The 72,089-nt window shown below is 41.1% G+C and overlaps 1 protein-coding gene across 1 annotated transcript; it reads right to left on the minus strand.

The window, feature by feature from the left end:
* Positions 1 to 2,506: 2,506 nt before the first annotated feature.
* On the minus strand, positions 2,507 to 54,418 carry LOC124787965 (transmembrane protein 272-like). Its single transcript, XM_047254972.1, has 6 exons — positions 54,220 to 54,418; positions 53,841 to 54,015; positions 24,590 to 24,700; positions 24,360 to 24,482; positions 12,178 to 12,318; positions 2,507 to 4,114 (listed from the first exon to the last, which is right to left on the minus strand). Exons 1-6 carry the CDS (start codon positions 54,262 to 54,264, stop codon positions 3,930 to 3,932), a joined length of 780 nt encoding a protein of 259 aa, XP_047110928.1. The 5' UTR covers positions 54,265 to 54,418; the 3' UTR covers positions 2,507 to 3,929.
* Between the last annotated feature and the right edge of the window lie 17,671 nt (positions 54,419 to 72,089).

Genomic DNA, 72,089 nt, shown 5'->3' on the forward strand with positions numbered 1-72,089 from the left:
TGCAAATGAGATTGTTTATTTATATGTCTATATATGTATATTCATTTTAAACGTCATAATAATATTGCTCTTAACATAATATAATATAATTTTTGAGAACTTAATGAAACAGAGCACATACAGGGATGAAGGTATGTCCTTTCAGGGTTTTTTTCTTGTAGGTCTTTCTCCCCCCCCCCCCCCCCCCTAGCAATCTGTCAGTGGAATGTATTACTAACTGGATAGTTAAACAACATTGAGTGATATCTATTAATGGTCAAAGAATTCAGGTGCAAGAACTGTACAACGTAAATCACAGCAAATGTCAATAACCAATACGAACCAGAAGTCTGAACTTTCATGGGAAATGACTTGACAACAAACAATGTTATTAAACGAAAGAACATTAAATGAACCAATTGTGCGCATGTTCCACATGACCATTTGAATAATCTCTGTGTGGAAAAGTGTAATATAAATCAGAATAAGAACAGTGAAATTGTAAGAAAACCAGAAGAATTACAACTACAATCTCAATTAATTCATGTGCAAGCTCATTCTTGGGGGCTTCATGTTTAGCGTGGTTTAGGAACAACAATGTGAATGTAATACTTTTCTGTTCCCATAGGGATACTTGATGACTAAGTCCCATTGCCTCTCACCATGAGGGTGCTTGAGATCCTTGCCTCTGACCATTACTGTAATTAACAATAAATGCTCAAATTGTTGATTTTCTATTTTGATAGATTTATTAATTAGTATGTGGAATGCATATATACAATTTAAAAGCATTTCTGGTGGAATGTTTGAGCAAGCATTTGTGATACATTCTGTCATGTAGTAGGTACTTCTACATACTTTATCTCACTAGGAGAAAAATCTGGCAACATAAGGTCAGGTGATTCGACAGGCCATGTTACTGGATGACCTCTATCAATCCAATGACCACTGTAATCACGATTCAATGCTTCTTTGCTCCTTAACAGCAATGTGCAAGAAAACCATCATGCTGCAACCACATTGTCTCTCTCACTAAGAGGGGTGTGTCTTCCAACAGAATTGGTAGCTCATTTTGCAATAACTTACAATATGATTCCCCGTTCAATGTGCTTTTTGCAACAAAGAGGCTGATTACTTTTTTGCCTGTGATACTGCACCAAAAGTTAACAGACCAAGCATGCTGACCCACATCATCACATATCCAGTGTTGGTATTTCACATTACAATAATGCATATTATGACAATTAACTTCACCATGATTCCTACATGTTGACTTGTCAGAAAACATTACCTGACAAAAGAACTGTAGGTTTCTTTGTAGCTGCGCGAATGCTCAACAAATAAAAAGCACATCCGATTCTGATAATCATTCCCATGATGTTCTTGATGCATGGGGAGAGGCTGTAGGATTGCCCACACATTTGTGTGGGCAATACCAGACTGCTACAATGTGTCTCAGATACTTGTGTGTGAATCATGAGCCACCATAGCTAGTACTGAATTTTCATTATTGATGTTCCCCATTGCAGTTGCTCTACATCACATTACCTTCGGTAGTAAACTGTTATACAACACGATGAATAGTTACACAGGACCATGGCCTCTCAGCAAAACAATCGCCATATGGAGAAAAAGCAGTGTCCAAATTTCTTGCAGCCTTGTCATAAATTAGAATTATTTTGATCTTCCCTCGAACAAATATAACAAATATGCCAGCTGTGCCTTAACAAGCTCCAGAGAGGAGTGGTGCGAAGATGTTTAGTGTTCAGGCTTATTAAAGGCTCTGCCCCCCCCCCCCCCCCCTGTGGTAGGGCATGCTGCATGGTGGGGTGCTGAGCATGAGCGTATGTATTTGGTGTGTGTGTGTGTGTGTGTGTGTGTGTGTGTGTGTGTCCATGACAGGTGTGCCTCTCACTTTTATGGACATTTTACCTTATTACAATGATAGTGATTTGTATTCTGCTGGTAGCAACGTAGCAGCCAGCACGAAAGTTACGGCAACTCGATGGAAAGACACACTGAAATCAGTGAACCTGATGGTGGGGTCTGAGGGCAGTCACCGAACTCTAGCATTCCAATGATTTTGGGTCTCACCCACAATCAACCTCATAGAGAACGGAACACCATGTTACACACAAGTAGCTTTTTTGCCAGAAATGTCAATGTCTACCTATATTTGTACTGACAATAACATTTGCAACACTCAAGTAATGTCTGACCATCAATGTCAACTGTTGGAATAAGAAGATTTTACCTGAATAGGAAACAAAGATTTGAGTGAACCATATGTATTTTTTGGTGCAGAGTACTAATATGTAATAAAAATGGGGGAGAGGGGGATGTCCCCTTTACTAATAACCAAGAAATTTTTCATCTGATGCAACATCTGAGCCATTTAGGCCATATAGTTGTCTCAAATTAAAACAAACAATATGTATATTTTAGTTTCCTTAAAAAATGATTTTCATCTCTACTTTCAAACTTACTTTATATCAGATACTTTTCTTCTAATTGTTGAGGCTATCTTTAGTTGTCATCTTTATCATTACTGATACAGAACAAATTTCATTACAAACTTTCATTTCCTATTTTTCACAGGTACGACAGAACAATTTAAAAATGTTTTATTAATTTTACAATTAGTAGTTTCAATATTTCTTCAGATCATATTGTAAAGATATGGGTCAGACCAGCTCAATAACATACAACGAAATATAACATTTTAGTAATTGCATCTTTTTCAGTACAGAACAATGTAAACATATAAAAACAATATGCAGCCAATTTTACATCTGTAGAAAAGATTACAAGTTTTTTACATTTTGTGTTCGTTAAACACCATCACTGTTTGAAAATAGCACTACAATATCTTTGAAAGGCAAGCATATCAAAATGGGTATAATAATAAATAAAATAAACAGGTATCTGACAAATTACAGGTAGAATTTAATGGAGTGTTGCTTAATACCCAATTTTAGTTAGTGCTTTATATGGTAGAAACAAAAACTACACACAGCAAAATATAACTTTATTGCCAAGACTCACTGTAAAGATAGAACATAGGTAATATTGAGAACATGTTACCCATTAAGGCTGCCTGGAGGCAAATTCATGTCACCTTTACTTAAAACTGATCATTCATGCTATCTATACATTCTTATTCATAAGATCAATTTAAGTGCCTTTCAGCTACAAGCTTTTAGGCAAATACACAGAAATATTGGCAGTACACAGTCAGTCAGTATTCATTTAGTAGCTCTCTATTTTTTATAAAATTTACTTGCCTCCACACACTGTATGGAAGTGTGTGTGTGTGTGTGTGTGTGTGTGTGTGTGTGTGTGTGTTTAGCCCTGATTCATATAAACCACTTTTCAACACAGCATGGTCAGAATAAAATCTATAGCACAAGCAGCAACACGTTATTGGTAGCAAATACAAATGCTGCTTTGCTTCAAGTTCAAAACAATACAGATCCTTTAAGTTCATCAGCTTTCCATGGCAGAAATATTCTGCTCTTATCTGTGGTACTATTTCTATGATTCAAAGTTTAGAAGACTTCACTATCTTACTTCCAGCAAATATAGATTCTTGTTCACAGCCAGAAAATTGCATAAATTCTGAACCACATTTCACATAAGTACAAGATCCGAACAAGCAAATGTATAGCAGTAACAGTTTATGAAGTGGAAATGTTGGCTCGAAAATTACACTGAAATGATCAAGTCCATAAGTAGTGCTTCTTCAGATCTTCAATGTGTAGATTTTATGTTAAAGAGCACAAGTGCTAAATGATAATACAGTAAGACATATCACAGATTTCAAAATGTCAAGGCTTAGTGGCAGTTAAAGATTTTGTACAGTAATGATTGAAAAGCTTTTCAGGAAATACTTCTGGTAATGCTGCAATGGCCAGCTTACCATATTGCAGATCCAATACACACCACAAGCATTACATCTCCCTTTGAAAGGCAACTGATGCAACACTAATGCTGCACAAACAAATTATTATGATGGCAAGAACAATATACACTGATGTAATGAGCCAGAAAGCGAACAGGTACAGCGTACGGTTGCAGTATTTTCCCATTTTTGGTTCATAATTTGGCTCATACTCCTTATACACCCACATCGATCCTGAAAAACATTTTGATTATTGTCTGGATACACAAAATTTATCACACATAAGTAATATTAATATGCAACATGAATTATAAAGGAGCAGGACCCTATACTAAAGATAATGTCTACAACCAGAACATCAAAAGCATGCTCTTAAAAAAACCTGCAACCACCAACACTCATTACTGGAGAAATCCAGTTGAAGCTTACATCATGTCTTATCCGTGAATGTAAATTTGTTTAACTTCAAATTAAAAAAATAAACCCAATGAAAACGCTTTTATTTATTATCGACATCTACATTCATTTTGTGCCTGAGTATCTTATTTGCAAATAGTTACAGACTCTTACCTTAATCTATTCCGTGAAGGCCACAAGAGGAGGATAGTTACACACAACCAAGCAAATTTCATTATTTGTTTTAGTTGGTTCAAATGGCTCTGAGCACTATGGGACTTAACTTCTGAGGTCATCAGTCCCCTACAACTTTGAACTACTTAAACTTAACTAACCTAACTAACCTAAGGACATCACACACATCCATGCCCGAGGCAGGATTCGAACCTGCGCGGTTCCAGACTGTAGCACCTAGAACCGCTCGTCCACACCGGCCGGCCATTTGTTTTAGTATTTCATAAATCATTGCCAAAATTTCCACTGTGTATTTTCAGTAGAATAGTTCCAAAGTCCGTGTAAAATATCATTCACACAAGAGAGGGGCCAAAACAAATAAAGCCACTGACCATGTCAATTTTACAGAATCAACTATTTCGACATTAACAGTTCTTAGCCCAAGCTCATCTTCAGATCAATTACTGAATATTTCTCCTACATTATGATCAGAGGACTGTTCAACAACACATAAAAAGGCTGTGGGGGCAGGTCATGAGTCGTGCTTGGGTAGCTCAGATGGTAGAGCATTTGCCCGGGAAAGGCAAAGGCTCCGATTTTGAGTCTCTGTCCAGCACACAGTTTTAATCTGCCAGGAAGATTCATATCAGTGCACATTCTGCTGCAGAGTGAAAATTTCATTCTGGAATACATAAAAAGGTAAAGTAATGTTTGTTTATAACATTTAACAACTTTCTAATTGACTTCTGCAATAAATTTCAGTTAGTAACAGCGAATACTCTGTTCGAAATCACAAGAGAAGGTGGTATTCTCAGGAAAGATTTGGAGAAATACCATCAAACTTTTGGAAAAAATTAATCTGCATAATCCTGAAGACAGGAAGGTCAAATAAGTGCAAGAATTACCACACAATCAGCTTCACAAGTCATTCACCAAAGTTGCTGACAAGAATAATATACAGAAGAATAAAAGAAAATTTAGAATTTGTTGAATGACAATCAGCTTGGCTTTCAGAAAGGTAAAGATACTACATAGGTGGTTCTGACATTACACTTGATAATGGAAGCAAGACTTAAGGAAAATCAAGACAAGTACATAGGATTTGTATACCTATACTGCTTGACACTTGCTAAGGAACAATTAACACTTGCTAAGGAACGGCTGCCAATTGCTATGGATCAGCTGACAACTGCCACAGAACGCCTGACCAATGACAGTGAAAGGAAATGTACAGGGCAAGACATGTTAATTGCAATGAAGCCTTCGCACTAACACTGTATATATTCGACAGTTCATGCAGCACGGTGTTTGAGGAAGGAGGTTGTGGAACCAATTAGTGCGGCATTCTGTGTGGTATGGCAACATACCCGCAAGACACCATTTGAGTGCTTATGATCGTGGACAAACAGACATTGCAACTGCTAACAGTGTACGTGTCCATGCCAGAACTAGGGATGGTCCATGATCTTGAGAATTTGCCTTTGCATCGAGCATTTCTTGAGTAAGAATTTCTTGGGTACTCATGGCAAGTTGTTGACTATGCTGCACTCTGAGAGACTTTGTGAAGACTATTTTACAACGAAGCATTTAACCACAGCAGTCATAATCTTAAGTCTTCCGTACTTGCAAGGAAGAATCTGAAATTGTCCTGTCTACATATGTATCAAGTGTATTACCTCATTAATTGCTACTGTAGCAGTAGTAGTAGTAGTAGCAGTAGTAGTAGCAGTAGTTGTAGATTTCTCAAAGACGAAAATCATAAAATTGTTATTTAAAAAAATCAAATAGACAAACAACCAGATCTCACACTAAACAAAAAAATTTATTCTTCAAAAAATTAAAAAATAACTTATGCATTTGGAAATTATGTAAACTTAAATAAAAGAGAAATGCTATAACCTATTGCATCCAGAAACTGCTTACATACATTTACTTATGGTAGAAAGCAAAAAAATAATATTTTTATTCATCATAAGGCCTATTTACTTCCTGTTACTGCACTGTCATCTATTTTTGTTTAGAAATACGATTTTCTTATTCTGCTTCTTTGTTTGTATGTAGTCCTGTTTTGGAAAATATTCTCTCACTGGGGACAGAAGTTACAGGTACTGCAAGATACTTTTTTGTGCTGGTAGCTAGACTTGGGTAACTTTTCTCATTTTCCTTCCATAACTATACAGGGTTTTCCGTATGTTGTAGGTACAGTTCTTCCAAATATTGTTGGAACTCCAGGTCTACACTATTACAGCAGCCTTCTATTAGATATTTATTGGAAACTACTTCATCAAAATAAGCCCACAAGAAACTAACGGCATTTTGTTTGAAATGATCCACATGCTTGTGAAATTCATTATCATGCAAGTAATTAGATATTGAGTTCTATATGTGTATGCGTTTTACAATTAGGCCTGCAACAGCATGTTATTGAATGAATGGGATTCATAAATGGCAATGTTTTGAATCTTGGTTCGAGCATGATGGTAACTGCATATACTTTGTTTCTATTAATCCTAACCAAGCTATTAGCGAGTTGTGCACATGTTGCTGTAATTCTCGTGCTGTCATGGTAGCCCACTTTCCTTTGCTTGTATAAGATGAGCCGTCCAATTACTGGAACAGCTTTCAAAAAAAGTGGTATTGCTTTCAGTTGAGTTTTCATGTGTTGCCAATTCAAAAGGATCCCATACACTTAAAACATTCATGACTTGTTAAACAGGTTGCAACGCATTTCCTTTTCTCCAGTAGGCGTTGTATCATATAAAATGTACTGTTCCATTTTGTTTTAGTTTCCTGAATTAATTTATGTACAGGTTTTTTCATTAGATCCTGGATCTCATGGAATTTTTCCATTAGCATTCCAACTCATTTTGAAATAATGACCATTTCTGTAACCTTTAAAAAATCAATGATGTGTGTTAAATAAGTCATCTATTGTATATCTATGCTACCACTGTGAATAAGCCATACAGCTGTAGTCATGTTACTGGCACTGGAATTTGTGATGCTTACAAGTTTGTCTGCAATGTTTCATTTTGAAACCACGCTACCTAATGCCTCACTAATATTTAATGTTGTTAGTGTTGCATGCTTTTCTGTAAAATGGAATGTCTCCAGAACTATAGCTTTTACACACCAGTTACTGTTAATGAAATTACTAGTTACAGCCACATACACCTCACAATTCAGTGAGATCCAAATATCAATCATTAAAGAGATATACGTAGAATCGTGCACTTTAGCATCTCTTTCTCTTTATGGTAATTTTCTTCAATCACGTAGCACATTTTTTTTTTTTTAATTTGCTATCAACAAAACATTGAAAAACATTGTCCTCTCTGATTGAGAGTGGTTGAACATTGTTATTATGGCTACTAGTGCTCCATCTAGTTCTTATTTCTTTTTACTTTCCTCTTTGAAAAGAAACGTAAGATTTAGAACAGCGCTCCTGCAAAGGAGATAAGTTTTGCTCATAAACTAGCCCGATAAAATTACATATTGTACTGTACAAACGATTACATAGTTTTGATTTAGGAGTATGTTGTACTTTATCGGAGTGTGATTTAAAAATCCAATTTTGGTGGATTGCTTTGGGCACTATTCAACCTTTTGTATGGAATTCTCTTTTAGCACATTTTGAATGGATAACGTACATACCTGGGTATTTTGTATGAATCTTGTTATTAGAAGGATGAGCCTCTGTGTACACGGACACCAATGTTTCATTGCTCAATAAATTGTGTAATTTAAGCTGTCTCATTATGCACGTTGTGTTTTTTGAAAATATTATGGAGCTCTTCAAAACAAATGTTGCAATATACATTATCTTCATCCTCCGTAAAGTATTGCCAGCACTGTGACTTTCACTTTCGTGTATCCATATTGATTTGAACGAGTTACATGCACAGTGAGCCACAGTGTATTTGTCTAGTGTCAGTTTTCACTTCCAACAACCAGCCCGCCACATGTTGTCAGAGACAACTAGCACAGAGTGATACAAACCACTGCACTGTTTCTTTTGAGCTTCTTGAGCACTAGATGCTCGAGAATTTTCAGTGTGCTTGAGTTGCCATGCCTCACCGTCCCATCCCTAGCCAGAATCATTTTACAGCAATTACATCAGGCAGGTATGTAAGCTCAGCAGCCTCTTAAATGCACCCCTCTCCAATCTTGCTATAATCAAGAAAGAGTTCATTGGTGTAGGCAGCTTGTTGGCTGTGGTTAGCAACAGGGGTTCAAAGTGGTGTTCTCTGACAAATCCTGCTTCACTGTGGCAAGTGATTCTTGTCACCAGTTAAGTGTGGAGAGAGGGGGGAACATGCTAAACATCACACAATGTTCATGAATGTCACTGGTATGGCCTTGGCATTATGGTGTGGCAGGGATTATGCATAATGGCCGAACACCACTGCATTTCTTTGCTCTAGGTATCATTACAGCACAGGAGTGTTGCAGGGAGGTTATTCTGGATCATGTGTGTCTGTGTCTGTCTGTCTGTCTGTCTGTCTGCCTAAGGATGCTGTAGGTCCTGATTTTCTGTTTATGGATGACAAGACCTGCCCACACAGGACCATTAAGGTGTTGGACAGAATGGAAAGTGATTGTGTGGAATGGTGTGCTTGCTCCCCAGACTACAGCCCATCAAACATGCCTGGGATGCTTTTGGCAGACATGTCTCAATGACAACCACATTGAGAGGAATGTGACAATATACCCAAGGACTTCTCAACAATTTGGTAGCCAGCAAGAATACCATGTCCAAAATGGGCATAAGTGCCTGAAGAGGGCATATTCCTTACTGAGAGTCAGATATCAACCTTTGTCAGGGGCCTGACATGTGTCTAACACAAGCATTATTTCATTATTTATGACTGCTTTTCCATGTACAATGAAATCTGTACAATTTTTAATTATAACTGTACCATTCCACCTCTCTTAAGTACATACTCTATTTCATATCATCCACCATTGCCTGTGATTATTCCTGTCCAACAAAATCTCCGTTCATTAGCAACTATCAAGTGGTGTATAAAAAGCATTCCAACATGTAAAAAGGTGCAAGATAACACAATTTTGAGAAAAACAGGAGAAGCTACAGGAAAAGACAGGTAATGTACAATATGTACAAGAACCACAAGGGGAAAATAATAACAGAACACCAAGAATGAAGGGCTCGGGTTAAGAAAGGTGTAAGACAGGCACGCCGTGTTTCACCCCTACGGCTCAAGTTATACAACAAAGAAGCAATGATAAAAATAAAAGAAAGATTCAAGAGTGGGATTACGATTCAGGCTGAAAGGATATCAAAGAGAGTTGATGATGGCATTACTATCCTCAGCAAAAGTGAACAGTAATTGCAGGACCAACTGAATGGAATGAACAGCCTAATGAGTACAGAATATAGAGTGAGAGCAGACTGAAGAGAGACAAACGTAATGAGGAGTAGCAGAAATGAGAATGGTGAACTTTAACATCAAGATTCAGGGCCAAGAAGTAGACAAAGCTGAGGAATTGTGCTACCTTAGAAGGACAATCCCCTTTTCTATTTTATCTTTTTTTTCCACCTCTTTTTCATTCCCCAGTATCATTTTCCAATTTCTTCTAGTTCTTTTATTTACTTATCTCAAAGTAGTAAGCATGGAGGATATGGACAGGGACTTCAGATACATGGTGCGAGGTGTGAATGTGGGTTGGCTGGGAGGCACATTGAAAAAGGCCACACAAGTGCGATGAACACTGTGTCCTGGTGATTCAGTGGTTAACACAACTGCCTAGTAAGCAGCAGATCCCAAGTTTGAATCACAGTCTGGTACACATTTTCACTCGTCGCCGCAGATGCCCCACGAAGTCCTGATGCAGATGATAATCAAGTACTCCTTTTCTTTTCCTTTCATTCCTCCCCCTTCTTCAATTTACATAATTTTCTAGTCCTCATTAGCACTCTACATTTCATTTCACTTATCATTTCTCTTCGACTTAATACCTCTTGCCTTCTTACTCTGTCCTCCCACCATCTTTGGATTGAAGGTGGCTCAGCTATTGCCAGTGTAATATCTGTAACCTCCTCCCCCGTCACCTTCCCTTCTTTTTGTCTTCTCTAGTTATCAAAATAGGCGAGATCCTCTTATTCTAGTGTCTGAATGACCTTCCTCTCCTCTCCTGCCCTATCCTACTTTCCTCCCTGACTACTTAGATTTACTGAAGGTAAATAATGGCCTGCCATTCTGTCATTCAATTTTACAATTCTCAAGAGTCAATATTCCTTTTCGTGCCATTAATTGTATTGTAATACATTTTCCAATAAAAGTGTGTGTGACCTGATGGCTGACAGTAATTAATGATTTGGGGCCAGTCATACTTTTCTAAGACTTATCCCTTCTTTCATCTCTAGCAGTGTTTTATAAATGTGAAATATGCCACATCACAACAAGGTTAATATATCACATTAAACCACAAGCCCCTCAATAACTGGTGGGGTAAGCCCAGTTCAAACAGTATCATTTTTTTAATTATTTTAAAACAAATTGTCCACGGCCCATGACAGGCCCATCAGTACCAACTGACTGCTATTTCACCCTTGCCAACAGCACTACTATATGCGGTATGGAGGGTTATGTGGTCAGTACACCACTCTCTCAGCCACTGGCAGTTGTTGTGACCTAGAGCCACTACTACTCAGTCATGCAGCTCCTTAATTGGCATCACAAGGCTCAGTGCAGCCCATTCCAGACATCCCACCAAGTAAAAATACCTCACAGTGTTAAGAATCAAACCTGTCAACTTGCTATTAGACTTAATAATTATTATTTATATTTTTGCAGAAGTTAGAGCTATCACATATGGGTAGGCTAACAGCAAATGTTGATTGATGCCTGTGCTATCATATCTGCTGCTGGAAATAACTCTCTCTCATTTACAGTGCCAACAAGATAAAAGTGTGTGTGTGTGTGTGTGTGTTTTGTTGGAGGTAGGAGTAATACAACCTAACCTAGCACTGAATATTATCTTTCCAGTTACCATCCACTGTAACTATAGATAAAGCATCTTCTTCAAACAGGTCTAAAATACTGAAAAGGTCAGTACTGTATTATTTTTGAAGTCATACTTCCTCTTCTGCATGTTTCCGATGTAAATGGAAAAAGTGGCATATTGCATTTCACTCATGTTGGTGGTGTATAGGATTTTAGCTCTTGCTGCAATTGCTGGTAACGAATTTTTGTCCTGTTAAACACATCAGCATTATTTGCCAAAGAATGGTTTTCTATGCTGGATATCTTTACTGTAAGATCTCCTATTTCAATTTATTTAGCATCTCTGAGCACTCACTGATTCAGCAAATGCATGATATTGCTTGCAGCTCTTTCGTGAATCTTTCTTTTAATTCTTCAGTTGGTCCAATTCAATAAGGGTTCCTAACTGACAAACAATACTCAAGTATTGACAAGAGAATTCACTTCTAACATAGTTATGTCTCTATAAATAACTATTAACATTATGCTAATGTGCTCAACAATCAACGAACTGGAAATTGCAATGGAAACTTTTCAAACTTCAATAATAAAATTGTTGATGACTTGCAGCACTGAAGTATTTTCAAAAGGAGGGAGATGTGGGTGGAGGGAGCATCTCAAATTTAATATTTTACATTATTCTAAAGCACTTATAGCAGCGAAGTTGCATGGAAATGCTATAAGAGAAATTTCTAATTTTATGTTAATAAATGCAATTACCAATGATGAACCAGCCCAACATGAAACAGTTTAGAAGTGTCTGTGTTGGAGACTGTCTCACACGTTCCTCCTCTTGTTCTTCCTCCCGTTGTCGAACTCTGGCTGATAAATGGAGGAGTTGTTTCAAAACTCCAAAACCACCTAGATCAAAACACAATTATTAGTATTCATGAAAGCCATCATATTTCTCAAGGAAACTGAACTCTAGTGCCTTTACACTGATAGCCGAAAGGGGAAAATTGCAGCACTGGTGGATGAACTCTGTAATACCATTAACCATATCTGGTTTCATGTACATTAATTATTCAAAGGTTATTACCTATTATGCAGAGCTAATACGCTTTTATAAAGAAATGAGAGTGAAAAAGTAAGAAACAGAAGAGCATTAAAGGTTCAGAAATTTAAGCTGAGAAAGGTACATTGATATTAGATAATTATGAACAAATTTATGTACAGCACAGCTCCAGGATAAATTTCAAGAGAGTCTAGGGTTTAGATGGGGCAGTCACTGAAACCAGCTCTTCCTTGTCAGATGACATCAATAATCATTCACTGAGCCTCAAAACATGCACTGTTTCTGACAAACAAAAAATTCAATTTCTATTGCACCTAAACAGAACATGTTAACATAATGTACAATGAGTTCTCAGTGTGTCATGGAACACATGCAGAGCAAACTGCAGATCAAGTTCTTATTAAATGTGCTTGTGGACTGGTGACTCATTTGAGTCTTGTGTGCTACCCCTGCACTTCCATGGGTTCCAATTGTGAACTAGGCATATTGATTCACACACCAGCTGCATATTCTGCTTGTTCTGGCTCTCTCCAAAAACGTAGCATTTCCAAGTCGATCCTACTGTTAAATGTTCGTACTTAATAGTAAAACTCTGGCATCTACGTCTGCTATGGCTAGGCTTTAGGCAAATGTAAGGCAGCATTACAGACCTTATTTAGGTGATAACCTGAGTCATGTTTACTAAGGTTTCCGCTATTCTATTTTTAGTGGCTACTTTCCAATCCATGTCCCAGAAGTTCGATACCTGTGTCAGCACTCATTTGGTTACGGTGCACTCAACCAACAACCAGCCCCCTGTCATTAACTTGCAACAAATATCTTAAATGCGTGCAGTCTAGTATTGAGCGGAGCAATCTTCTAATGTTCTGATAGTTGTACGAGACTGCATTGGAAACAGATCTTTAGACAGAACATGCCAACACGAGTACTTAGAGCTTGCATTCCCCGGTGCTGCACAGAGTGACATCAGTGCTTTTCCCCTCCCTCCCCTCTTTCCTCCCTTGTAGTGGCTGTAGTAGCATGTGGGTGACAGACAACACTCGCTCTCGCGTCTTCGGTGTACTGAAGTATCCGTTCGAAATCTTATCAAATGAGACACTGTTAATCTGTCTTGCGAGCGTTCAGCATGAGCAGAAATGGTTCGGTTTTAGTTGTGCCATTTTTTAATCCTCTCATTTGTAAAGCCTGACCAGAAAGCACTGTGCCTAATATGCCATTCTACCATGAATATTAAAGCACCGATGGTGCGCCGTCACTATGAAGATAAACTTTCCTCACCACAGGAGGAGATTGTTGGACCAGACTGAAGTGAGCTGGTTACTAAATTAATGATTAATTGATTAACTGAGCGAGTATGGGACCAAACGGTGAGGTCATCAGTCCGCGATTCCAAAGGGGGTTACATAAGAAAAAGAGTCTGCTAAAAGTGAACGGATTCAGTCCGAGGAGTCACATTATAAAAGAATGAACATTAAACAGACACAGCATAAGCATAAAATGTGAGACCTAATCTGACAACTGGAAAAGGGGGGGGGGGGGTCATGGGATCACAGACTGAAGACTGCAAAAGGATTCCCAATCACAACCAACCTGCCCCTGCTCCAAGACGAAAGGAGAATCTTATATCTGGAAATAAAAACCACTTTCAGGGAGGAAACCGAGGACCAGGTCTACCATCCGTGGATCGTCCACTAATATTAAATTTAAGGAAGTAGGAAGACTATACATAGCACGAAGGGCCAAAAGAAGGGGACACGCTGCCAATATGCGAAATACTGTCAGTCTGGCACCACAACCACATTGTGGGGGTGGGTCGTTACGTAGAAGGAAACAATGGGTGAGCCGGGTATGGCCAATGCGTCAACGACTTAAAATAGTGGACTGCTTCCAAGAGGGGCGGAAAGAAGTGCCCCAAACAGTGGTAGGCTTCTTGATTGTGCGGAGTTTATTACTATGAGCAGTAGCGTTCCAGATGACACTCCACTGTTGGGCAAAGAGAGCAGATCTGCATATCTGCGGCTGGAATCACGAAAGGAAATGGGGGTCAAGTATCCGCTTCTCTAGCCAAACGGTCAGCCAATTCATTCCCTGGGATGCCCACATGACTTGGGACCCAGAGAAAGACGACTGAACAAGCAGCACGCTTAAGGGCAGAGAGAAGGTCATTAATGGCAGAGACCAAGGGGTGATGAGAGTAGCATCGATCAATAGCCTGAAGGCTGCTCATGGAGTTGGAACAAATTAAAACACTATGGAGAGAGGCCTGAGAAACAAAAAGAGGGCTAGAAGCTCTACTGTAAATACACTACATGATCCTGGCAACAAATGGTGCTCGAAGGTGGTAGGAAATGTGAAAGCGTATCCCACCTTATCAGTAGTCTTAGAACCATCAGTGTACAGGATGGTGGTACCCTGGAACTCTGCAAGGATGGCACATACAAGACGCTGGTAAACCACAAAAGCAACAGAGACCTTAGGACCCTGGAAGAGAGCAGTTGTAATCAATCCGTGGTCTAGGCACCATCCAAGGGGGAGTATGGGAGGAAAGACACGGGCCACAGTCCAATGAGTGCAGATGGAGATCCCGGCAGAGGATAGTGAGATGCATGCCAACCGGCAATCCCATCCGTGGGTGGGTGTTAGGAGGGAGACATCCCTTATTGGCGAAGAACACAGGGTATACAGGATTGTCAGGGAGATGGCGAACGGTGACTGCGTAAGAAACAAGGAGTTGGCTCCGTTGAATGTGTAGAGGGGGAATCCCTGCTTCTGTGCGGTGACTATCAACAGGACTAATGTGAAAGGCACCAATAGCCAGACGCACCCCACAATGATGGACAGGGTCAAGGAGTTTCAAAGTGGAAGGAGCTGGTCAGCCATAAACCTGACTACCATAATCGAGTCTGGACAAAACCAGAGCACAGTAAAGATGGTGAAGAGTGCAACGAGTGGGCCACGAGGCAGAGAGCACTAAGCTTCTGCATGCATGTAGTCTTTATGTGACAAATGTGGGGCAGCCATGTCAGCTTGTTATCAAAAATAAGGCCCAAGAAACGGGACTGTGTTACAACATCAAGGAGCTGGTTGCCTAAATAAAGTTATGGATCAGGGTGTACTGTGGGTCGACGACGAAAATGCATAACCCACGTACTGGAGGAGGAAAACTGGAAGCCGTGGGCGGTGGCCCAAGTAGAGGCCCGTCAGATGGCGCTCAGCAGACGCCATTGAGCGCGAGCTGCACCAGTTGCAGAAATCGTTAACATACAACCCCGGGGTAACCAGATGCCCAACAGAGGTCACAACCCCATTTGTGGCAATGAGGAAGAGCGTAACACTTAGCACAGAAGCCTGTGGGATACCATTCTCCTGAATCTGAGGGGTGCTGAGTGAAGTGCCAACTCAAACCCAGAAGAGTCAGTAAGATAAAAACTCGCGGATAAAAATCAGAAGGGAGCCACAGAAGCCCCAGTCATGGAGTGTAACTAAAATGTGATGGTGCCAAGCCATGTCACACGCCTTATGTAGGTCAAAGAACACTGCGACAAGGTGCCGGCGGTGAGTAAAAGCCTGTCGGATGGCTAATTCCGGTAATGGTAAATGGTCAGTTGGAGATCACCCTGCCCGGAAGCCACACTCATATGGTGACAAAAGGCCCCGAAATTCGAGTACCCTACATAATCTGGAGTTGACCATCCTTTCAATCAGTTTACAAAGCACATTTGTAAGGCTAATGGGGTGGTAGCTGTTGAGAGACGTTTGGATTTTCTCGGGCTTAAGGACAGGGGTAACTATACTGTCTCGCCATTGTGACAGAAAAGCACCCATGAGCCAGATGTGATTGAAGACCCTGAGGAGCTGTTGCCTCTGGGGAACGTCCTAGTGTTGAAAAATCTGATTGTGAATGGATTCTGGCCCGTTGGCTGTGTTTCGTGAAGAGCTAAGAGCCTGCACCAATTCCCATTCAGTGAAAGGAGCACTGTAGGGTTCAACATGGTGTGGGATGAAATAGAGGGCGGGGGGGGGGTCTCTCTTCAACTCTGCGTTTCTGCTGGAGAAAGGCACGAGGCTAGGAAGCGAACAACGATGCCACCACAAACCTTGTCGCAATGGATCAGTGCACAGAGCTCCTTGGATGTTCAGACCTGGACAGTTGACTGTTTCTGGCAGCCCAGAACGCTATGGACCTTCAACCAAACCTGCGATAAAGAGGCATGTGTCCCCAGGGAGGAAACATAGCGCTCACAGCATTCCTTTTTATTCCAGTTAATAATGTAACAAGCCTTAGAACGAAGACACTTAAAAGTGAGGAGGTTGGTCTGGGAGGGGTGTCGCTTAAATCACTGCAGCACCTGTCGGCAGTCCTGGACAGCAACTGCGACATCCTTGGTCCACCACGGTACCGGCTGATGACAAGACAGCTCTGTGGATAGGGGGACAGCAATGCCAGCAGCATGAAGAAGAGCAGCAGAGATGTCTTGCATGGCTACATCAATGGAATTCGAGAGGGAGGTGTCAAAGCGGACAGCAGACATGTACAAAGGTCAATTGGCCCTGCAGAATATGGGGGCCTGTGTTGTGAGATTGATAACAGAGATGGTGCCGTGATCGGCACTGAAGTGGGTAGGGTAACCATCATTGAGGAGACACAAATCGAAGTTGGTCAGTTAGGATACTCTGAGCCTTTGATGTAACACTCCCCCACAGTAGATGGTGGGCATTGAAATCCCAAGGAGGAGAAACGGGGGCGGGAGTTGCTGAAGTAAGGTAGATAGTGCAACATAAGCAAGTGGCCTACCTGGAGGAAGGTAGACATTGCAAATGGTGATTGCCGGAGTCATTTGCACTCTTAACCACAATCACTTCCAAGGTGGTACACAGGGGGATCCAGTCACTAAGGACATCAGAGTGAACCAAAGTGCAGACCCTACCAGATGCTATCCCAGGGCCAGCACAGCTCCGACAGAATGCTCAATAATCACGTAAAATGGGAGAGTGGTAATCATGGGAATCTGTTTCTTGGGGGATGCAGAATAAGAGGAGACAAAATGTTGTATTCCGGTAGGTGACAATAGTAGCCATTGCAGTTCCACTGGATGATCGTGTGGCATGAGTCCAAGGTAGGCATGAAGGAGCCAAGGAGGAGGTCAGGTCACTTGGTCAGTATGACAAGGATGGGGGTGATATCCATAAATAAGATGTCAGACTCAGGTTGCGAGAGGGGAGTTGGCACCTCTGGGGGTACTGGAGACACCTTCTCTTGGGATTTACATTTCTTCTTCTTCTCTTTCTGAGGTGGAGGAGGACCAGGACACAGGGGGAGTACAGGCATCTGCAAGACTGGGAACCGAAAGAGAGCAGGCGACCTTGGGGCCCTCAGATTGTGCGCCTCGTGGCCAAGTAGTGGTAACAGTCTTCTGGCCTGAGAGACACCGGGGAGAGGGTTCCCGGGAGGGAGCCTGATCACCGGTAGATGCCGAAGAAGGGGGGGACTCCTTCGGATGCGGTGGGGGGGGGGGGGGGGGGGGGGCGACTCCCTGACAGGAGGACATGGGAATGGCAAGGGAGATGGAGGGGAGAGTGGGGTGGGGCTGGGCTAAGGACAAGGGATGAGGAGGAGGAAGGGAAGTAACAGATGCAAAATTGAAGATAATGACACCAGATGGAGTCTCTCATACTTTTGGCGAGCCTCAGTGTAAGACAGGCGATCCAGGGACTTATATTCTTGTATCTTCTCGTCTCTCTTGTAAGCCGAGCAATCCAGTGAGTGAGGGGAGTGGCGGTCAGCACAATTAACACACACAGGTGGCGGAACACAAGGGGTTCCCTCACAGATGGGGTGGCCACAGTCACCACACAAAGGGTCCGCCGTACAGTGGGAAGACATATGTCCAAAACGCAAGCACCGCATAGGTGGAGGGAATTACGGTTTCACGTCACATCTGTAGCACATAACCTCGACCTTCTCTGGGAGGATAACCTGTGCAGTTGTCTTTGCGACCCTTCTGCACATGTCGAACAAAATGAACACCACATCACTCCAGATTAGCCTGGAGTTCCTCATCAGTTTGCAGGATGAGGTCCCTATGAAAAATGACTCCCTGGACCATATTCAGAGATTGGTAAGGAGTGACAGACACTGGGACGTTGCCAAGACGATCACAGGCATGAAGAGCTGCGGATTGGGTGGCAGAAGAAGCTTTGATCAACAGGGAGCCCGACCGCATCTTACTAATAGACTCCAATTCACCAAACTTGTCCTCGATAGTTTCTACAAAAAACAATGGCTTTGTGGTGGTGAATGTGTTCTCATCTGTCCTAGTACAGACGAGGTAATGACGAAGAGGTTTCAGCCCAGGACTGCGAGCCTCTCCCTCCTCCCATGGGGTAGCCAGGGAAGGGAAGGCTGCTGGGTCATACGAGACAGCATTTAAGGATCCTTCACCATTCAAAGAGACTGCTGTGTGAGAACTGCCAGATTTTTGTAGCTTGATATGTTTCATGTGCCATGCATCTGCCATGATACCACCCTCTCCAACCAGGGGCTCTCCCCATGGGCACCACCCAGTCACGGCAAGGGCCATCTGGCACGGTGGATGTTGCCGGGAGTTGTGATGCTCCAAGAAGACAAACAACCACTCCTTGGCATACATGGGGGAGGGAACAGTTCAGGTATCAGTAGCGTGATAACTGTGTTGTCAGGGGGTGCAGCCATATGGGTACATAACAGCCCCACCACACGGACTGGCTACATGTGCTGGTGACTTAGCAGGATGGAAGGGGGCTACAGTGGGGAAGGGAGAGGGGAGAGGAATCCACACCATAGATGCTAGGGAGGGAGTTCTTCCCCATATGGCTCATGCTAAAAACAGGAAATTTTGAAGTGGAGGTCAACGCTCAAGTGGGGACCAAAATGCCAAAAAGGGTGAAAGAACTGGCAAAAGGAACAAAATTGCAACCAATACAGGAAACCAGGGGAAGAGCCAGGTCGACATAAAGCAGAACACCGAAAGGGGGAAAGGAGGTGGTAATGGGGGAGAAGCAGGGATAGGGAGGGAGGGGGCAGAGAGAAGTAAAAGCAGCTAGGGAATGAAAAATGAGCTGCAATAGCTCGGGCCCCATGTGCGCCATGCACTAACTCACAAAAGAACCTTGAGACCCTTGGGGGGGGATTACTAAATTAAAATCAGAATTGCCACAATCCGAAGGGGTAAGCCTTGTTTACACTGTGACTGTTCAAGCTTTCGCAGTGGCTATGTTGTAAATAGTCTTCAGGTGTTTGCCGCCAGATGACGCTGTGCAAATTCCGCAATATTTCCTCGACCTAGCCACCAGCAAGGTTCAACAACCTGAAGATGTCCGACACTTGCTCCAAGGAAATATTGTGTAATTTGTGTATCATCATCATCATCATCATCAGGTGGCAAACCTTTGAGGACTATTTACAGTTTGTTAATACTGTTCATTCTAAAAGAAAAACAAAAATATACCTTTTTGTAATTTTACTCATATCTATATAAACTTGCACTATCTCTCTGTAGATATTGTTGTTAAACTAAATTATGAGACTGTTTTATGTCTTAAGATTTTAAAATTAATTATTGCTCTTGTCCCACAGACTTCTGAACTGAATTGCACAATGGAAAGCGCAGTTCGAGCAAGATACATTGTTGCACTGAAAATTGCAAAAGGTGGAAGACCTTCTACAAATGGTCAATTTTTAGGAGTGTTCTGCAGGGTGTCTGGAGGCAATAATGCCCATCCGTGGTGGACCAATTTGAGGTCTTAAGCTTTTCTGAACATACCATTTCTCTAACAGTGCAGAATTAAAGGAGCAGTTACACAATAAATGTCGTAACTTCGTTGAGTACTCTATTGCCCTCGAGAGAGCACCGACAATCACAGCATAGCTCAACTAAGCTCAACTTGCAATTTTCTTAAGGGGTGTCACAAAATATTTCACAGTTACTGAGGAACTGTTGGAGGTTATTTCTTTGAAAAGTACCACAACCAGGGAAGATATTATCCTAACTGTAGAGCAGTTGTTACTCGAGCACCTATGCAGTATTGCAACTGATGAGGCCCTTGCACTGCAATGTTGTCGGAAGGGATTGGTTTTGTAAGGCATACGAAAAAAAATTTTGACAATCCATTGCCTTTTACATCAAGAACAGCAATGTGCCAAATTTTTCCACAAGTTCATGTCCATCAAGGATAACGTTGCAAAAATTGACAATTTTTGTAGAAAGCAAGACTTGAATCACCAGGAATTTAAAGGATTTTTGGAGGATGTTTAATAAATTCACAAAGAAATTCCTTTTTACTGTAGTGCATGATTGTTAAGTTGCTCAAAAGCCTCAATCTTTTTCGGATTGAGACAAGAAACTGCTCTGTTCAGTGATATAATAGGTTCTCCACAATCAGACTTGGATTTTAAGCAATGGATTGCTGATCTTGCTTTCATCAAAGACATCATGTGGTATTTACTTGATTTAAATATATAATCGAAAAGTAAATTCATCACCATATGTAATCGTATTGCAAGTTTCAAATTGCAGCTTTTGCTTTTAAAAGTCGGCTTCAAGGAGGAAATTTGGACAATTTTCCCCTATCTAAAATCCCTGAATTTAGGTATTTATGAACACATCAGTGAGTACACAAAAGCATCAGTCACTGCATAAAGAATTATGAATAAATAAAACAAATAAAACCTGCACTCGAATTTTTTATGACATCTTTTTCGGTGCACCCAGAGGATGCCCCATTAAATCTCCAGGTTGACCTGATAAAAGTACAGTGAGATTCAATTTTGACAGATACTATTACCTTTACAATGGTGATTTGATTTCGTTTTATAAACGTGTTAATCAACATGAATTCCTGAGTATTCATATCCTTGCCCTGAAATGTGTCACTATGTTCGGAACAACATTCGTTTGTTAACAAATGTTTTCAATTATGAATATTAACAAAACAAAAATGAGGTCAAGTTTGCCTGATGCTTCGTTGAAATCTATACTTCGAATTGCAACTGAAAAAAGGATTGTTCTAAATATCGGAAAATTAGTGGCTTCAAAGCGATGCCAAAGATAAACTACTAAGAATGTTGTAAATTAGTGCAAAATAAGAAGTGCATTGGAACTGTTCTTTCTGAAAATTGGCATTATTATTATTATTATTATTATTATTATTATTATTATTATTATTATTCGTTTTAATGCCGGTATGCCGCCTGATGCATGCTGATTTGCCCATTTCCATTTACCAAACAACAACATGACTGACCTCGATAAGTGCTGCCACAACATGTTCTCTCCTACCACTGCCACAACAGTGCTCTGTCTGCCTCCCTCAACTTCTCCCACCCCATCAGTGCTACAGCAGAGCACCGGTGTTTTTGCCACTGCTGGCCGGTGCTCGCGAAGTACCTGAAGTTGGCGTGACCTGTTCTAGACTCTCAACTTGAGGAGGACTGGATTTTATTTTTTACTGATCAGGAGTGATTAATTATGGCAGATACATAATTTTATCTGAGTAACAAAGTACAAAAGAAAGTTGGTCATTTGTTTTCATGGCTCCTCCTCACCTGCTTCCCCATCTTCCACAGGTCCTGCCAATATTTTTTTGGGTATTATTGTGGAAATTAGCAGGTCAGCCAAAGTTACAAAAGAGGATCTAAAATGCCTACAGCCACCAACCGTGGATGCAGATGACTACAACTGCAAGGTTGCAGCTGCATCAACATGCAGTTTGGTGAGTGTCATCTTTTTCTTTATGTTTTTGTTTGACTGAAATTATCAATGAGAGTCAATGGATCTTTTGCCAAATGTGTAATTGTATTGGTAAGTTCAGTATGTGATGAGTAGCTGGAGACAGTGTTCTGTGGGGACGCAAATAATACTGTTAGTTTGCAATACGTTTTATCACGAGAAAGAGGTGTGACTCATTGTCTAGGAGTGTGTCAAGTGTTAACCACATGTAGTGATTTAGGAAATGAAGTCTAGTTCTGTCAAGGAATATTCATTGGTTTCAGTGTGCAAAGTAGAAATTATGAGCAGGCGCTCAGGTGGAGTAGTTGATTTACAGTAAGAAGTACTGTAATAGCGTTACAGCTAAGTGTCCTTCTCATAGTTTGATTTTGTTTTGCTGTTTGTTGTGATTAGACAACAGAGTTTTCCCAGTGCCACAATCTTGAGAATTGTAGGAAATTTGTGTTAGTTTGTGCTGTTTGTCAAGGGCAGTGGTGTTGAGCAAGGAGTACGGCTCAGTATGTATTCACACAAAGTACAGAGGACAGCTGGGATTGTAGCATACTTAAGTATCCTTGTCGTTTGAGTTTGTGTACTTGACAACGGGTAAACATGTTGTGGACAGTACCATGGGGAGTAGGGTTTTCAGTACGACATGAGTCTACCAAGGAGGTATCAAAAATTGTAGCAGGCACAGTTGATGCTATTAGCATCCAACCTAACCTGTTGGTCCATCATCACAACAGATCTATCTGTAAACACAGCCAAGATTTATTATTCCATTAATATTTCACAAACACAGGAAATGAAGGAAGGACTATATATGCAACATAAAGAATTTGTATTTTCCAACATATAGCCATTATCTAGTTAAAAGCTTGCCATAGGCCAATGGTTGGCAAACCGCAGCTTGCACATATGGCTCTTTGGTCCTTTGACTGTGGCTCTTCCACAAAATACCATGTGCGGTAACGCACATACATTTCCAGAAAGATGTTAATGTGTATGGTCAATTCTTATTTTTGCGTTGTGTTCCTGACACGTAATCAGTTGAAAAAACTAGTGTTTGCTGTTATATCCTTATTCGGGTCTACATATTCATGTAGACAATCATTTTCAAACATTAACCACTTCAAGAGGAATTGAGAAGTTGTCTTATTGATGAGAACACTAAATCCCACCTAAATTTGACTTAGCCAAACTTTTCAAGGAGATGCAAACCATTGTTAACACTCATGTTTATCAGTCATCATCATGATTTAATTTTATGAATATCTTACTGTTTAATTTTACCCATAAATGAAATTGTTATTAAGTATGGTATCAAGTTCCGCTCTACATACCTTTAGCTCAACTAAGACTTAAAATTTTAAGTCAAGATTAGCACGTCAGTCTTAGGGAGTGTTGTGAAGTGGAAAATGTAGTGTCAAGTATCGTGAAATGAATGTTGAGCTGGTTGGAGATACAACACTATGAACGAAATGAGAGAGACAAAACAAGTTTACAAAATGATTGTGAATGGAGAAGTTGGATGGGGTCAACATCAGCAAAGGTAACTCTACCAGACTGAGGACTTTTTAGCAAAGGCCGGCATAGGAGTACCCTAGTTAATCTGTAACTTATACAGTTACAGATTAAAAATTGTGGCTCTCAAAAGAAATTTCTATGGCTGTATGTTCAGATTTGGCTTTGTTGATTAACGATTTTGCTGACCACTGCTGTAGACCATCCCACACACTCTTCTCATTGGCTGCCTCCCACTAGGCACAACAAAACACAGCCCACATCTGCTCGATACCTTGGGCAAGCACAGCAGATCAATGTTGTCTACAAAGTTTCACCAGATCAGTCAATGAAATAGGAAGCTTCGAGATAAAAACTGGTCACACTCTGTCACTCTTACAACTGCCCATAATCAGAGGTAGTGTGTGTTTCCAACAATTATAATTAAAGTATAGCATAATTTGAAATCATACGCTGAAGAGCGAAGACTGCTGTCAAGGTAACAAAATAAAAAAAGTACACTATCACCCAGTTATCAAAAACAGTTGTAAGAAATGTTCAAAATGAATTAAAAGTAGCATCAAATATTATGACAACCAAGACAATGTACTTTACATGACTAAAGTCTAATAGCTTACCTCCAACTAAAAGGTATATGGGTATGTATTCTCCTTGTGGACAGTCGTACAAGTATATTGAACCAATAACAATCATGCAGATTGGAATGACAATTGTTACTCCCAAAATTATAGTGCAACCAACTGCAAAGAAAACATTTATGATTCAATGTAAATGACTACTTTTAGGACAAGTTCCCATCATAATAAGGAATGGAAAAATATTTTAATGCAAAGGTTATGAAACTCACTTGTGCCCAGCAGAAGCAGAACAACATTCTTCAAGAAATCTAACATTCCTTTTGAAGTTTTATGAGCTTCTCGCACTCTGCCAAACAAAGAATCGTAAGACGGAGGTGGTGCTGCAAAGAAAAAAGTAAAAGATGTCTATCATGTACTGCTACCAATGTCAGACACAAAAAAACTGCCTATCACCTACAGAAGACGAACTGCACTGTAGCTCACATCATCCTAACATTTCTTTATGTGTGTGTAAAAAAATTTGAGAAAATTAGTATTGTTGTAGGAACGGTAGCAAGGATAAAAATAAATTGTTCAAAATACAGATTAACAGAAAAATACAACAGTTATGAGTAACACAATGTAAAAATCAAGCACAATAGTCTAAGTTCCTTGTACAGAAGGCACACAATGTTGTGAAGATTACTGCTCACATTAACTTTTAATGAAGACGTTCCTGGTTTCTGAACTTTTGACTTCTTGTGCTGAACTGGGCAGTATAACTGCTAGGTTTCAAAGCACTGCCATGGGAAGCAATGTAATTCTATACATAATATTTCTGTTAACACACTCAATGGGGGGAAAAAAACAAAAACCGCTCACCAAGAAGGAATTACCAAAAAATAGGACGAAATCTGTAGGTGTGATGTGCATGCACAGATAAATAATAATTACGATTTCAGAAAAATTTTATGACTTATTCAATACAAAGAACTTCACAAATTGAGCAAGTCGATAACAAGATAGTTCACCTCCGGCCCTTGTGCAAGCAGTTATTCGGCTTGGCTTCGGTTGATACATTTGTTTGATATCTACTGAGGGATATCCTGTCAAACTGTGTTCAAATGCCACATTAGATCGTCAGAATCACAGGCTGGTTGGAGACCTCTGCCCATAATGCTCCAGACATTCTCAACTGGGGAGAGATCTGGAGACCTCGTTAGCCAAGGCAGGATTCGGCAAGTACGAAGACAAGCAGCAGAAATTCTTGACGTGTGCAAGTGGGCATTATCTTGCTGAAATGTAATCCCAGGGTGAGAATCGGGAGTGATGGTCTGGGGTCTATTTCATTTGACAGCAAGACCTCTTTGGTTACCATCTGCTGCACCCTTACAGCACAGTAGTATGCCGTTAATATTCTATTCTGTTTTCTTGCCCTTCAAGGCAAAACATCTTGGGCTTACATTTCAGCAAGATAATGCCCACCCGCATAGGATGAAGAGTTTCAACTGCTTGTCTTCGTGCTTGCCAAACCCTACTTTGGCCACCAAAATTGCCAGATCTCTCCCTAATTAAGAATGTTTAGAGCACTTTGGGCAGGGCTCTCTAATCGGCTCAGGATTTTGATGATCTAACACGCCAACTGCATAGAAACTGGCACGATAACCCTCAGGAGGACATCCAACAACTATCAGTCAATGCCCAGCTGAATAATTGCTTGCTCATGGGCCAGAGGTGAACCAACACATTATTGACTTGTTAAATTTGTGAGGCACTTTCTCTTTAATAAATCATCATTTTTTTATGAAATAGTAATCACTTTTTTGTCTGTAGATGTACATCACTTCTACCAATTTCTGTCCCATTTGGATAATTCCTTTGTGGTGCGTTGGTTTTTTTGTCTTTGAGTGTATAAAACATTGGGTAAAATGTACATTTTCATTTTTATTACTGTAGAAATGGACTACCTTGAAAGACCATGTAGAACACCTTGGCAAGACCACACAAGAAATACAATGATTGGGAAATGACCCAGGTGCAAGATAGGATCACAGATAGAATGTTAGAACAGCAACTTGTCTAGTATGGACATACAATGCGAATGATAGGTGACAATGCCCGAAGGTCTTTATGTACCATCTTCAGGGAAGAAGAAGAAGAAGAAGAAGAAGAAGAAGAGGAAGAAGAGGGAGGAGGAGTGGATGCCATAACTTTAGGGAGGGACTTTCATATAGAACAGTTATCAGAACAAAAGTATTGATTGTGGTTGATGTATCTGATATTGTCAAGTTTTTGGGAGCTATCTGAGAGATGTAAATTAATATAAAGAATGGTATCTTGCTGAGCTGACAATGATCAGAAGAAGCAGGTTGGGGAACAATATTGAGGTCCTGGAGGAAAGTGCAGATGCAGTCCTTGCCATAGTTCCGAATCATGAAGATTTTACCAATGATTCTGAACTGGAGAGTAGGTTTAAAGTGTTAAGTCAATGTGTGGCATTCTTCTGGGTGGCCAGTAAGGTTGACACGGAAATGTAACACACAGAACACATGGCAGTTCCATAGATTTGTTTGTAGATTTAGCCTTCCAAGTATAAAGATGGATCACAATGCCATTGTCTAAGTCAGTTAGAAAGAAGGTAAGAGGCAAAATGTTGGGTTTTTTTTTTTTTTTTTTTTTTTTTTTTTTGGAGGGGGGTGAGGGAGGGGTGTCTGTACCACAGTGGTGCTGTGAAAGACCTTCTATGGCAAAAAGCCAAAGGTTGATTTTGATGTACAAGGACAACACATCATTCACAGTGAAAAGTTTGCAGGTAACATGTCCCAAAATATGGAAGGGCAATGGATGACTTGATTAGTGCCTGGACTGTAGGTGTAATCAACTTGGGATCTGGTCAACAGAGGATCTTTTTGTGGGAACAATGGAACTAGCCACACTGGGGTGTTTTAAGTAGACCTGTGGAGTTGAGATTTCATAGCAAGTTCAAGGAGAATATATTATCTACATTTATCATAAATTAACTCTGTTTTCAAGTTGCTAATAACTGTAATCAACCTCAAAAAGTTTTAGGAAATTAGTAATTTTTAGTGTAGGTTTTTTCTGTTGCCTTAACAGAAATATTTTGTGTTTCTGCTTCAATTCCTACAGGGACTTTTTTAGCTCAGTAGGTATAAAAGATAATCAGTAGGTTTAGTTTAAAGTTATTTGTTCACTGTCCTGAAACACTACAACAGCCACACTGCTGACCCACTGTGAATGCTGTTCTCAAAGACAGGACAAATTGGATGACGTTCATAAGCAGCTGGAAATCACACTGACTACTGTCAAACGATTGGCGGCTGCTGCGAATTGGTGTGTTGGAAGAGCTCCCGAGAGTCATGTACCAGTGAGATGGTACCAAAGTTACCTCAAGTGCGAGTGGTATTTCAATGGTAGATCTGGATGTACTGTACAGTGTGGACGCAGACCAGTATGGACTCAGGGTGTTATACTGACCCCCTAGCTATCAAGCTCTAGCTGCCATCTTTCACTAAATCAGAATGTAAGCCAGAGAAACTCACTTCACCTGTTTTGTCCAGAGTCAAGAGGCAGCAAGCACAAAAGGGTAGGGGGTCTATTAATGTTTGCAGTTCAAATGTATGGCAAATGATGGTACCCCTTACGGAAATAGCAGCAAGGGACAGGAAAGGGCACCACGTGCATTCAATGTGTGTGCCTGGGCACTTCAATCAACTTGTTGAAGAGGCTATTCCTGGAGCCAATAAGGGAACAAGGTACAAGCAGCTGCAGACTGTGGTGCACACTGAAACAAATGATGCCTGTCGTCCGGGCTCTGAGGTCATACTTTGATCGTTCCAATGACTGGCAGTAGGTTGAGAAGACCAGCCTTGTGCATGGAGTTTCAACTCAGCCCACAATTTGCAACACTGTCCCCAGAACTGAATTGGCCACTTGGTTCTGAGTTAAGTGGAAGGACTGAACCAGACACAAGCTAGGCTGTGACTTTCTGGACTTGCATCATAGGGTTGGGAACAGTAGTGTGGCTCTATATGGGTTAGGTGTGCAGTACATTTCCAAGGCTGCTACCCAGGTAGCTGACTGTGTGGGATGCACACAACATTTTCTTAGGTTAGATGATTCTCCATCCATAGGTTAGATGATTCTCCATCCATTCCAGACAATAGCTGTAGGAAACACAGAAGTATCTGTGTAAGATCAAAAGAAATGCCTCCCACATGTGAGAGTATTAAAATCTTAATAGCAAATTGCCAAAGCATTTGTGACAAATTCTAATGGTAAACTACCGAAGCATTCACAACGAAGTGCCAGAGTTGGTAGCATTCATAAAAAGCAGTGAAGCTCTCATACTACTAGGTACAGAAAGCTCATTGAACCTGAAATTGATAGCAGTGAGATTTTTGGGGAAAATTTGAGTGTACATCCAAAGGATATTTGTCACTGTAAACAAGAAACCTAAATGCACAGAGATAGAAACTGAAGCTGCATGTAAATACTGTTCAGTATGAAGATGGGGCATAGAATGGGAACAGGGTTCTTCTACAACCCACCAGGCTCATATTCTGATGTAACAAAAAACTTTAAGAGAAAATCACTGTTCACTTGAACGTACATTCCCTAATAATACTGTAATCACTGGCAGAGACTTTAATCAATCAACAATCAATTGGGAAAATTACAGTTTTCTTAGTGGTGGGCATAAGACATCCTGTGAAACATTACTAAATGCCATCTCTGAAAACTACTTAGAACAGATAGTTTGGAACCCTGCTCATGTCAGAAATATATTGGATCTAAATGGCAACAAAGAGACCTGATCCCTTTGAGGATGTCCACATCAAAACTTATCACTGAACATGACGTGCTCGTGGCAATGATTATTACCAAAGTACGAGGCGTGTTTTTTAAGTAAGATCTGTTTGAACATAAGTACACAACAAAAGGTTATTTCAAAAAAGTAAATTTATTTTCAGAAAGTACATATTTCACTCTATTTTGACATAGTTGCCAAGTTTGTTCAAACAAGTATCATACCTCGCAACCAATTTTAAAATACCCTCTTCATAAAAACTTGCCACCTACTCCGATAACCAAGAGTTCACTGTCATTTTCACATCATCGTGATCATTGTAACAAATGCCACTGAGGTGTTGTTTGAGGTGGAGGAACAGATGGTAATCGCTCGGCGCAAGATCAGGACTGTAGGGTGGGTGGTCTAAAACTTCCCAGCCAAAACTGTCCAACAAATTGCGGGTCTGATCTGCAGTATGAGGTTTTGCATTGTCATGGAGAAGGATAATTCCTTTTGTCAGCATGCCGCATCTTTGTTTTGAATCACTATGCATAGCTTTCTCAGGGTTTGGCAGTACGCTTCAGCATTGATAGTGGTTCCTCGTTGCATGATGTCGACCAACAAAATACCATGCCTATCTCAAAACACCAATGCCATGATTTTGCACTGGGACAGTCTGTTTGGCCTTCACCTTTACAGGTGAGTGTGTGTGTCTCCATTCCATGCTCTGTTGATTCGATTCGGGCGTGACATGCGAAACCCATGTTTCGCCTCCAGTTATGATCTGACTCAATAAGCTGTCACCTTCTTCATCGCACACTCAAATGGTTGGTTGGTTGATTGGGGTTAAAGGGACCAAACAACAAAGTCATCAGTCCCTTGTTTCAAATGTGGCCCATTCAGATAGTGTGACATCTCAGAAAAGTCAGAACGATAAAAGGGAAAAGGCTAAAAAACGTAAAAGTGCAGTCATTTCATCAATGGTAAAAACAAAATGAGGTAAGTCAGCAAGAAAGTGACCCCAACGCTATGCTAGAGGCAGGAAATATCCCACCTCTGAAGCAGTAGAGGCAAGACCACCTGCGACTTAAAAGCATGCAACTGCTAGAATGTAGAAGTGCGTATGGGAAAAGGAGACTAACCAATCCTAAAAAGTGATAAAAACAGAGTCAAAGGGGAAGAAAAGAGGATCTCTGCCAGGAAGGGGAGTCAGGAAACTCCCAACACAGCTTACAGTGGGAGATACCCCAACACTCACCGCCCTGTCCCAACACCAGATGAGATTAAAAACCTTAAAACTGAGAATAAAAACCACTTTCATGGAGGAAACCGAGAACCATAGAGACCATCCGGGAATCATCAGCCAACATCAAAGGTAAAATGCGGGGGAGTCTGTACTTAGTATGCAGAGCCTTAAGAAGGAGGCATTCAACCAAAAAAGAAAACCATGGGTCAGCCTGGTATGGCCAATGCGGAGACGACACAGTGTGGTTGAGTCCTTATGTGAGAGGTGAAAGGAGGAACGCCACGGGCCTGTTGTCACCTTAATCGCACGAAGTTTATTAGACAGGGAGGTAGCCTCCCAAGAGTTGGCCCATGATTGTGCAAAGTGGGATTTGATGCGAAGCCGTAAATCCGCTGCAGGAGGGGTTACAGAAAAAGGGGGGTATGTGACTGCTCCCCTAGCCAAACGATCAGCAAGCTCATTACCTGGAATACCCACATGGCCAGGGACCCAAAGGAAGTCAACGGAACAAGCAGCCAAGCAGCACGGTGAAGATCAGCAAGATGGTCATGGGTGGCAGAGACCAAGGATGACGTGAAAAACACCAGTCAATAGCCAGAAGGCCACTCATTGAGTCTGTACATAACAAAACGCAGTTGTGTTGGGACTGTTTAATAAAGGTAAGGGCCAGGGTAATTGCTATCAATTCCACAGTAAACACCCCACATATAGGTGGCAGCAGATGATTTTCCATTCCAACAGTGGACGTGAAGGCATATCCCACATGATCAGCAGATTTAGAGCCATCGGTGTAAAAAACAACAGCATCCCGAAACTCCCATAAAAATCGGTGGAAAAAGGAACAGAACCCCATGGGGGGGGGGGGGGGGGGGGTGTTCCCAGTTTCAACCAGGAGACTATCAACAGGGCGAGTAGGGAAGGCACTGGTGGCCAAACAGAGACGACGATGGTGGACTGGATCCAGCACGTGCAGTGTGGAAGGAACAGCCGAACCATAAACTTGACAACCAAAGTCCACGCGAGACAGAACTAAAGCACGATAAAGGCGGAGAAGGAGGGAGCAGTCCACACCCCAAGAGGTGTGGGCAAGGAAGCAAAGAACATTAAATTTACGGAAACATCCTACCTTCAGAAGTCTGATATGCGGCAGCCAAGTGAGCTTGTTGCCAAAAAGAAGACCCAGGAAATGAAACCGTGGGGCCACAGGCAAACGTTGTGCATCGAGATAGAGCTCTGGATCAGGTTGCATTGTAGTACGGTGACAGAAGTGGACCACCCGCGATTTTAAAGGAGAGAATTGATGGTTGGTTGTTTGGGGTTTAAGGGACCAAACAGCAAGGTTATCAGTCCCTTGTTTCAAATGTGGTCCATTCCACGAGTGTGACATCTCAGGAAAGTCAGAACAATAAAAGGGAAAAGGTTAAAAATGTAAAAGGGCAGTCATGTTGTCAATGGCAAAAACAAAATGAGGGAAGTCAGCAAGAGAACGAATCCAACGCTATGCTGAAGCAGCAGAGGCAAGACCACCTGCGACTTAAAGATGCAACCGCTAGAATGTAGAAGTACGTATGGGAAAAGGAGACTAACCAATCCTTAAAAAAAAAAGGGTAAAAACAGAGTAAAAGGGGAAGAAAAGAGGATCTCGGTCAGGGAGGGGAGTCGGGAATCTCCAAACACGGCTTACAGTGGGAGATACCCTAACACTCACCGTCCTGCCCCATCACCAGAGGGGGAGAGAGAGAGAGAGAGAGATTAAAAACCTTAAAACTGAGAATAAAAGCCACTTTCCCAGAGGAAACCGAGAACCAGAGAGACCATCCGGGAATCGTCAGCCAACATCAAAGGTAAAGTGCAGGGGATTCTGTACTTAGCACGCAGAGCCAAAAGAAGGGGGCATTCAACCAAAATGTGGGCTACTGACTGGAAGGTTCCACAACCACAAAGTGGGGGTGGCTCATCACGCAAAAGAAACCATGGGTCAGCCTGGTATGGCCAATGCGGAGAAGACACAGTGTGGTCGAGTCCTTTCGGGAGAAATGAAAGGAAAAACGCCACGGGCCTGGTGTCAGCTTAATCGCATGAAGTTTATTAGACATGGGAGTAGCGTCCCAAGAGTTGGCCAATGACTGTGCGAAGTGGGATTTGATGTGAAGCCGTAAATCCGCTGCAGGAGGGGTTACAGAGACGGAGGGGTAAGTGACTGCTCCCCCAGCCAAACGATCAGCAAGCTCATTACCTGGGATACCCACATGGCCAGGCACCCAAAGGAAGTCAACAGAACAAGCAGCATGGTGAAGATCGGCGAGATGGTCATGGACGACAGAGACCAAGGGATGGCGCGAAAAACACCGGCCAATAGCCAGAAGGCCACTCATTGAGTCTGTACATAACAAAACGCGGTTGTGTTGGGACTGTTTAATAAAGGTAAGGGCCTGGGAAATTGCCATCAATTCCGCAGTAAACACCCCACATGCGGGTGGCAGCAGATGATTTTCCGTTCCAACAGAGGACATGAAGCCATACCCCACATGATCAGCAGATTTAGAGCCATCAGTGTAAAATACAACAGCATCCCGAAACTCTCATAAAATTTGGCGGAAAAAGGAACGGAACACCATCGGGAGGATGGAATCTTTCGGACCTCGGCAGGGATCCATCTGAATTCGAGGCCAAGGAACTAACCAAGAGGGGGTGGAGGGGTGGGAGCGACGAACACAGGACAACGAAGGAAGCTGAAAATCACGGCAAAGAGATGCAAGGCGGAGCCCAACTGGTAAACCCGCCCGAGGGTGGGAATCGGGTGGGCGACGTCCATGGTCTGGGGGGGGGGGGGGGGGGTTAGTGTTGTTTAACGTCCCGTCGACAACGAGGTCATTAGAGACGGAGCGCAAGCTCAGGTTAGGGAAGGATGGGGAAGGAAATCAGCCGTGCCCTTTCAAAGGAACCATCCCGGCATTTGCCTGAAACGATTTAGGGAAATCACGGAAAACCTAAATCAGGATGGCTGGAGACAGGATTGAACCGTCGTCCTCCTGAATGCGAGTCCAGTGTGCTAACCACTGCACCACCTCGCTCGGTGTCCATGGTCCGGGAACAGGATAGAATAGGAAGGATGAGTGGGAGAGGAACGGATAGCGAGTGCATAAGACACCAGAAGCCAGGACCGCTGAACAGAAAGGGGGGAGGGGGGGATCCCAGCTTCAACCAGGTGAAAGATGGAGGAGGAGGGAATGGTCCGCACCCCAAGAGGAGTGGGCAAGGAAGTGAAGGACATTGAGTTTACGGAAACATCCTACCTTCAGAAGTCTGATATGGGGCAGCCAAGTGAGCTTGTCGAAAAGAAGACCCAGGAAACAAAACTGTGGGACCATAGGCAATTGTTGTGCATCGAGATAGAGCTCTGGATCAGGGTGGATGGTAGTACGGCGACAGAAGTGGACCACCCGCAATTTTAGAGGAGAGAACTGAAACCCGTGTGAGAGGGTCCATGCAGAGGCACGCTGTGTATCTCCCTGGAGCTGTCACTCTGCAGAGGCCATCGAAGAGGTACTAACCCAAAAGCAGAAATCATCCACATACACAGCAGGGGCGACCAAAGGACCAGCAGAGGCCACAAGTCCATTGATAGCAATGAGGAAAAGAAGTACACTCAATACAGAACCCTGTGGGATGCCCATCTCCTGGGTCCATGGAGAACTAAAAACAGTACCAACCTGAACCCAGAACGGCCGATGGAACAGGAACAGGCTGATAAAAATCGGGAGGGGGCCCCGGAGACCTCTCTGATGAAGTGTAAGTAAGATGTGATGGCGCCAAGCCGTGTCATAGGCCTTGCGAAGGTCAAAAAATACTGCAACTAAATTGTGGTGCTGGGAAAAAGCCTGCCGAACTGCGGATTCCAAGCGAAGTAAATGATTGATCGGAGACAGTCCCTGTCGGAAGCCACACTGATAAGGGGACAATAGATCCCGAGATTCGAGGACCCAATTGAGCCGGCGGGCTACCATCTGTTCAAGTAACTTGCAAACAACATATGTCAGACTAATTGGCCAATAGCTTTCAACAAATAGGGGGTTCTTACCAGGCTTAAGGACAGGAACCACGATGCTATCCCTCCACTGAGAAGGGAAGTCACCCTGGAGCCAAATACAGTTAAACACCCGGAGGAGATGTTGCCATTGTGGAGCACTGGGATGCTGATGCAGTTGCTTATGAATGGAGTCTGGGCCAGGGGCCATATCATGGGAAGAAGAAAGTGTGGAAAGAAATTCCCATACAGTAAAAGGTTCGTTGTAAGGTTCTGACTGACAAGGGGTAGAACATAAGACAGAAGCTTCAGCCCGTTGTTTCCAGTGAAGGAAAGCAGCCGGATAGGAGGCTGATGCTGATGCCATTGCAAAATAGGTCGCAAGATGTTCCGCAAGTATCAACGGGTCTGTAGAAAGGCCATATGGGAGGTGAAGGCCTGGGAGGGTGGACTGCCAATGGGAGCCTTGGAGACAGCGAAGTGTAGCCCATACCCGTGACATAGGGACAGTAGAACTGAGGGAAGAAACAAAGCGTTCCCAATATATACGTTTGCTCTGTTTGATTAAATAACGGGTTTTAGTGCGAAGGCATTTAAAAGGTAATAAGGTTGGCAACGGATGGGTGCCTCTTAAAGTGTTGCAAAGCTCGACAGCGATCACGGATGGCAATGGCAATGGCCGTACTCCACCAAGGGACTTGCTGGCGGTGAAATGGTCCAGATGAGCATGGTACAGCAAGGCTAGCAGCGCGAACAATTGTGTCAGACACATCATGTAGGACGACTTAAATACAACCCGACAAACAGGGAGAAAATGCGACCTGTGCAGTGTATAGACGCCAATCGGCATGTTGGAAAGACCAACGAGGTAACCTGTCCATCGAGGAGCGGGAAGGGAGCGAGAGAATCAACAGGAAATGGTCACTATCACATAGGTCGTCGTGTGGTGACCAGTGTAATGAAGGGAGGAGGGAGGAGGGAGGGAGATGAAGAAAGAGAAAGATCCATGGCAGAAAAGGTACCATGACCAGCACTGAAATGAGTAGGGGAGCCATCAATAAGAAGGCACAAGTCGTGGTCTGTAATAAACTGTTCTATGAGAAGACCTCGTCTAGATGGAAATGCACTGCCCCACAAGGGATGATGAGCATTAAAATCCCCAAGGAGGAGGAAGGGAGGAGGGAGTTGCTGAAGAAGGGCAGTTAAGGCAGCAGGTGTAAGAGTCCTGTCAGGAGGGAGAAAGATTGCAAACCGTGACCTCAGAGTCCAGGTGGACCCTAACAGCAACTGTTTCCAATGTAGTTAGAAGAGGAATGCACATGCTAGCAACGTCTGTACGGACCAACATACAAACGCCGCCAGAAGCTCGCAGGGGGCCGACCCGATTTTGACAGAAAACACGGAACCCACAGAGGGTCGGTGAGTGATCATTAGTAAAATGAAATTCCTGTAGAACCATACAAGCTGCAGAGTAAGACAAAATAGGGGATTTCAACTCTGGAAGGTGGCGGTAATATCCATTACAATTCCAGTGGATAACCACAGAACGATGATTCAAATAGCAGTTGAACAGGCTAAAGCCAGTCATACCACCAGGTCCCCACCCTTCACCGACAAGGAGGGGGCGACATCCATGAACAACAGGTCAGAATCTGGTTGTGAAGCCGGGGATGGGACCTCTGGTGACACCTTCTCCTCCAGGTGCTGCTCACCCTCCCCTGCCGGTCAAGGGTGTCCCTCCCGAGATACCTCTCCCAGCACAAGGTCTGCTGCCACGCGACGACCACGAGAACCACGGTCTTTCGGCCCCCACGTCGCCCGATCTCTTTCTGTTCTCGATCTTGCTGTGGCTGGCTCCTTTATGCCACACAGCCCTCCTCAATCTCAGACAGGAAAGAAGAAGAAACACAAGTTCCAGGATAAGGAACCTCTTCCTTCCAGGAGCCAGCCGCAGCAAGATCGAGAACAGAAAGAGATCTGGCGACGTGGGGGCCGAAAGACCGTGGTTCTCGTGGTCGTCGCGTGGCAGCAGACCTTGTGCCGGGAAGAGGTATCTTGGGAGGGACACCCTTGACCGGCAGGGGAGGGGGAGCAGCACCTGGAGGAGAAGGTGTGGGAGTGGCAGGGGAGGGGGGGAGGACGGGGGAGTTCAAAGACCAGGATAAAGGCACCAGTATCAATGTGACTGTCCTTCAGACCCTTCTGAACTTGCCGAACAAAGTGAACACCTCGCTGTCCGAGATTCTCCCGAAGTTCCTCATCAGTTTGAAGGATGAGGTCCCTGGGAAAAATCATACCTTGAACCATATTTAGAGACTGGTGGGGGGTAATGGACACAGGAATTGTGCCAAGATGGTGACAGTCACGAAGGGCCACAGACTGGGCAGCTGAAGCAGTTTTGATCAACAACGAACCCGACCGCATCTTGCTCAGGGAGTCCACTTCGCCAAACTGGTCTTCACTGTGTTCCACAAAGAATAAAGGTTTGGTATTGGTGAAAGTATCCCCATCAGTCCTGGTGCAAACCAGATAGTGGGGGAAAGGTTTCACTCCTTGCCGGCAGGCCTGACCCTCCTCCCAGGGGGTAGCCATGTAAGGGAAGGCCGAAGGGGCAGGAGAAGCAGCACTAGAAGAATCAGTTCCACGCAGAGAGACAGCCACAGAAGAACGGCCAGAGTTCTGGATCCATATGCTTTTCATTTGCATAGCGTCCGCCCTGGTACCACCCACTCCAATCAGGGTCTCTCCTCACGGGCGCCACCCAGCCACAGCAAGGGCCGTCTGGCAAGGCGGCCATTGCCGGGAGTTCCGATGCTCCAGAATGACAAGCAACTACGCCTAGGCTTACATGAGGTGGTCACAGCTCAGGTATCAGAAGTGTGATCCCTGTGTGTTCAGGGGGCTCAACCAAAAGGGTACATAGCGACCCCACCACACGGGCTGGCTGCACACTCTAGCAACAGACGACGACGTGAAAGAAAAGGTGGAATGAACTAGGAGGGCACACGTCGGAGACACTAGGTAAGGTGCTCTTCCCCAAATGGCTCACACTATGGAAGAGAAATTTAGTAGTGGAGGTCAAACCCCAGAGGGGGACCAGGGAGTGCCAAAAGGATGAGGTGATTACGCAACAAAACTAAACTGCAAAACCAACATAACCACGAGGATAGCAGGGCCAACATAAGCAAGGATACCAAGAGAGGGAGAGGAGAGGGCGAAGGGGAAGGAGCAAGGAGAGGAAAGGAGGGGAAGGGCAAGGAAATGAAGCCCTGGAAAGAAGGAAGGCTGCAATAGCTCGGGGCCCCGTGATCGCCACGCATGTACTCACAAAAGAACTGTGAGCTCCCTGGCACGGGGGGGGGGGGGGGGGGGGGCACTCAAATCTTTGGTTTTTGTGGTCCTCTGTCTAAACTGTAGGTGTTCAGAAACAATGTTGTAATGCACTGATCTCGACACATCAGGAAATTTGTTTAAGAGACCTGTTATTGTGAAGTGCCTGTTCTCGTGAATCCTCGCTTCAACTGAAGCCACCAAATCATCTGTAATCAAAGAAGGGTGGTCCTCATCGTTCACGTTGTTACAGCCATCTTTCAATTCTTGTACCTGCTTACATACTTCGCTTTCACTCATAACAGTATCACCGTACACTTTGCAAATCTGTTGAAGAATTTCTGCAGCAGACAGGTTCCTTGCTGTCAAAAACGGTATCACTGAGTGAACCTCACATGCGCGGGCGAGTTGACAGCCTTCAACATTTTGAAAGCACAGAACAGAACTGTACAGGTTAGCTACAGAGTTGAAACTGAGCACAGTTGTTCCCGAGGCATGCCGGTACACGACGCACGCGCTCGTTGTGGTATGCGTGCGAACTACTAGTGTCTACAACAAAACGGACCTTACTTAAAAAAAAAACCCTCGTACAATGGGCAACTAATGCAGAAAGATATGTATGTTTAGTAAACTAGATAAAAAAAGCAGTAGTGTCATATCTCAATGAGGAACTTTAAACTTCCAGCACAGGGCAAGAGCATGTACAGAACTATGGGTCAAGTTTAAAAGAATAGTTGACCATGTCGTGGATAGATATGTACTCAGTGGAACAGTTCATAATTGGAGGGACCCTCCACGGTATATTCTCACTGTAAGGAAACTTCTACAGAAAGACTGCTACATAATAGGTGTAAAACTAAGCACAGGGCTATAGATACAGAGATGCTGAATGAAACGCATTTGGCTGTCAAGAGAGCAATGCGTGAAGCCTTCAATGACTAACACAGCAGACAACTGTCAAATGATATTTCACAAAACACAAAGAAATTTTAGTCATATGTAAAGGCTACTAGTGGCATCAAACTTAGTATTCAATCCCTAACTAATGGGACAGAACTGGATATTAGGGCAGCAAAGTGAAAGCTGAAATGCCAGACTCCATTTTCAAATATTCTTTTACAAAGGAAAACCCAGGAGAAGTGCCCCAATTTAATCCTTTTACCACTGAAGAGGTGAGCAAAATCAGCATTATTGTCAGTGGTGTAGAAAAACAGCTGAATCATTACAACTGAACAAAGCTCCAGGGCCAGATGGGATAGCTAACAGAAGTCTGAGTTAGCTCCTCTTCTAACTAGAATCTATCTGATCCCTCAAACAAAAAACCATGTTCAGTGGCAGGAAGAAAGCACAAGTAATGCCTCTCTGCAAGAAGGGTAGTAGAAGTGATCCACAAAACTACCATTCAATATTATTTTAGAATCTTGGAACACATTCTGAGCTCAAACATAATGAGGTATATTGAACAGAATGACCTCCTCCATGCCAGTCAGCACAGATTCCAAAAACATCAATCACGTGAAACCCAACTCACACTTTTCTAACATGACATACTGAAATCTTTGGATTAAGGCTGTCAAGTAGATGCAATATTTCTTGATTTCCGAAAAGCATTTGATTCAGTACCGCACCTACACATAACGTCAAAGTACATTCATATGGGGTATTAAGTGAAATTTGTAACTAGATTGAGGATTTTTTGGTAGGGAGGATACAGCATGTTACCTTGGCTGGAGAGTCATCATCAGATGAAGTAACTTCAGGTGTGCCCCAGGGAAGTGTGTTGATCATTGCTGTTTGTGTTATATATTAAGGGCCTTGTGAACAATATTAACAGTAACCTCAGACTTTTTGCAGATGACACAGTTATCTATAATGAAGGACTGTCTGAAAGGAGCTGCATAAGTCAGATCTTGATAAGATTTCAAAGTGGCGCAAAGATTGGCGACTTGCTTTAAATGATCAAGAATGTAAAATTCTGAACTTCACAAAATGAAAACAGCGTCCAATGACTGTAATATCACAGTCACAGCTGGAATCTGTCAACTCGCCCAAATACCTGGATGTAACACTTTGTAGGGATATAAAATGCAATGATCACATACGCTCAGTGGTGGATAAAGCACGTGGAACACTTTGGTATATTGATAGAATACTGAGGAAGTGCAATCAGTCTAAAAAAGAGAATGCTTACAACTCACTTGTGTGACCCATTCTAGAATATTGCTCAAGTGTGTGGGAATATCAACAATGTAGGAAATGAGATTGCTACTTACCTTCTTTACAGTAAGTAGTAATTGTTTTTCCCTACATTGTTCACATACCTACCTGGAGTTTCAAGTGTTGGGAAGAATAGTATAGGGAATTATAAGGATCCAGGACCTCATCCCCAGGCGGCCGGCCAACAGGAGGCCGGTCCCCTGCAAAGTGTACGTCTACGCTCCTCAAGACAAAAGTATAAGGAGTAGGGAAAAAGCATCTCTTGCGAGTAGGTCTGAGCCAAACCCATGATGGACCGAAGTGTTGAGAAGCTGCTTCGCTGACAGAGAAGTTCCAAGAGCTTGGCGATGCCAAGATGGCTGAAATCAAAACTAAAAGATGAAACATCTAGACTGACAACAATAACGACAACATGTACACTCAGTCCTACCACTCATGCAAAGCAGAAACAAGTGGAGATGAATAAATTAAACGGGACGGTGAGGAAGGTGAATTTCAAACTCTTCCGCCAAGGAAAACCATCAAGAGAAAAAATTCTGGTGATGACAGTGCACCAAACAACCAGTTCAGGACTGCAGAGTAAACTGATTTGAACCACTCGCCAGAGCTGCATAACAGATCTTTGCAACCAGCACAGCTGAGGTAACATAGCAACCTAACACATCAACCAAACCCTCATAAACAAAAACGAGCATTCCACTGATCACAATACAATATCCAGGACCCTACCTGACATTAAATGCCACATTAAAAAAGCATTTGGATGGCCCAATCAAGGCAATCCACAAGGAAAAAACTATAAAGTACCACTTTGAGACCACCCTGGACTCCTTCAGACACCACAACATAACTTCATAAAGAAACCACAGAATGAGCGTCACCCAAAGGTGGTCATAAATGGCCTTCCTGAAGCAGCGACAGAGAATGAAGTATAGGAAGACCTCAGACTGCTGAACTTCCACCCTCAAGGTGTACACCAGTACAAAACTAGGAACTCCTAAACAAAGGACCTACACTGACATGGTTGTATTCTATATCATTCTACAAAAGAAACTAGAAAATGAGGCTATCTACCTTTTCAGATATAAATTGACAACAAGGTGACTTGAGTCGTATAAACACCAAGACGTTTGAGCACAGTACAAGAAATGCTTGGGATTTTTCCACACTGCAAACTACTGCAAAATGCCAGCCAGGTGTGTGTGATGTGGAGGTGACCACAGAGCAAGGGACTGCAAGCATCCAATAAATGCCCCCCCCCCCCCCTCTCCCACACTGTGTTAACTGCAACCAGGACAGCCACCCAGCACCATTTAGGGGGTGCCGAGAGTTTCAGAAGGCCATCAGGGCAAAGCACACATAAAAGCCCCATACGACAGCACTAACAGTCAGAACAGCCCAACCAGGAATGAAGAGGACCATAATGCCCACACCAGCAAAAGCACTTTGAATAGGAAGACAAACCTGGGCCGACACCTGACAAAACAATGCCACCACCTCCAGAAACCAATCACAACAACCGATGAATACCAACCAACAAAACAGCAGGCTGCCAACCATCATCAACATCTTCAATCAAATCAAAACCATATAGGAGCACTTACAGCGAACCAACATCATCTCCACTGTCACCTGAACTGTTTACAACTTCACAACTGCCCCAGACCTCATGTCCCAAATCAGGTCAATCATCAGGGGAGTGATGAATTTCTTTGGCACCTCTTGGAAATTACGCCCACAAGAAGAACAAACCTCTGATTTTACAACTTCAACACTGCAGGGCTGAAAAACAAAAAGGACACCATCAATGCATTTGTGGAAAACCTAAAAACAGATGTACTAATCGTGGCAGAAACTAGCCTACACCCCACTGAGACGTTCAACTTAGGAAACAGGATATGCTACAGCATGGACTGTGCCATTTAACAGGCAGGAGGATCGGCCATCTTCCTACGGCCCCACATCATGCACAATCCTGAAGCTACATGGCCACAAAAGTCAGCACAGAGATGGTACAAGGCAAAGTCACCTTGGTAGCGGCATACCTCAGCCCAAGCGCGGTCAAATGAAAATGACCTCTCACAAATTTTCAACAACCGTGAACGTATGTTACTCAGCGGGGACCTTAATGCAAAAAACGCAGCATGTGACTCACGTCGAAACAATGCTCGAGGAAATCACCTACATGACCTGGAAGGTAACCTGAATGTAGTAATCATGGCCCCAGAAAATATAACATATCACATTCAATCACCAACACCAACCCCAGATGAACTAGACATTTTCATACAAAAAAATCTGGACCCGGACCTCCACCTAAGAACATTTAGCAAATTAACTTCCAATCATCTCCCAATAGCTGGATATATCAGCAAATCAATCAAGCCACCACGACTGCACCACACCACAAGCATGGCTGGGAGCAAATCTAAAGGCGGCTTAACAACAACATCTGCCCAAACATAGACCTCAGTAATCACGAACGAATCGAAGAAGCCATAGGATCATTGACAGACAAATAAAATCCACCCACAGATGTGCATCCATGAAGGTGACGTTTCAAGACTCCAATTTCTACACACTTCCACTCGTAATCCGGGATCTCAAGTTCTTAAAAAAATCAGAGCACGACACATATAGCTTCAAACTCATAACACAAAGCACAGAAGAGAAATGAATAGACTAATCAGAGAACTCCACCGCCGACTCCAGGAATGGAAAGCAAAGTATGAGCGGACTGAATGACTGGACACGAGCTCAGAAATAGAGGGAGTGGAAACTAATTAAAAACATCAGAGGTTCCAAACAAAGAAAATCGGCACATAGGGGCCACTGTCGTGTTGTCGTCCTGGAGAGGGATCAATCAACGTGCAATTGGCTGACATCTTCTCACAGCCATCTCTTCTCTATCATTCCCGACTGGCGTGCCGGCGCTTGACTTTACACCGTAACACTAGGAATACACTACAAACCTCTCCCATCCCCTATGCATTGCTCACACAGGGGTCTTGAGAACAAGACTAGACGAATTACGGCACACACAGAGGCAGTCAAATCACTCTTCCCATGCTGCATATGCGAATGGAACAGGATAAAACCCTAGTGACCACGGCGCATACATACCCTCAACCACCCTGTTCGCAGTGATTTGCAGAGTATGGATTTAGATGTAGATAAGGTGGGCGTACTGGGTGATTGTCAGAGTAAGTGAAGAGATTTATTTGGGTGACAGGTTTTGGAATGGATAATGTTTTGAGGAAATTTTAGATTCCATGTGACACCTGGGGGCAGGATCATATGAAGCAGACATGTTGAAAAGCTGACAGAAACCCTATTTCACTTACTCACAGTATTCTTGACCAGAAAGGTAGAATTACAGTTAGCAGGAAGAATAAGATCAGGATATGGTGCTAGGTCATCGACAGCTGTTTGCGCCACCACTATGAGGTTTTACACTTCGGGGAAGAAAGATGAAGCCAGGTTACAGTTGCAGAATTGCTGGAAGGCTACCATGCCTCTGAAAGAGGGACAGAGGGAAGGGGAGAGATTACCTACAAATGTGTAGAATCTAACTGTTAAGTTGCTTGACTCAAAGAAATGTTACAGAGAGTTTCATTTAGTAAATCACCATTACTGTTGATTTATTGTACAAATATGTCATTTCTGTTTGAAGCTACTTGTGTGAACAAAGCGCTAATTTTAGACCTGACTTGATTACAAGATATAATTAATTACACTCTCTCTCTCTCTCTCTCTCTCTCTCTCTCTCTCTCTCTCTCTCACACACACACACACACACACACACACACACACACACACACACACCCCTTCCCATTTCCTGTTCCACTTACAACCAGCATGTGGCATAAACAAAGTTTGCAAGCTTACACATCAGCTCCAATTTATACAATTTTCCAGTAACAACAAGTTTTGTGAGCCCCTCTCAGGTGCACAGACTTGTGTGCGATCTTGCACTGCCATAGAGAAGAAGAAGAAGAAGAAGAAGAAGAAGAAGTTAATTTGCATTTCTGTGGTGATCAACACACTGAAGCCATTTCTTCAATTTCCTGAGGGTAGCAAATACATTTCAGAGCTGGTTGTTGCACTGTCAGTGCAGGAGACATTGCTGTGTATGGCTAGCCGGCACACAGAAGATTGGACATGTTTGCACGTCCTTGTTGTGTTGTTGACAGTCACCTCACCCAACAAATCTCTGTGCTCTTGTTCACCGCTAGGTCACTGCAGTCATTCTCCTTGTGCCTACAAGTACCGGTGATGCTCTGGTTTTTTTACCAAAAGAAACTTAATGAAAGTCTCTACTTGGACTGCATCTCTGTTACAGGTGCTATTTTGAAGGGTATGTATGGTGCTGCCACCTACTGGAACTTCACAAAACTATGGCTCTGAGCACTATGCGACTTAACTTCTGAGGTCATCAGTCGCCTAGAACTTAGAACTAATTAAACCTAACTAACCTAAGGACATCACACACATCCATGCCCGAGGCAGGATTCGAACCTGCGACCGCAGCGGTCGCTCGGCTCCAGACTGTAGCACCTAGAACCGCACGGCCACTCCGGCCGGCGACTGAAGTGGGAATAATCCACAATGTCCCACAACAAATTCTGCAGTTTTTCAACTGAAACTGACTGAGAAAATATGTGTCACATTGCTTATTGAACATCCCCCGTAAAATGGTCTGTATGGAATGTTGTCCTGTTTGATGCTGAAATGTGGACACTAAGGAAGAAAGACAGAGAAAAGCAGGAGGTGCCATATGGACATGGCAATGTATAGTAAGAATAAGCTGGATGAATAGAGTGAAAAATGAAGGGATACTGAGAATACTGAGAGAGCAAAGACAATTACCGAGTGTAACAAAAGAAAGAAAAACTAGATTGGACATACATTTAGAAGGAAAGAGATACTTATTAAACAGTCTTAGAGAGGTATGTGGAAGGGAAAAGGAGGCAACAGAGGAAGGGATCCTGGATGATGTAAAGGAAGTCAGCACATACGGCAACATTAAGAATGAACCAATGGATTGCAGGATATGGCGAGACAAAAGACTTGCTAATACAGCTGAAAATTGATGATGACAATTTCTTACTGTGGTGTCTTCTGTAAGATGCATTGGGTATTCTGAAGTTGGCCCTATTAAGAGTGTTTGAGACCAGCTCAGAGCTGCCAACCATGACAGGTATCTGAGCAAATGCCTCCAGGAAGCTTCACAGTGCCACTGCCACCAGTACTCTTTACATTCTCCTGACAGTTCCTTAGTGGTTGTGGTAGTCTATGTTCAGAAGTGTTAGCTGCAATCTGCAAAGCCTCCTACAGAGAAAGTATCACAACATGTTACCAGGCAAGGACTTTTAGTACTTTGGACTCTGTGTATTTTGTCTAGTGTTCTGTCATTCAATAACTGCACAACTTGCACATGGGCTAACTTTTAAACCTCAAAGTTACATGTTTGCCAATGAAGATATTAACTAATTATTGTGTCACAGCTGTTCCTTGTTTTACGGGAGAGTTTCCCTACTTGATAATATGTGATACAGCACTTATACAACCAGTTTTACTGGGTCATACCACTTTAGGCTGATAAGGATACATATTCTTAGATATGTCACGCATGATATTGCTTCTAATGATTCTGCAGCATACAGTTGGTCCTAATGATCCAGCCAGATGCCACACAGCATAGTCCTGCAGGTTGCCAGGTTGCCACTTGTTGGACACCTATAGCTGATGCAGCTCCATTTCACTGTGACATCCACTGTGGTAAGGAGGGCACCACGATCACCGGTCATGGCTGTCACTAGCTTGCATCCACGAGCCACGTTAGTCTGTCCAACTACACATACACCGGGTAACCTTTATAAGACCACCATCTGCAACTCCTGATCAATGCAAAACCGACCTCACGGTACAGCATATCACAGTCCTGACAACAGGGCAACCACTGACTGTGACAGCAACATACTCCAACCTTGCCTACTGCAGTGCTACCAACTGTAACAGACAGATTCTCTTGCAAACTCGCAGAAATGTTATGTTTAAGTGACATTTCTTCTAATAGATGTGGACGATCTTTATGTTCATTTCACTGAGAAACTATTTCTGGTGCTCATGTTGCTGTGTGCTTCTGGTAGAAATAAACAAATCTATACTGCACAATAGATTACATTAATTTATTATGAAGATGTAGATGAAGATGAAATGGGAGATACGATACTGCATGAAGAGTTTGACAGAGCACTGAAACACCTGAGTCAAAACAAGGCCCCGGGAGTAGACAACATTCCATTAGAACTACTGATGGCCTTGGGAGAGCCAGTCCTGACAAAACTCTACCATCTGATGAGCAAGATGTATGAGACAGGCGAAATACCCTCAGACTTCAAGAAGAATATAATAATTACAATCCCAAAGAAAGCAGGTGTTGACAGATGTGAAAATTACCGAACTACCAGTTTAATAAGTCACAGCTGCAAAATACTAACGCAAATTCTTTACAGACGAATGGAAAAACTGGTAGAAGCCAACCTCGGGGAAGATCAGTTTGGATTCCGTAGAAATATTGGAACACGTGAGGCAATACTGACCTTACGACTTATCTTACAAGAAAGATTAAGGAAATGCAAACCTACGTTTCTAGCATTTGTGACTTAGAGAAAGCTTTTGACAATGTTGACTGGAATACTCTCTTTCAAATTCTGAAGGTGGCAGGGGTAAAATACAGGGAGCGAAAGGCTATTTACAATTTGTACAGAAACCAGATGGCAGTTGTAAGAGTCGAGGGGCATGAAAGGGAAGCTGTGGTTGGGAAGGAAGTGAGACAGGGTTGTAGCCTCTCTCCGATGTTATTCAATCTGTATATTGAGCAAGCAGTAAACGAAACAAAAGAAAAATTCGGAGTAGGTATTAAAATCCATGGAAAAGAAATAAAAACTTTGAGGTTCGCCGATGACATTGTAATTCTGTCAGAGACAGCAAAGGACTTAGAAGAGCAGCTGAACGGAATGAATAGTGTCTTGAAAGGAGGATGTAAGATGAACATCAACAAAAGCAAAATGAGGATAATGGAATGTAGTCGAATTAAGTCGGGTGATGCTGAGGGAATTAGATTAGGAAATGAGACACTTAAAGTAGTAAAGGAGTTTTGTTATTTGGGGAGCAAAATAACTGATGATGGTCGAAGTAGAGAAGATATAAAATGTAGACTGGCAATGGCAAGGAAAGCGTTTCTGAAGAAGAGAAATTTGTTAACATCGAGTAGAGATTTAAGTGTCAGGAAGTCGTTTCTGAAAGTATTTGTATGGAGTGTAGCCATGTATGGAAGTGAATCGTGGACAATAAATAGTTTGGACAAGAAGAGAATAGAAGCTTTCGAAATGTGGTGCTACAGAAGAATGCTGAAGATTAGATGGGTAGATCACACAACTAATGATGAAGTATTGAATAGAATTGGGAGGAAGAGGAGTATGTGGCACAACTTGACAAAAAGAAGGGACTGGCTAGTAGGACATGTTCTGAGGCATCAAGGGATCACAAATTTAGCATTGGAGGGCAGCGTGGAGGGTAAAAATCATAGAGGGAGACCAAGAGATGAATACACTAAGCAGATTCAGAAGGATGTGGGTTGCAGTAAGTACTGGGAGATGAAGAAGCTTGCACAGGATAGGGTAGCATGGAGAGCTGCATCAAACCAGTCTCAGGACTGAAGACCACAACAACAACAACAACAACAACAACATTTGAGGGCCAACTGAAAGTCCTGCACAAAGCATCTATTCCCTGTATATCTTTCAGAATCTCACTACGTTTTTGTGGTGTTGTGATTTTACATATAAATGGCCTCATAATGCATTTGATATTTTCCACCATATTATTTACATGTACCATGAAGAGTAATTGTCTTTTAACGCTCAAGAATAAGCACAAAATTATTTTTACTTCTGATGCTCCTAACCTGTTGAGAGTAACATGTTAACATGCTAGACTCCTGAAATCACTCACATACTTGGTTCGAAAATAAACTGATTTTTTGTTCACTAGGCAACAAGGTGGAAATGTACTATTTGTTCACAATGTCCTGAATGAGGGCTCCCAAATTCTGGACTGGCTGTAGCCTGTTTAATTTCAGCTTGGGGCCACGAGTGTCTTGTGTCTGGCCACTTCCAAATTGGCTAACAACACAGTACCCATGTGTATCATAGCTGTTACACAGTAACTGTTGTGCTGATGCCAAACCAGTAAACACCTGTGTAATGGCAGTACTGCATTATGAAAATGCAGCTTGTTCATCCCACATCGCCTCTCCCATCTTTGGCTGTCCATATGCTGGAAGACAGTGGGTGGAGCTTACTTTCTCCATCCCCCCCCCCCCCCCTGAAAATTCATTCAGGACATTGTGAACAAACTGTACCTGATGCATTCCTAAAATAAACATTGTATCAATCTATGTGCAGTTATGGGTAAAGGATACACAGTGTATCCCTCATACATACTATATATGGCCAGACAAAGGAAACAGACTGTAAAATTCTACTACAGCGTGCTAAGGGACCTCTACGATCAGACAGACGTAATTCCTACTATATTAAGAGACATCAAGCAAATACAAGCAAATTTAATAAGTCTGAAAAGTAATGAACTGGAGGGACTTACGATAAAATCCAAAGCAAAGTCAGTCACTGAAGATGAGACTGCTGCATTGTACCACCTTGTCAGACATGCAAGAAACAGAAGTAGTAGTTTTAGGGATGAACTTCAAATCGATGAAGGAGATAATTAAAGAGATCTCAGTGTACTATGAATGTATGTATGTGTCAGGGAAAACAAACTAAGAAGAATACGATGAGCTCTTTGGTACATATCTTCCACAAAAATCACAAGATGATAATGAGAACATTTCTTTGGACATCACCAAGGAAGATGTACTGGAAATCACGCACAGCTCCCCCGCTAGGAAATCTCCAGGACCTGACGGACTGCCCATTGAATTCTATAAACTATTTTAGACCCTAATAGGAGAAAAGTTCACCAAAATTGTCAATGAAGTCTTACATGGAAAACCAGTGCCTGCAGAGTTCAAACAATGCAAAATTGTGTTGATCCCACAGAACAGAGGTGGCAATAAACAACCTATGGCCAATTTTGCTTTTAAATTCAGATTACAAAATTATAGTTCAAGTAATTAATAAGCGCTTTACACCATGCACCGCTGACATCATAGGCCAACAGCAGACTTGTGCTTTTAGAACGATGATTATACAAACTGCGGCTTTGTATCACGATGTCATTACGCTAACGCAGGCAAGTAACATAAAATGTGGACTGCTTTTCGTAGACTTCCATAAGGCATTTGATCAAATTAATCATAATGCGCTGAATGGGCTTCCTGCCAAAAACTATTGACATCATCAAGAACATGACAATGGGTATTACTGCACAAATCTCCGTTAACTGTCAACTGACAAAACAAATTGAAATAAAAAGGGGTCTTACCCAAGGAAGCCCCTTATGCATACTCATGTTTGTTATATTGCTGGAACCTTACCTGAGACAGCTACTGCACAGGCTGACGGGTGTTACCATTAAAGGAACAAAGACTGTGGTAGGTGCTTACTTGGACGATGTAGGTGTAATCATCAGAGACCAAGCAGATGTGACACAACTAGAGATGTTACTTGCAAAATATTGTTCCACATCAGGTGATCAGATTATGACACATCCAATTCCCATTCATATTCGAAATGTGTGCTTTCTCTTGTCTTTCTTTTCCACTTAAGCAGACCCCACCACAGCAAAGTGTGCCAAATACAGCTAGTTACTAATGAATTTGTGAGAAACATGCCAAATCACCTAACAATATCACATGGATCCTGTAAACTGGTAACAAACAGTGTAGGAGTCCTCATACTTTAACAGTACTGAAAAACACAGTGACATCTTGCACTTTTTCCTCCCTATATTCTCTCAGATCATCTGAGCTCTTGTTACTTTTCAGGAACAAGGCACTGCACATTTAGTACAGAGAAGTCCAGTACATAAAGCAAAAGTGAGATCATGATTATATTGAAAATCCTGAAACTGCTGTAGAGTATGCCATTGAAACTACAACTCAAACATTTGAGGTTTACTTTCCATTTCTCCAATTCTGTTCAATGTCAACAAACAGAAATCTGCATGATGGTAAATACTAGTACCTTCATGCACAATGGCCATAGACATGACAAAAAACCGCAAATTGTTTTCATTTTATTGTTCACTGAGTGTATGTGGCAGTTCCCTTTGAAGAAATAAATAATTAAGGTACGATGACCTGAATAAGATACAAAAATCATGAAATTTGTTTGTATTTTTAAAGGCAGAGAGTACCTGTTAGGAAAAAAATTGTACAAACAACAGTTATGAAAAAGACGGACAGTAAAGTAAAGATGACACTAAGAGGCTGTCAGGCACAACAAAAATACTGTTACACACACACACACACACACACACACACACACACACACACACAGAGAGAGAGAGAGAGAGAGAGAGAGAGAGAGAGAGAGAGAGAGAGAATTCATGCACACATGACCACTACCTCCAGCCACATTGGCCAAGCTGCAACCATTGCATTGGACTAAAGTAGGAATCGGGAGTGAGGTAGGGGAAGGGGAGGGATACTAGGGTGCAGTTGACGTGAGAGAAGAGTGCTGACAGGCACAGCATCCAAGTTGCAAAAGGCGGCAGGATAAAGCTGCCAGGCACACCGTCGGTAGGCTGTGGTGTAGGGTGAGGGGTGGTGGAGAGCAGAAAAGGAAAGGAGCAGCTGGGGGGGGGGGGGGGGGGGGGAAAGCCTGGTGGGTGCATTGGCAGAGAGTGGCACACAATGTGGGTGATGGGACAAGAGTTAGTAGAGAGAGAGAGAGAGAGAGAGAGAGAGAGAGAGAGAGAGAGAGAGAGAGAGAGAGGGGGTGAAAATTATTGGGTGGAGGGTGTGGGAATAGTAGGTTATTGTATGTTGAGGCAGAGAGAGTTTTGAGAGCAGAGAATGAGTTTTAAGGATAACTTCCATCTCCACTGTTCAGGAAATCTCCACCCAATAGCTTCCCCCCTGCCCTATGTGTGTCTTTCTCTGGCAACGCACCCACCAGTCTTTTCTGTGTATGGGATGTAAACTTGGTAGAGATGTGAAATGTGTTTTATTCATCTCATAACTTACACAATTTCAGAACATATGTCTGATGTACAGGAGACATGTCAAGGTTACAATTTGCTCATTTTAAATTTTGTCACACTTACAATAATACTTTGTGAAGAATTTACTTATTCAAAATTTGTCAAACTTACAGTATTTATATTTACTATAACTATCATAAATTTTATTCCATTTGAGGGATCCAGCTCAAAGTATCACTTCGTCCTTCATGAAATCTTCCACAGAGTAGTAGCATCGATCAATTAGAAAATCATGTAACTTCCTTTTTAAAACATTTATCTTTATATTCATTATGTCACACCCTTTTATTGTGTTGTAAATTTTCATGGCTATATCCTGAGGAGCCTGAGCATGCAGTTTTAAGTGATGTGAGGTGAGCATAAAGTTTTCTTTATGTCTTGCGTTGTAAGAGTGATCAAAAAAAAATTTTTTTTAATAGATCAGCTCTGCTGCATAGGAAAAGAACCTCCTCAAAGATGTATAAAGAGAGGACAGTTAATATTCTTAGGTCATTAAATAATGGTCGACAAGATGCCCTTGGTTGTGCAGTGCACATGTTGCGAATGATTCTTTTTGCCACTTTAAAATTCGTGAAACATTTCCCGAGTTCCCCAAAAAATTATGCCATATCAAACAACAGATTCAAAACAGCTGTAGTATGCCATTTTCCTGGTGTCCATATTGGTGGCACAGGCTAAAATTTCCACTGCAAATGCAAGACTGTTTAATTTATTTGCTAGATATTCTATATGAGTATGCCAACTCATAGTTCTGTCTAAGTTAATTCTCAGGAACCTTACTGAGTCAAGTTCTTCCATTTTTGATTGTTGTGAGTGATACAGATTTCTTCAATTTCTGACTGTTTGGTTTTAAAACTCATGATGGAGAATTTTGAAATTTTTAGCCTTAAGCCATTCAGACTGAACCATGTTTCCTAGTTACTTAACGTATTCACGACACACTGTGCTATATTGTCAGAATTTTCATTTTCAAAAGAGGGCAGAAGTATCATCTGCAAACAAGGTTAAATGAGTATTTATATTGAGAGGCAAGTCATTTACACAAAACAGGAATAAAATTGATCCATGGCTTGAGCCTTGAGGAAACACCATGTGACACAGTTTTCCACTCTGAGATGTAATCTGCTCCATTTGATGTGACTACTACCCTTAGTTTCCTTTCCAAGAGATATGATTCAAACCACTTCAAAGCAATATCCCTTATTCCATACCTGCTGAGTTTGAAAAGCATCAGGGCATGGTCTACAGAGTAAAATGTTTTTGTAAGATCACAGAATATTCCTGCGACCTTAGCTTTCATACCCAGTGATGAAGTAATTTTTCCAATAAACTTATTTATCGCATCTACTGCGTTTTTACCTTGTTGGAAGCCAAATTGGTTATGTGAAATGATATCATTCTGTGTGATGAAGCTTTGTATATGTAAAACAGCATTTTTTTAAAATATTCTTGATACAACAGGGAGTATAGAAATGGGGTGACAATTTCCCATAACACCTTTTGATGTAAGGCCAATATTTTCTCAAGTGTGACAAATGTTCTGAAACTCCATGAACACTTACTATCACTCCTAGAAAGCTGCTTATCAAAATTATTTTTACACCAAAGTGAAGTTAATAGTGGAAAAACAAATTATGACTTTCCTAATTAATGGCAGCATGCATAACAACAGAAACATTGGCAACAGGTTAATTATGGCTTACTTATGAATAGACTGATTGTATAATTTTTTTTTAATTTTATCGGTATCATTTTAGGGCACCTTCGCCTAATCATACTTAATGTGCATGAGTAAGTGCTGTGAAAACACTGTCACAAACGTGTCATCACATAAACATTCCAAATGGCAACAATTAACTTCAAAGAAAAATAACTGTAATATTTCAAATTAGACTGTGTATTGGATCAACTGAAGAGTCTGATAACAGATGTTGGTACATCCCGTAAAAAATGGTGGCATGTGAAGTCATATGTTTACAAACAGAAAGAATGGTACAACAATATTTATTATTGGTTTACATCAGTGTTTCAAAATGAAAAAATGAAACTTGTGGTGGCAGTCTGACATGTCATAGCCAAAAGTTTTGATTAGTTTGGAAGGCAACACCTTGGTTGTGACCTTAAATGGCATCAAACAAATCAGTTAATTTGTGTTCTCTGTCTCCTGTTGTATTACATAAATCTAGTACAAAATATTATAAATATATTAAATTGCAATGATGTGGTACTGATGCTGTGCCAGTGTCGCACTTTCCTAAATATTACTGTTTCTTACAGATACGTTATCAAAAGCAAGACAGTGTCATAAACAGCAGTGTCATAATTCAGAAATATTTGGGAAACATTTTTTTACTTACATTAAGGGATAAACGTTTCATCTGTGTCAGATTCCGTTAATTCACATTACATGCAATGGGCTAATAACACTGCTTCCTGGGTTTAGGCAAAATAGAAAATTAAATGTCAAAGCTGTGAACAAGTTGCCACACCTGTAACATTTTGTTTTACTAATGTTGGAAGACCTCTCTGCACGCAGAAAACACCGAGTTGCTGTTAATGGCACCTCCGGCCTCACTTTAATAGCGTAGATAATGTAACAAGAATTAAGTGATGTCTATGATGCACAAGTTACTAAAAACAAATTAAGTAACAACTTGTTGATGTACATCGAACACTTACCATTTGGATCGACCGCTTCTTCATAGGAAGGTGGCGCACTGTTCTCGGGCGTTACATGGCCGAGAACTGATCCAGGAAAACTATGATACGGCGGAGGGCGGCTTGACTGCGACTCTGAGGACTGACAACCAAGAATGGGTTGCGAAGATGTCGCTGGGCTCTGGCCATATGAATCCTGCCACAATGGAATAAATCAACAAATTGTTCTGATATCTACGAATCATATTACCTCCAATCTCACTCATAATATCGAAAGACTTTTCTCCCCCGACTCCACTGTTGTAGCAACGTAGGCACAGCGTCTCTTAGAATTTCCTGATGAATGAATTGGCAATTGTTTTTTCAACAAGGGCGCATGTAATGTGCAAGTGTAACACACCTGATTCCTATACAAGTTCTCATAGGGTGTTTCCAACTCTGCCATGTTCTGGTCAAAGACCTATAGCAATTCTAGACACTGTTACATTCTTCGAATTACAGTATTTTCATCACGGACACACATGCTCTAACTCACTTTCACATACTACCTATCACTGTAGGAATAGTCAAATGTCAAATTCGAATCGCCGTAAGTCGCATCCTCGATAACAGTACAAGATCGAAAAACACTGACTGCGACTGTAATAATTGCGTCGATTGTTGCGCTTGGATGCAAAAGGACTCTTTCGAAGCTTGTTTGTAACTGTGTCTTAACCGCGAATAATTTTGCATTTAAGCTTGCTACTGTATTTTCATATGGGTAAAGTGCATAATTAGCTGCTATTCGATCCATGCATCAGGTTTCACTGCAAAAATAAATTTTAAGGCTGTAATCGGGCAGCTCTTCTTTCGCATATGATCGATAGAATGCGTTCTATGGACTCTGGTAACATCAGAAACCTCTTCCTACTTACATTTATGGGACCACAGAACCGAATGCTCGCCACTAATTTTATTGTAGAACACGATCATAAGACAGATATTTGGTTTGTAGAGTGAATTTTATCTTACTCACACCATTCCTCAGCGAAACGGAAAGAACCGTCACGGTCAAGCGACCTCACCGTTCAGTGGTGGAGGGTTCACATCATAGCCTACTCGCAGTCTTGGACTCTGGCCTACTCTACACTAGCCGGAGTCTTCAACGTGACAGCACTGCACAGCTGTCAAACAGACAGACAGACTCGTACAATGGACGTCACGTTGCATATTTTGGAAAAGCTGATTTACTTTGTAACACAGGCAACTGTACATTCAATATTTGCATAAAGAGCTAATCATTGAATATCTTCCTCGTTAAATATGCACAAATGTAATTTTAACAAGTGTCAAAAATTATGAAACTCGAAAACGGTACATTGTGCACAATGCCGGAATCAAGTACCTTATATGAGAGGGTGTGTCATATGATCCTACATAAAAGCAATGCTACGATTAACACACATCCACGAGAACAAATCAGTAATACTTTTCCCATGAAATGAGGAAGAATGGAATTTTGACATCTGGCGAAAATTATAATGCACGAAAAATAAATACTGTGCAGCTGTCAAGTATAATGAAGAAGGTATGGTATACAAAGCATGTTAAAAAACAATTTTTCCATGGCAACAAATGTAAAAGATGGTGACACATTGCTATCCTGTATTGAAGCACAAAATCGTTTGTGACCTTACTATGCAGTCGTTTAATTCAAAGCAATTTCACTTCCTGTTTCCTTGGTTTAAACAACAAGATATACTGGTAGTGACCTATGTCTTTTTGACAAGCAATACTCTTGTGATGAGCTACTTTGATAGACTCACTCCAGAGGTTTGTATATCCTGAAGTAATTGCTCAAAGACAAAAATCTAAAAAAATACAAAAAGCAGGAAAACAGCAGTGTGAACACAACTTCCATTTAAGTAACTGTTTTAAATGTGTTGTGGTAGGATAAGATTTTGTGTGGTTCTGTTATGAACTGGTGCCCTGTTTTATTGCCGCAATTTCTTAATCAGAAAAACCAACATGTAACAACAGAATCATATAAACACACATCAAAAAAAATTTTTCATCACCCAATAACTCCTGAAGATATATGTTCAGTTCACTCTGAGTATTGTATCACAGACACAGTCCCTTTGACTGCTCAAAGATGTCACTAAACCCGCCCAAAGATGTAAACAACCATGTATGAGCAGCACCTATTAGACGGAGGGGGTCCGACAGCTGATCAGTTCCAGTTTGTCACCAGGAAGGAGGTACATGGCTCTTTCTGTCTGTAGTTCAACCACGCCTCAATACCGCAGTTCGATCGCGTCCACATTGTTACTTTGTGTCAGGAAGGACTCTCAACAAGGGAAGTGTCCATGGAGGAGATACAGAAAGAGACAGGAACTGTCGATGACATGCCTCGCTGAGACCGGCCGAGGGCTACTACTGCAGTGGATGACTATTACAAGTGGATTATGGCTCGGAGGACCCCTGACAGCAACACCACCATGTTGAATAATGCTTTTTGTGCAGCCACAGGACGTAGTGTTACACTCAAACAGCGTGCAATAGGCTGCATGATGCGTAACTTCACTCATGATGTCCATGGCGAGGTCCATCTTTGCAACCGTGACACCATGCAGCACGTTACAGATGGTCCCAACAACAAGCCGAATGGACCACTAAGGACCGACATCACATTCTCTTCACCGATGAGTGTGCTTATGCCTTCAACCAGACAATCGTCAGAGACGTGTTCGGAGGCAACCCGGTCATGCTGAACGCCTTAGACACTCTGCCCAGCGAGTGCAGCAAGTTGGAGGTTCCCTGCTGTTTTAGGGTGGCATTATTGGGGCCGACGTGCACCGCTGGTGGTCAGTGAAGGCGCCGTAATGACTGTAAGATACGTGAATGCCATCCTCCAACCGATAATGCAACAATATCGGGAGCATATTGGCGAGACATTTGTCTTCATAGACAAGAATTCGCCCCCATCGTGCACATCTTTTGAGTGCCCTCCTTCAGGATAACGACATCGCTCGACTTGAGTGGCCAGCATGCTCTCCATATGTGACCCCTAGTGAACCCTATCGAACATGCCTGGGATAGATGGAAAAGGGCTGTTTATGGACAACGTGACCCACCAACCACTCTGAGGGATCTATGCCGAATCACCATTGAGGAGTGGGACAATCTGGACCAACAGTGCCTTCATGAACTTGTGGTTAGTATGCCACGACGAATACAGGGATACATCAATGTAGGAATATGTGTTACTGGGTATTAGAGGTACTGGTGTGTACAGCAGTCTGGATGACGACCTCTGAAGGTCTGGTACAACATGCAATGTGTGGTTTTCATGAGCAATAAAAAGGGCAGAAATGATGTTTACATCGATCTCTATTCCAAATTTCTGTACAGGTTGCAGAAATATCAGAACCGAGGTGATGCAAACCTTTTTTTTTATGTGTGTATAAGAAGGTATTTTCAGATGAACTGTTTAAGAAAGTGATAAGTTTACAACTGCCAGTCATTAAATTAGTTTGAATTTTCTGCATTGCTTCCACTGGTTGACTGACTGGTAGATTCAGAAAATTACTGAAATCACGCCTTCAGGTAATTTTGATCGAGTTCTCGGGTGATTCTACTCATTTACTTGCAAATCTTGAAAAGTGTTAAATGTTATTAATTTCCTCAGCTTCAAAATGCTCCATATATATGTATAAAGTTCCAACTAAATAAAAAACCGGTGATACTATATTGAAAGTAAACAATGATGTATTATATTAAATGTAGACTTTCAATTGAATTGGACAAGAGATGTGAGAATTTTGACAAAGAACTACCCTTAGCGTGTTATGCCCTGTTAATCCTTGCACTAGTGTGCAGCATTTCGTGTCTAAAAGTTGTCTACTTTAGATATACGTATCCAATCCTCAGTTATTGAATAATTTTTGGGGAATAAGTGCTGGGAATATACAGACTGTTTTCAAGATACTGAAAAGAGCTGTACGAATGGTAGCAAATAGTAGTAACAGGACGACTGTAAAGAGTTATTCAAAAAGCTAGAAATTATGACAGTTCCGTGTGAATACATCTATCACAACACGATGTACACAAGGAAAAAATATTAATCTGTACATCACAAACAGCAAAATACATACCCATGGAACCAAATGTATTTACATCAGAACAGAAGAAACATGTCAAAAACACGAGACAGTGCATTATACTACAGAATAAAATTGTACAATAGACTGCCACTAGAAATGAAAAATGCAGATGATACCCACACCTTTAGCCAAAGCCTAAAAAATATTTACTAAACAATTATTACTACACTGTAAATGAATATTTAAAATAACTATATATTGTAACTTCATTTTCATGAACGTTGTACTACATAACAGTTCATGCTACTATTAGAACAGTAGAGGTAAGTATAGGAGCCATCCACTGTAAGAGAAACGTTTATTTTAATAAGAAATATTGTACAAACATTTGACGACATTCATACAATGTTTATTGTTCTATGGGTGAATAAATAAATAATTAATTTGGATATAATTCAGCTTTTCCTCAGAATTGCTCCATCAATGTCTGTATATGTTGAGAACCAGAATACCACTGTTAGCTTATATCACCTTTGTAACAAGTGTTCCCACATCCTGGAACAAGGAACATATATATGAAAAATATTACTTAAATGATGATAATGTACATTTACTGTGAGTAATACACTATCTTTTTACCAACATGTTACATTGTTGTTGTTGTTGTCTTCAGTCCTGAGACTGGTTTGATGCAGCTCTCCATGCTACTCTATCCTGTGCAAGCTTCTTCATCTCCCAGTACTTACTGCAATCTACATCCTTCTGAATCTACTTAATGTATTCATCTCTTGGTCTCCCTCCACGCTGCCCTCCAATGCTAAATTTGTGATCCCTTGATGCCTCAGAACATGCCCTACCAACTGATACCTTCTTCTTGTCAAGTTGTGCCACAAACTCCTCTTCTCCCCAATTCCATTCAATACCTCCTCATTAGTTACATGATCTACCCATCTAATATATGCAGTTTATTCTATGACTTCACACCCTCACAGTGTCTTTTAATATCATTTTTGTAACAACCAATTGTTGAGAAAACTCGCGTTTACAGACAGAGCAGCTGTCTTTAGACGTTTAGGGGAAACATTTAGCCAGATGTTGCACATCTGCAACAACTGAAGTGAAAACGATCAGAATTTGTATTTCCCTGAATCGGTAATAGGACATCTTCACAGTGTTGCCATTTGTCACGACTCTGGCTTGCATAAATCTGGGTTTCCACTAGCATCAATACCTTAAGGTACGACCACATGATATTTTTTTTGTGTTCAACTTTGTGCATGAGCATAAAATTCCAGCAGCGCAAGTACACTTGTGTATTTGTGCATGTGTAATTTCCTGGAAATTGAAGCCCTGCATAACGCGTATTGCTACCCTCCTTTGGTGGGAATCTTTGTGCATTTTAGCAGACGGCAGCCAGCTGAGGCCATATATGTTTGTAGTGTGTTTCGGTTATACTGTGGAGCGATTTATGTGCAAAAATGTCTGGTTACTCCAAAGGAAGTACTCTGAATTTTATAGATGATTGCAGACAAAGAAAGAAGTCGTATGGATTACCGCTTGTGAAGATTATTTGAAAAAAATTCCGAGATGTGTAGCCCTGAGCGTCACTTAATACATGAAATGTCTCCAGTCATATTTCTACACAGACTAAAACACTGTAAGTTTCGAAGTAGGAAAACTGAAAAGAATAAGCCAAAAATTTATGAAAAGTATGTACGAAATCCATGGACGAATATTCATGATATGTGGACATAGAAGTATAATAACTGAGGAGTCTGATATCTGAACAAAAGAAGTGATGAAATTTGTGTAACTCCTCAACAAACTACTAAAAATAGAAATGAAGCACGCTGATGGTGCAAAAAAATACGAAACTGAAAAATACGACCTCCATTCTGGTGGATTCTGGCCTCTATGAAATTCCCATGTTTGTCGAGTACGAGGACGTTAATCAACATATCATATTTCATTATTAAATACATATGATGCATTGAAAATTAATTAACCTTCACATGATGACTATGGATCTGCTTAGGTGTTTCTCAGTTTCAAAAACAATCTCTTTTATTTTTATTTATTTATTCATGATCCATTGATCCAGTATACAAGTGAACTGCATGGATCTGCATAATTATACATGAGAACAGTACTTACTTATGCTAATAGAAACTAAGTATGATCGGTGTACAGGAACAAAATGTGGTAATAATTACAAGCTTAGGTATTTCCTGCAGTGAACAGAGGTATAAAACAATTAAATAAAAAATTACAATTATTCCATATTGCAAGTTACAAATTTGATAGAACTGATACACTTTGTTTTGAAATGGGGAATAAATAATTCTGACTTGTATGTAAGTTGACAGTTACTAGCTAAAACAATTTTATTGCCAGCCTTATTGCAGCAGTTTCACAAGTAGAAAAACTAAAATCTCGTTGTGACCTCATCCTGAAATTTGGAGACAAAGCTTTGTCACAGTTTTTTGTTTCTTGTGCTTCTGTTGCTTATGTACTTCGTTACCTACAATCACTTTTGTGTTTTCTTTTTCTGTCACCTTTTCATCACAATAAACGCAACAAGGCAATGTGTAGTCTCCAGAATGCCCATTTGTACTAACGTCCTTTCCACAAATTTTTGTGTGCGCCCCTTTATTCCAATGCATCTGTGATTGCGCACAATGAAATTGTATGGACATATCTTTACATGTGGATCCACCAGTCATGACTCGCATAAGTCAAATTACATGTGAAAACATCCTATATTCACACTTCATACCAACTTACGTATAAGTTATGGAAACTGAAGGCCGCTCTACTTTCTTGAATGATGTCGCTTCCCCATCATCGCCTACGGGCTTCAGCAACTACCATTAGGTGGATCTGCTTTCTTTCTGCTCTGGTCCATAGACAGAACAGTCTGTTCATTATGTGGAACGTTAATGCCATACCGAAATAATGGGCTTAGTATTCAACTAAGTAAATAAATACTTTCTAAAGTGGTAAAATATTCTCTCTAGCATTCAGCAACTCTCTATATTCACATATTTGTAATAGCATAACACAACATAATTGGGAGTGACGAAATCGATTAAAAAGTATTGTAACTGAGAGTGTGAACTTTGTGAGAATGATATTACTGCAAAACAGTCAATACTGTGATGGTATTTTCATTTCTGTATAATGATAATAATTTTTTGCTTTATTCATTGAGTGTAAATAATACAGCGAAATGGAAATTTATTTGTGGCTTCTGAGATCTGAAACTACTCTTAACACTCATCAAAATCCTATCCAGATATAACAGTGTTCATATCGACATTATAACTGAGCAATGACTATTCCACACAGTAGTACAAATTTACGCTACAAAATTGAGTACTGCATCAATAAAACAAAAATATATTTACAGCACCTGTGAGCTGTCCGAAACTTGAATAACCCTGAAAATAAAAACAAAGCTTTACTACTGAGACCTTACTTTCGATTAACCTTCAATGTATCATAGATAACATAAAACTTTAGAAACAGCGTTCTTCCAAATACAATACACATATTATAGTGACACCTATTGCCAGATATTCCCATGTAACTTGTAATTTAATGCGAGCTTGAATGGCATCTTACAAATGTGTAGTAGATTTTGTGCAGAGTCAGAAATATCACTCAAAAGGCTTTTAAAATTGGTTTTAGTCATTCGAAAATGATTTTCTAATGAAACATCGTCCTCTGCAGATAACTACTACATTGGCACATTGGATGTCCCCAAACGATTTCTATATGCAACATTTGTGCGTCCGAGATTTGCTCATCAAAGTCACTATAAGCTATCCACCTAAAAGCATAAGTAAAAGTCGCATAAGTGGCATTCAGAACTGAGGTGTGTGGTAATGCTAAAGTGCATTAAGCATAGTAGTGAGGAAATGCACGTGTAAGAAATTCATGGCTGTCGAAACCCAGTTTAAAGTCGGCTGTGGTTCACACATACCTGACACTACAGTTTCTGAATCGACTATAGTTCACACTAGATAGAACGTCTTGTCTATGGCAATTCGCTTAGCGGATTATCGAACATCGAAGGTGATATGCTATGAGGTATGATACATAATACAAACAGGTTGGGATACAGTATCGAAATTAAGGAACTTACAACGATAAACTTTATTAATGGACGAAGTAATGAATGTTCTTGATCAATTTTGAGTGGTATATTGCTCAGAAGTGAAACAACATTTCAAAACATCGACATCTGTTTGTTAGTGAAAATACAGGGTGTTCAGAAACTACTATTACAAACTTCTAGGACTTGAAAAGGTGGGTGAGTACATAACATTTTGGACAGGAACTCGTGTCCAGAAACATCACCGAATGACGCGACAGTGTGTCAAAGCATCAGCGCCTGTAAATGTATGTACATACACGCTGATTCTGTGGAGATGTTACGAACTTTCGAGGATACAAACTGTTGAGGGTGGTGGAGAAGGATAAATGTATTAATTTGAAACAAGGATCCCTATACCAGAAAGGAACGAGTCGGTAGTTATAAGCGAAAACAGATCTGATACCTATGACAGTGGAGTGCATGTATCGGTGCTGTTGTTGCTAAGACTGTAAGGTAGGGAATTTTCAGAGGTGGTAGTATTGAACAAAACAAGAAAAAATATCGTGTAAACAAGGGCTCTAAAATGCATAACTTGAGATATATGTGCACTTGTTCAATAGAGGAGATGTGTTTCACACTAGGGAAGAAGAACATAGCTCATAGGTACTTAGGTATGCATTTTTGAGCCCATGTTTACCAAACTTTTTTCCTTGTTTTGGGTCATACCACCAAATCCAAAGGCCAGTTGTACAATTTCGAGATAAATCCATGACAGTTTCCAGTTAGTTATCCCCAGAATAGCATTCCCATCCAGTTAAGTTGGCAACAACTGAGGAGGATGCAGGGTATTTTCGTGATTTGTTTCTAGTGACAGTAAATCTTAGAGCTGATCGGGTAGCCCGTTTTTGTTCCTAGCTGACTTCGTGTCTGCAGCTCATAGCGCTATGTGCTGGCAGACAGCGAAAACTTATAGAAAGTAGTCTTCTGTTTACCGTTCGTGTGTTTTGGTTGCTGTGTATTTGTTCATGTTAAGATGCCAGGCATTTGAAAAGTGGAAAAATATAGTTGAAGTTTGTACAGTGAAACGTATGGCATTAATAAAATCTTAAATCAGTAGATTGTTCAATATACAGGGATGAAAACCAAAATTTTTATGATAAATTTTAATCTTGCTAACCCATAAAATTATGAAAAGGACGATGTTGCCATGACATTCTTCTACTCTCATACAAAATATTAAACTTCAAATATGCATAATTTATATCAGTTTGCATCAAAATCGAAAAGGATGAAATAAAAATACGATATATTTATTTGAAGAATCTGACTTAGAATGTCTCATTTTCCATACACGAAGTTTAAAATCTTATTCTGAAACTTATATAAATTTACAAATTGTATCAAAGAAACATAGAGTTACATACTTGGTCATGGTTCTCACAAAAATGTGCTTTGATGGTATGCTGTATGTTTTAACTCATTGTCATTAACAGTGACTATTTTCTTTGCTTTTATTTATTAGCAAAAACACAACTCAAAATCAGACACAACACGTACCAGTAGTTTTTATTGAGAACTCACACTGTTGTACAGTACTAAAATAGTCTTTATAATCAACAATCATAAATTTCTGCAAAATAATTTGCACTTTACTAGCAATTTCTTTATCCAAAATATCCTCAGCAAGAAACTTTCCTACGTCAGTCCTCTGAGTACAGAGACATTGCTAGATGTTTTGCCACCTCTGACGAGAATTGAAAAATGAGAACCACTTGTTTACTATTATTCGCCTCCCTGACAGCCCCCCTCCTTCAGCAGCAACATCCAATGGGGCAAAAATTGCAAATCTCTTCTTAAATTTCTATTCATTAAACTAAGGTGACCAGACAGCCTTATTTTCTGGGGACAGTCCTCAATTCGCTTAAAACTGTTTGAGGACAACAAATGTCTCCATTTTCACATTTTCTGTTCTCAATTTTTATTATTTACTAAAATAACTGAAACAGGAATAATGTGTTGAACATTTTAAATTTTCAACTAGAAAGGATTTCAACCTTTACTCCAGTGGAGTTGACCCACAGTCCACTTCGAATGGCCGATGCTGTTTCCCTACCTGCCTTGTCCCTTTATTATAGTGTGATTGTACATGTGTGTCTTTGTGTTTCGTAATATGCTTGGTAATGACACATAGTTGCTAAGGCGTTTTTATGTTAAAGACATTTTATGCTTAGCACGCATGGTTTCGACACTAATTTTTAGTTACTGTAGCGGGGCTTCGCTCTCTTACTATATTATTTAAATGAAAAAAATTTTTTATACCTTGGCTTTGTAGTTTGTTCTCAGGTAAATTGTTTAATGTTGCTATACCAATAGATAGGTTTGTCCAATTGTAGGACGGCTTTCAGTCACATTTTGTTTATATGTATATTTGCTCTAAATAATTTTGAGACAGTTTGTCTCTCGCGCCTGCACTTGCGCTTGCGCTCGCACATGCGCTTGGCCGCGGCCGAGCCTCGCCGCGTAACTGCTCACAACGCCTAGTTTTCGAGCCGCTCACTTGTGGGCCTTATTTCTGGCCGGCGTATCTCCGTCTACGTTCGCCTTAATGGTTTTAATTTTGACTGAGATAATCTTATGATTATGCGTCTTTATTGTTTTAATTTTTAATCTGTGACATGGCCAGTGTTTGGCTCTCAAAATAATTTAATTTTTTGTAAGTATCACGATTTCTTTATTATTCAATTATTAGACTGATAATGCATTTTAGTGAGTAATTTATGTCCGTACGTGGTTTAATTTATAGGTTCTGAAGAAGATTCCATTACCGGAATCGAAACCTAGGTAAACGAGTAAAATTACCTTGCAACTGAAGGCTGAAAAAATTGTTTATTTTCTGTACATCTCGCAGTTGCTGATACGCTGCAATACGTTAAACATTTGTACATGAGATTAAAGACGTCAGTAATTAACATACAATTTTGAATTTCCCACGGAATGAATCACAAGCTCCTTGTTCTAAAGCCGAATATAAGCTTACACTGTCTCCCACCAGAAACCGCTACGAGCTGCAGATCCAAAACTCCCGAAGTCAGAGGGGTCCCTAGAAATAAGTATTTTCGAGTACGTCATATCATATTTACTTAGTTGTCGTCTGCAGAAACAGTGCATCTAACATGAGCGATAAGCGTTCCACACCGCAAAAATTTTTACTATAAGGTTGGTAGAAACTGTAAATGAGTTCAAGAGCATAGTAGAATATACAGAAAGTACAGCGGTCTGTTTCAATGAAAATATCAGTCCAAAACATTTAACTAAGTTTGTGCACTACATGTACATATAACAATATGACGAATCATCAAGAGATTAGTTAAACAATCAGGTATTTGATGTGTGGCCATATCTTCCTAGATTTCCCAGTAGAATAAAAATGTGGAACAGTTCCAATTCACAAAGAATTTCAGATAGGTCGACAGAGCAGCAGCAACAGATGTACGATTTTTTTAAATTTTTTTTATTCGAGGAAGAAACACATGAATATTATGCCCAGAAAAGATAGCAGATGTTAGTGATTGGTGGCGCCCCATACATGGAATGTAAGTTTCAAGCAGTGTAGGATGTAATACACCACTTGATAAAGTTGTCTACAAAACAATGCCACCGTCAGCTCGATTCAAGTGAGGTAATTCTAGACACGATAGTATTCCATCAAATGTAGTTGTATGGTAGCTGGTGAACTGTGAGTAGGCACAGAATATAGAATCAACTAAGGAATCCGATCTGCTTTGTGAAATAGTTGGTCTTTTCAGAGTATCCAACGAACTGTGAACAGACAGACATAATGGAGAATTATTTGATTGAAAATCCTGGAAGGTGTTACTAACTAGCTTGCTATTGTATTTATGACTTTAAGAATGATCAGTTCATTACAGCAGCAATACGTGTTCTACAGAAAGTACCTGTGCTCAAATATTGAATACTATCATTTTGTGCACACATTTTGGCACTTTTTGGAAATATATAAATCCTGTTTCTATGATGTGATAATTATTTATACTTATATTGAGGGCATTAGTGTAGAATAAGATGCCAACATCTACAATAAACAACATTAATATTTCTTATAATCCTGTGGTAGAAATGTACCTGTGGCACATATGCAACCTGGAGGCTGTTATTGTATTTCAGCCTAAATGTTTAAGGAGCACAACTATTTCATACATAATTTTGGCTTGTCCAATCATTTTCTATAGTTGCCTCAGCTTAAAACTGTCAGTTTTGTTTCCAGAATAAAATTATTTATGCTCAAATATGAAAGAATTTGCACAGTTTCAAATGGTACTGCTTCCAAAGTTGCTTGACAAGAACCAGGGAAGGAAAGAGTAACTCTATTGGTTAAAAAAGAGGACAAAACTAAAAATTAGGGTCATAAAATAAAAATTAAAACAATGAATTCAGAATCAACGTATATTAATATATTACTTTTGTTTATTTTATTTTAATTTCGTCAGAAAACTGGAATAATTAACAAAACTGTCAGCTATTCATGTTGTAAAACGTCATACACATCCTTTCAATAATCCTGCTGTCTGTCTACAATGGACAGAAAGAACCGCCAGGCTCAAAAGATTTCAGTGTCAGCAGTAGCTGATTAATTGGTGGAAAAGAAAGAAAAGTATGACACGAGACACAATTTGTGTGACAAGTCAAGAGAAATTTAAGAACATAACTTTTTAGCCACTCCTTCCACTGCTATGATTATATAGATTCAATAACTAAAGATTCCTGCTAGCAGAATGACAAGTACCTATGTTGTTGTAACACACAGATAACAATTACTTTATGATAAAGATGGATGTGTTTATGAACAATAGCTAATACCAATAACTGAGAAACACAAAAGCTATATCCTATAGCTTTCCGTAAAAAAGTGAGTTTCCTGTTAATTTTACTGTGTTAAACTTAGCTCGCATAAGCAGTGACAATTTACATGTTTCTGGGCTGGTTGTACAATCTCTGGATAAATTCAGTGATAAATAACTCAGGAATACGCTAACCATAAGTTAACTTGGAGTGTGAGTTGCACTATGCCATTTTATTCCCAAGTCAGTTATTCCTGGAATAGTGTTCAGGTCCAGTTGCATTGGCAGTAACTGAAGACTATACGTACATCTTTTCATATTTTCTTAGTCGCTATCTACAGAAATAGCGTGTCAGACACGAGTGATAAGCGTTCCAGATCGCAAAACTATTCGTTTTAGGGTATTTTGAGGCTGGGAGATACTGCAAATGGGTTCAAGTGTGTAGTAGAAAACACGAAAGTTGCAGTTGTCTATCTCATTCAATTAAAATTTAACTGATCCATCTTGAAACTAGTTAAAGGACCAGGTACTTGTTTTCTGAACAATAAGATATCTTTCTAGATTTCTGTAAAAAGTATGGGAAAAAGTATGTAACAGTTTCCATTCACAAGAAAGTTCACTTAGATTGACGAAGCAGCTACAACAGACATACGACTTTTTTTTTATTTTAAGAAACAAAGACATAGATACTCTGACGTTCAGAAAAAGCAGAATACCTCGAATGACTAGCGATAGGACGTTCATATTCACAGATCATGTATTTTAGAATGCTCTGCAGATATGGTTAGCATTTCAGTGTGTGTCCTGTTGCCTAATAGGCACAGGGTCTGCTACAGGCCCTGATAACTTGTTCCATGCTAGACGGCATTGAAGCGTATGACGTCCTGATATATAGCCGATCATGCTGCCTTCACCTGGTTCCAAGATTCATCTGTGGCGGTTGGCACTGGGTCACAGCACTGCACCCATCGTTTCACTATATCCTACACATTTTCGACTAGCGACAAGTCTGGTGATCTGACAGGCCAGGGCAAAGGGCTGACATCCTGTAACACAAAGAGGTGCATATTCATGCACCATCATGTGGTTGTGCATTGTCTTGTTGAATGTGGCATCTGGGGCATTGTGCAGAAAGGGTATGGCTGCGGGCCACAGGATGTCATTTACGTAGGTCACACTTGTTACCGTGCCCTGGACACACAGCAACTGTGATTTGTGGTTGTACCCAATAGCTCTCCACACCGTAAGGCCTTGAATTGGCACTTTATGTCTTGTGCGAATGCAGTCACTGTGATGCTGCTTGCCTGTCTGCTGTGAATCAATATGCGGGCATTATTTTCAAACGAAGGGGACCCGAATTCGTCTGTAAACACTATCTGATGCCATTCCTGTCCCTAGTGACATCATTCCATACACCATTGCGTCTAACTTTTTTTCTGCACATTTGTCAAAGGTAGGCAGAGAAGTGGACGATACACATGTAACTCATGCCATAACATTCAGCAACGGACTGAATCACCCCTGATAGCGTAAGATGTGTTGCATTGTTATACTGTTGCGCCAGATCAGAGGAGAATGCAGATCTGTCTTGCAACGGCAATATCGGATCTTCTCCATCTTCTCAGCCTTCTGTGAACCATTGTCCACACACGTTGCACTGCCAAAACACTTCATCCTTCATCGTACATGAGCAGCAGTTTTCGGATGGATGCATCACATTCTCTCATGCCAATAACGTGCTATCTTTCAGACTCATTGATTTAATGGTACGGTTCGCACATATGTCAGTGAGGGACCTTGCGTGTACGCTCAAATCACACTGATCCATCACCTTCGGTTTATAACATCAGCGAGAGCTGCAGGCACATTTTACCGTTAAGTTGCGTTGCGCCGCGATGTCGATGTTGACCTCGAACCCGCGGGCCGACATGGTTCAAGTGCTATTAATTTCTGCAGAACGTACTAATGTATGTATCCTGTCAATACGAATGTCCCATCTCTAGTCACTGAAAGGTGTTCTGTTTTTTTTCTGAACACGAGAGTATTATGTCAAGAAAAGGTAGCAGATGCAACAGATTGGTGGTGTCCCATATGTGGGATGTAAGTACCAAATTATGTACAATGAAATTTGATATACTTGTCAACAAAAGGACGCCACAGTCAGTTCGATTCAGATGCAACATTTTTACATATTAGTATGCCATCAAATGTAGCTGTTTTGTGAACTGTAAGTAGGCACAGAATATAGAAACAAATGTGCAATGATGATGTTTGGTTTGTGGGGCGCTCAACTCCGCTGTCATCAGCGCCCGAACTGTGAAATGTGATCTGTTTTGTTAAACAGACAGTTATGTCAGTCTCTCCAACAAACTGTGAAAAGACAAACATCATAGAGATTGATTTGACTGAAAATTCTGAAAGGTGCTACGAGATAGCTTTCTGTTGTGTAGACGTCTAAGAATGATCAATCCATTACAGTCACAACAGTACCTGTGCTGCATTATTGAACACTATTATTTTGCGCGTACACTTTTGCACTTCTTGGGCATATATAAATCCTTTTTCTGTGATGTGATGATTATTAATAATTATATTGAGGGCATTTATGAAGATTAAGATGGCAACCTTTGCAATAAACAACTATAATCTTTTGTAATACTGTGATAGAGATGTACCTGTGGCACATATGCAACTCGAGGCTGTTATTGTATCTCACAAAGGAATGGTCCAATAAGACATGTCGAAATCTACCCTGAAATTTTTTGCAAAGGAAGAAGACAACGAGAGAAATGTACTGTCAAAATTTTAGCTGCTAAGACGCACTGCAAGTTTTAAAAAATAGCTGATAATTGCCAAATTCATAGCACGCCAAGGCGGAGGTAGCAAGTTACCGTTCGTTGATAGTTTTCTGACACTACAGTACACAGTTACTGTTATCTGCAATTAGCCACTCAAGTAATATCTATTACAAATTATCAGTGGCCTTTTGCAGTATTGGCAAGTAATGACAATACAGGTAAAGCTGAACTAATATTTATTGTCCTTTTGTAAGCCATGCCTGCAAATAATACCTTTTTTTCTTCAAGTTTCAAAATAATGTGGAATCCAATTAGCGTTCTCAATTTAGCAATGATGAAATGCGAAGAACATGGTTTCCAGCCGAAATCACCTACTTCTCCTGAGTGAGTACATATGTGTCATTTGTTAGTTGATTTCCTTGACATTCATTCGAATGATATCGACATTTCGTTTGAAATTAGGATACGTTAAAAGAAATAGGAAATAACTGTGGCGATTCTATGAATTGTGGTTCGGACGACGTCAATTGTGCTAGTGAATGTTCTGAAGAATACCTTCCAAGCTTCAATAAAAAAAAAAGAATTAAAAAAAACACATACTGCAACAGTTTTCAGCGACAAAAGACAGTGAAATATTGGTTAAACAAAGGAGGGAAAAAACGCTTGAAGTTATGCATTATGCGAAGGCATTTTTGTTTCGTAAAATCGGTGCATGAACTGTAGAAATGGAAGAATGAATTATATGAAGTAAGAAATATGCATCAAACGGAAACCCTAAATCGTATGGATGAAAAACAGTTCGAAAGATTTAGAACTGCTTGTGAGAGGCTATGCACCGTTACCAACAGAGATCTACTGACATGAACATTCGTAATTTCCAAGTTTCTTTGACCTGGCTACGCAGGTTCAAGTAATCGTAAAGAATAAGAAGTCGCAAAATTATCAAGTTTACGTAACGTAAACGTGTAGAGCAGCTGCCAGTAATAGACAGTGCTATACATAAAATCAAGCTGACGTAAAGACGAAACTTGGTGTTATCCCCGCAACTGCTGCTTATAACGCTGACTAGTCAGGTTTCGTGAAAAAACTGCATGCACACCGCACTTTATCATTTCAGGGTAAAAAAAGACGGAGTTGGTTGCCCGATCAATGAATGCAACGACACATTCATATACGTAGTGCCAGTGATAAGTATGAGTGGTTTACTGTTTCTGCAGCTATATATCTGTCTTCTAGGACCGCAAGGCAAATTAGGACCAAAAATAATAAATGGACAGTTTAGTAGCAAAAATCTTGTAATCGACGTGCGTATCAAAACCTGGAAAAATGGAAAAGAATAATGTTCAACATTTCGTTCGAAACGTATTCCTACCAGTTGCAGAAACTAATTCATTGCTTTTGTTGGACTCATTGTCAGGACATCACGACGCCTGTTTTTGTGGAGGACGACGAAAAATCTGTAGATGTAATGTGGATTCCACCTGGAACTACTAGTGCGATTCAACTTCCCGATAAAGAATTATTTCGACAACATAATTTCCGAAACCTCTCTTTCATTTCAACGGGACAGTATTCTTAAGCTGCAGTCCTTTGTGCATTACCAGTTATCTTCGCCACACTTCACGAATTTGATCAAGTATGCCTGGTATGCAGCGCAATATGCAGAACAACAGCTGGGACCATTTCTGACTCCATCCCAGTTCTGTCAAAATAAAGCTATTGGTTATTGCGAAATACCTGATTGCATCAATTTTTCCTTTGTCCGGTGTGGCTGGAGCAAGAAAAATATTAGTTTTTGTCATTCAATAGACACTTCACATTTTTGTGACGACTACAGGGAACAAACAAAGAACTGTTTCACCGAGAGTCAAATGTACAACATTCAAACACTATTATAAGGAATAGCTTACAGGAATTGTTATAAAATGTAGGACTGCAAGACACATTTTATTTCAACAGATTACAAGTCCTTATTGATGGAAATCGTCTGTAACATCAAACATTGCCATGACTTTATTTTCTCTGCTAGCCACTTTTATCAGAAGTACATGTTCAGTAATTGAACAGTCGATATTATTCAAAAGATGTTTTTATAGTTTAAGCCAGGTTTTCACCAGAGCAAAAGAGAATTCTGTCTGGTGTACCTGGTAGGCCTCTTGAAGGTCTTTCAACTGGCCCCACTGCAGTTACTTAATATGGGGACTTAATAGGGACACCCTAACCTTGCCCAGTTACCTAATCAGAAAACGGAGACCTGCAGTTTAACGTGGAATCCGGACCATACGTCTTTCGTGGCCACTCCAGCATGTGTGAGAAGTGAATGCTCGGGTAAAAATCATAGTGAAAAAATTGTGGTCTGAACAGGATTTGATCTCGTGCTCTCTGGATCACGAAGTGCGCGCTTTGCCACTAGACGATTTTTGCTTTAG

This window comes from Schistocerca piceifrons, chromosome 3 (assembly GCF_021461385.2).
Source record: "Schistocerca piceifrons isolate TAMUIC-IGC-003096 chromosome 3, iqSchPice1.1, whole genome shotgun sequence".
Taxonomy (NCBI): Eukaryota; Metazoa; Arthropoda; class Insecta; order Orthoptera; family Acrididae; genus Schistocerca; species Schistocerca piceifrons.

Coding starts and splice junctions, on each gene's coding strand:
- LOC124787965 (XM_047254972.1), bottom strand. CDS start 54,264: ATGGCAGAGTTGGAAACACCCTATGAGAACTTGTATAGGAATCAG. Junction 24,701..53,840: donor AGAAGCGGTCGATCCAAATG/GTAAGTGTTCGA, acceptor TTTTCTTTGCAG/CACCACCTCCGTCTTACGAT. Junction 24,483..24,589: donor TCTGCTTCTGCTGGGCACAA/GTGAGTTTCATA, acceptor TTTTCTTTGCAG/TTGGTTGCACTATAATTTTG.